Below are 72,089 nucleotides of genomic sequence, written 5' to 3'. Positions count from 1 at the left end.
CGTATCAATTCCAATTATATCTATCTACTTCCCTATTACTATAACACGTATTAGAGCGCACGTTACAATATTGACGAAAAGGTTCGTGACGAAAATTTACGCCCATCGTTGAGTTATCTTCCGAAAATAAGCCTCGTCGTAACGCGTGCATTTTGGGCGTTCGAGCCTGATTCAAAATCCTGTGGACCGCGAGTTACTTAAACGAACAGTTAAAATCAGTAACGTGAGTGCCCGAACTACAGTGTCATTTAAACAACATTCAGCGACCGAAGAATCAAGCCAGTGATTAAGCCAACACTCCAGGACAAATTGAGATCCTCAGCAACAGCAAGTCGGACATCCCAGGGGATCCAGACATCATGGCAGATCTCAACATATCTGACATCTTCACATCGAAACAGTAGACTCGTTTATTCGTCAATTCCTTCCTTATTCATATTCCACGATATCAACCCAATCTCTCAAACATCTCAGTCCATTTGTCATGGAATTATTCTTAGTTCCCTGCGGCGTAAACGTGGTACCATATTTGTTCATATCACTGTCTTCACGCGACTTCTTAACACATGTGAAACATCAGAACAACCGAGCATACGTTTACTAAAAACCCACCTATACGCGTTAACTGAAACATGGAAGCGATTCGATGTCATCCAATTTGATCTCGAAGAATTAGACGAAGCAGAAACGTCACATCGCTACAAAATTCAAAACGACTACTTCTCTATCATAACTCGCGTCGAATCTCTAATCGAGGGAAGTGTTCCGAATGTCACGAGGAGAAACACGTTCGAGTCATCAAAAATTGCAATACCTGCGGTCAACATTAACCGGAATGACCGCTGTCTGCATCGGATGCTTTAGCACAACGGACGCTAATTACACCGACGCGATCGAGATATTGAAAGGTAAATTCGATTGTATAAGACGGGCTGCTTCTAACCATTGTGGTGCAATCTGAAATATCCCAAATCCACCAAGGGACACTGCAGAAGCACTAGGCAATGTCGTCGATGCCGTCAACTAACTTCTTCGCCACTGAAAGATTTCAGAGGAAATATCTCACAATGGAACACTTCTGCTTTCCATCATTCGAACAAAGATAAATGCTAATACGATGTTCTAATGGGAACTCACGGTGGAGGACAACAAAGTGCCGCCTTACCCGGATCTTCTAGAGATTCTGGAGAAACGGGCCAACTGTGTACCAGAGATGAACCCAAGAGCAAGCTCAACCGCAAGTTGGGTCGACGGAAGAGCATCGGACGCGAAACCAGGTGTTCTTGCCACAAGGATATTCTAATGACGATTACACCGAAAGCGGGACAAACAGAGGAATCATAAGAAGACAAACGTGTCTAGTATGCCACGGAGGACGCAACATCTGGGCATGTGAAGAGTTTCACGGGCTCTCAGTCCCGGACCGCAAGGCAGCTGTCGAAAACTCTTTACTATGAATAAACTGCTTGCGCAAGGAACACAAATATAACCTGTGCAACAGCGGCTCCTATCGCGTATGTAACCAGCAATCTCACACGATACATCACCATGCGCAAAGAACCTGGAAACGGACTACTTCTAAACCGCCAATCATCACTCCATCCAAAGAACAGAAACCGATAACGAACGGAGAATCTTCAATGTCCGAATGACTTCAGGACGTTGAGGCGCCGAAGGGAGGGGAGCATCAAAACGCGTTTGGCGTCGATTCAGTCACGAGCGAATTATTCGTAACCACACAAATTCACATTTTAGACAACGATCAACAACTAGTCAACTGTCGAACGTTGATCGACACGTGCGCAACTATAAATTTCATGTCGGAGGCCCTCACGAAGAATCTCGGCATTCCAAGAAAACGCTGCACCTTACCAATCGGTGTTCTAATCACAATGTACACAATAGCAAGACACTCCATCACGGCAAACTTTAAGTCAGGGGTCAACGATTATAAAGGAGATCTGACCTTTTTTACAGTCGCAGATATCTCATCATCCAATCCCGATCAACCCATTGATCACTCGGATATTCCGCTCAGAATTCCGAGAAATCGACAACTAGCCGAACAAACCTTTTGTTATCCAGGGCCAGCTGACCTGTATTTCCACGCTGGAGTCGGCTTAGCCCTGTTATAGATTTATATTTTCAAAGAACAAGACTCGGATGGGTAATCGGAGGGAGTGCCCTAACCACCCAACCCAAACGCAACAACTTATAATATCATACCACCACGTTACTGCGTTAATAGTTACTACTATTCACGTTCTTCTGAAGTGTGGAAGCAGACAGGCATAAAGTTATGCATAGAAGGTTAATGAGAGGAAATGGGATGCACCATCGCATTGCATGCAGAATTAGAACACTACTGTTTTGATATGCAGACACTGTGAAGCGCCATCCCGTTACATTGAACAGTAGAACTCTCATTCTTTAGAAATGTAGAAATACATAAGCATAATGCTATGCATAGAAGATTACAGTTTACTTACTTTGGACCGTTGGAATGAGATGCGCAATCGTATTGCATGACGCACTAGAACTCTACTGAATTGAAAAGCAGACACTGCGAAGCGCCGTCTTGGAGTATGGAGCAGTAAAATTCGCATTCTTTAGAAATGTAGAAGCAGATAATCACAATCCTACGCATGGGAAAATACAACTTACTTAATTTGGGCAATCCCGCTGCAGGGAACTGTAGAATACACATTCTTTTGAAATATAGAAACAGATCGGCATTATTACAGCTTATTTTGAAACATTGAAATTAGATGTGCTATCGCATTGTATGGAGCATTGGAACTCTATTGCATTGACAAGCGGACCCATTAAAGGGCAATCCTAATGCATGGAACTGTGGTCTTCACATTCTAGTGAAATATAATATCAGATAAGCAAAGTCAGATAAGCATAGTTATGCGTAGAGGATACCATATTACTTACTTTCAGACGCTGAAATGAGATATGCCATTGCATTGCATGGAACAGTAGAAATCAACTGCTTCGATGAGCAGACACTATAAAGTGCCATCTAGTTGCATAGAATTGTGGAATTCAAATTCTTTCAAATCGTAGAAGCAGACAGGCATACCTAAGTGCATAGAAGAATACAACTTACTTACTTTGGAACGCAGGAGTTAGTTGAGCCATCGCATTGCATCGAGCATTAGCACTCCATTGCTTCGATACGTAGAACCTTTGAAGCCACACCCTGTTGCAGGGAACTGTAGAATTCACATACTTTTGAAGTGTAGAAGCAGATGAACATAACGCGTTGCGATAAACATTACAACTTATCATGAAACTTTGAATTCGGATTCGACATCACGATGAATGGAATGTTATAACTCTATTGCTTCGGCCGATAAACATCTAGAAACGCTATCCCTATGCAAGGACGTTTAAAATTCACAGTCGTTCGAGGTGTACAAGCAAACAAGCATAATGCGATGCATAAAGCTCCACAACATACTAACTTCCTTTGAACTGTTGACATGAAATGCGATATCGCGTTGCATGGAGCATGAGAAAAGCTATACCTAAGCAAGAAAGTGTAGCACACACATTCTTTTGAAATGTAGAAGCAGACAAACAAAATGCGTTGCTTTGAATATTACATCTTAACATGCATCATTGAAATCAGATGGGTCATCGCGCTGAATGAAGAATTGAAACCCTATTGCTACGACATGCAGACACCTAGGGACATTATCCCACAGCATGGAAGTGTGGGATTTACATTCTTGTGAAGGGTGCGAACACATAAACATAATGCGTTGCAATCAATATTACACCTTATCATGAGACATAGAAGTGAGACGAGAAGAAAATAACGCACTGCATTGAATATTACATCTTATCGTAAAACATTGAAATTAAATGCGATATCGCGCTTTATGAAGCAGTAGAACTACATCTCTTCGATACGTAGACATCTTGAAACGCAATTCCATAGCCAGAAAGTGTGGCATTTACGTTCTTCTGAAGTGTTGACGAGATATATATAGCGCGTTGTATTGAATTACATTTTATCATGTAACGTAGAAATGATATGCGACATCGCGTTTTATGCAGCATTAGAACCCTATTGTCTTATGTAGAATTAGAACTCAATCGCTTTGATACCTAACCAACTAGAAACGCTACCCCGCTGCAAGGAAGTGTGGGATTTACATTTCATAGACCTGTTGACGAGATATATTTCACGCTATAATTCGCACTTGAAAGGAATGTATATCCCACACTTCCTTGCAACGGAATAGCGCTTCCAGATGTCGATATATCGAAGCAATGGAATTCAAATGCTTCATAAAATGCGATATCGCATCTCATTTCTATGTTTCGTGATAAGGTATAATATCCGTTGAGAAGTGTCATGTATACCTCGTCTACGCTTCAAAAGAATGTAAATGCCACACTTCCTTGCTAGCAAATAGCGTTTGCAGATGTCTGCGTATCGAAACAATAGAGTTCTAATGCATTTTAAATCGCAATATCGCATTTCATTTCTATGTTTCATGATAAGATATAATATTCATTGTGGAGACTTAGTTATACCTCGTATTCACTTCAAAACAATGTAAATGCGACACTTCCTTGCTAGGAAATTGCGCTACAGATGTCTACGTATCAAAACAATAGAATTCTAATGCTTCTCAAAACGCGATATCGCATCTCATTTCTATGTTTCGTGATAAGTTATAATATTCATTGCGAAGTGTCGTGTATACCTCGTATTCAATTCAAAAGAATGTAAATGCGACACTTCCATGCTAGGAAATAGCGTTTCCAGATGTCTACGTATCTTAGTAATATGGTTCTAATGCTTCATAGAACGCGATATCTCATCGCATTTTTTTGTTTCGTGATAAGATGTAATGTTCAATGCAACGCGTTTCGTGTATCTGGATCTACAGTTCAAAAGTTTGTACTGCAGTCGGTGACCTGTATAGCAGCGGCATACGGCTGGAACGGCAGATCGGTGATTGGTATCAGGCGCCAGGTAGACTGATCCTGGCTAGCGGGTATCGAAGCTGGAATTGGACGATCGTTGGCTCATACGGGACGTACGGCTGTGAAGACTCCCTTGACAGGAACGGGAAGAACTCTGCGATGGTCCGAATATTCGGGTGCACCAGCCACGTATTCACGCACAAGTCGTCGGATATATTCCTTCCTCCCCGCGCGTCGTGTACGCTTTACCCGAGAAGCGAAACTCATCGCAAGTACTTGCACTTCGGTAAAGCACGATACATCTGAGCGCTGGTTCGCTCTAGCTTACCGGATGTCCGTAGGCGCTAGACGGCTTGACACAACAGAAATAAAGTAAGAGCGGCCAAGCGTTGGTTCACTCCAACCGTCCAGCTTTAAGACCGTTGAACTTGATCTGTTAGGAGTAGTAGTTAGTCGCGAGCGTACCCGCGGAATGGAATGTTAAAGGAATTTGCATTTGAAATAGAATAAAGACTTTGAATTTGGTATAAACTAAGATATATTCTTACTTGAGTATCCTAATATACTAATTCTGAGTTACTAAGTACTATATAATAAGAAAATGAAAATAGAATAAAATAAGGACTCCACTATGGTAGATGCGAATGAGTCGGATGCATTGAGCTGGGAGCTCGTATACCTGAGAGACAACTGTTCCGTTCATATGAGAGATGGAGACTCCTTAGAGTCAATTGCTCTGTTCGAATCCGTGAATGCCACTGAGACTGGATTGGCGCGTCCGCGACCTCCTCGGGTCACGCGGCACGCGAGTCGCTGAACCCCAGAGTGGGGATGGCGTGTAGACCGATGAGCGGAGAGACCGCTCGTGGTGGGGCCGATCGTGTTACGCAGTGAGCCGCGCGCTCGACCGTGGGCGCGTTTTAAACTATACCGCATTTACAAGTACATATTTACAAATATTTACCTAATTCTATGTGTGTGTGGTCTGTGTATATACATGAATGTGTCGTGTGCATATTCTAACATCATCGATACGCAAATAGCGTGTATGGATACGTAATCGTTGGTGATTCGAGTCCGTAGCCGTCGTAGATCTCCTCGCCCTCGTAACGTGGGGTGGAATCCTCCCTCTGGTGTATGTGGCGTCGCCTCCTGGTTCTGTGGCAGCGAGTAGGCGGGTTGCCCGCATATAGTGGATCCGGATGCTGAAGGAGATGCGGATGCCGATCTGGGGTCGTCGAGGACGGTGGCAGGCGTCTGGGAGCGGCAAGCGGTACGCCTGACGCCACAGTTTACATTCTCTTGCTTTTGGAGTGTAGAAGATAGAAACATAAAGCATTGCATTGAACATTACATCTTATCATGAAACATTGAAATGAGATGTGCCATCGCAATGCATGGAGCACTAGAACTTCAATTCCTTAACACGCAAGCACTATGAAGCGCCATCCCGTTTGAAGAAACTGTAGAGTTCATATTCCTTTGATTTGTAGCAGCATACAAGCTTAACGTTCTTGAAGGATAATTATATTATCTTAATTTAAATGTTAAACAATTAATCATGTTTCAAATGTTATGTACGTGGAATATTCTAGATTGCGAGCGAGACCGAGTGCGCGGAATAAATGGGTTTTTCGTGTGAATATTTTAAAACGATGAAGCATTTGTTCATTAGCATTCTTTCGAGTTATATCACAGTTGAGAAGACCTATATAATGATTTACAAAATCTTGTAGTTGTGTTTAGTTAATAGGTTTTCTACAATTTTTGGGCTCAGGCGTGGTAATTATTAAGAAGACATTCAAGAATTAAATCGGATACGTTCTAAAGGTTGGAATATTATCGAGAATTTGAAGACAGAACGCTGGAGAATATTCCTCGACGGTCTAGAACGTTCAAGAAATTATTCATGCGACGCGAGTGCAGTTTTGAGAGATATTGCGAGGTCGAAAATTAAACTTTCATGTAGAGACAATTCAAGTTTATAAGCGAGTGTCGAGTATAAATTTTCACCATAAAAGGTTTGAGTAAAATCACCGTTACTGCGCTAAAAGAGATATTAATGTAGCATAAACTACTTACTGCTGGTTCGAAAGCTACATTATTTTCCCGTTTGATGGATATTGACGCAGACGGAACGTGGACAGATGACAAGCAGAAAGAAATTCGTGAAGATAATGAAGGGTTGTGTGCTGATATATCATCAAACGTGCAGTCAGCAATGAATCTACAGCAACGAGAAATAGATTTTTTTTAAAAGAGGAAGAATTAGCAGAAGGTGAGTTAGCCATGTTACGCCTTGAGTTAGATGCGATGGGAAGAACAATTCTTTAAATTAAAGGTTTGGCAAAATTTGGAAAATGAGCAGCGAAGAACGACGCGCAATTTTAAAGGCGATCAATATGATGTTGTTAGTAGCGGTGACAATCTCTTGGCATTGAATAATGACAATGAATGCAATGTTTTATCTCAATTTAGTTAGCCGCGAACGAATATTTCGGCAGATGCAAATTTACTTTGTAAATTTTATGGCAAATCTGGTGATAGTGAAATTTGGAAGAAGCAGATCAAATTATTGAAGACGATATATAAATTGGAAGATGACGTTGCACGACTACTTATCGGTATGCGACTGAAGGGAAAAACACTTGAATGGTCTCATTCTAAACCAGAATATATAACTGTGTATTTCAACCGATTGCGGGAAGAATTATGAGTTACGTCTTATCATCCACAAGGCAAAATTGAAATAAGGAAGGAATTTGAAGAGCGATTATGGAAGAGGAACGGGATATTTCACGAATTTTTGCAGGAAAAATCGAGTACCAATCAACGACCATGAAATACTTGAATATATGATTGACGACATCCCCGATGAAATATTCCGGAACCAGGAGCGAATTCAACAGTTTACAACAACCGATCAACATTCGAAAGCACTTGAAAAGGTGATTCTCTGAGATCAAGGTTTGTCGGGTATGCAGATGTCAGCAAAGTTTGAGAAGTGTGAAGACAGTTTCGATAGAAATGAACGAAAAGAGGTGGTCAATGTGGGTGAGATAAAAGAGTTCACCGGTAATATTGTACGATGTTATAATTGTGGTGGGCGCGATTATATTAGCGTCAATTGTCCAACGAAAGATCGCTGTGTAAAATGTTCTATATGTCAAGAACGCGAACACATTGCGTCGAAATGTCCCAAGAAATCTAAAACGAGTGAAGAGAGCTGTGCGACATTAGGAGTATCGTACCGAAAGTATCTCAAAAATGATTTACTTAACAGATACGAGGTCGAAGCATTAATGGATTCAGGAAGCGATTTTAATTTAACTCGCACAGACGAGTATATTAAGCTTGGTTCTCAGCAATTACGATGCAATGTATTACATTGCGAAGGTTCAAGAAATAATACAACATTAGATAAGCTTCAAGCAGAAATTACCGTAGATGGGCACTCATATCCGATTTGTATACAAGTAACCTTTGATACCATTATTCGACACAAGCTGCTAATAGGAACGAATTTCCTAAATGTAATCGATGTTAGCATTAGGTGTGGTAATGTAAACTTTCGTTGATTACCGAAAGTATCGCGCGAAATTGTTGAAAAAGAAAATATTGTACCGGAAATATTTAAACTATATGTAACGAGTGACGCGTTAGAAATAAATCAAGTTTATATGTCTCACGTATTAGATACTAATTAGAGAGTGACGATAGAAAATCTTGTTACAAGCCGAATAAAACCTTTGAACGTGAAATTGCAATGAAATTAATATTGAAAGGCGAATAGTCTGTATATCAATCGGCAAGACAATTGTCAGCGTCGCAAAAAAAGATTGTTAATGCGCTGATAGAACAATGGATTGCGGCTGGAATCGCTCAGTTATCTACTTCTGATTATGCGAGTCCGGTTGTTCTCGTTCGGAAGAAAAATGATTCGTTTAGATTATGTGTGGATTATCGACAAATTAATAAGAGGATTATTAAAGATAGTTATTCGTTACAATTGATTAAAGATCAATTAGATTTGTTACAAGGCGCCCGTCTGTTCAGTACTCTTGACTTGAGAAACAGTTTCTTTCACGTACGGTTTCTTTTGGTCTATGTAATTCGCCAGCAGTTTTTCAAAGATTTATAGAAACCATATTTAGAGATCTTATTCGAGAGAGAATAGTTTTAGCATATATAGGTGATTCGATTATTTCATCAAATGATATTGAAAGTGGGATCAAAAATCGGGAATTTTTGTAAATTTATTCGTGTATACCCTGTAATTGTGCGACATTTGTCTAACTTTCTGCAAGCGACTGCTAAATTTTGTTTTGGAGCGACTAAAAAGAAAGCATTCATACGACTTATACTTTTATTGAGTGAGAAACCAAAATTGAATTTGTATCAAGTAGAAATAGAGGCGGACTTGCATACAGACGCTCCTGCGTTAGGGTACGGAGCGATTTTATTTCAAACAAATAACGAAGATCAACCTTTTCACACTGAATATTATTTTCTAGTGGAAAGACAGCTTCTTCTGGATCTAAATGCAGTAGTTATATGTTTGAGGTTTTAGCAATAGCAAAAGCTTTGAAGAAATTAGGAGTTCGTTCATTACGAATTTCGTTCGTTATGGTTATTGATTGACGAGCTATTACTCTTACAATAAATAAGAAAGATCTTTGTTCGTCCAGAGAAGAACATGATACATGTTGATGCGCTTAATAGAAATTCTCCTCCTACGAATTTCTTAATCGATGAATCTGATGCAAGTCTCACAGAACGTTTGCGGAAAGCACAGGAAGCAGATGAAACTGTAATAAAAGTTCGAGATTTGGTACTTCAAAACAAGACGAATGATTATGTTCTACGGGGAAATTTACTCTGCAGAGAATCTGCAGGTTGTATTCAACTAGTAGTACCATGTCTGATGTAGATACAAGAAATAAGGCGATCTTGTGAGTGTGGACATTTTTCTGTGGTCAAGACTGAAGCTATCGTACGTAAAGATTATTGGATTCCAAATCTTCGGCAGCAAGTTGAAAAGGTGGTAAGAAATTGTGTTGCATGCATCTTAACCGAAAGATGCAGGGGACGCAGGAGTGTCATTTAAATCCGATTAAAAGCTGGAGTATTCCTTTTGATACATTTCATTTCGATCATCTTGGACCGCTGCCATCATAAATAAAACGTATCAGTACATATTTGTAGTGGTAAATGCTTTTGCAAAATTTACATGGCTTAATGTTACAAAATCTACTATTACAGATGAAGTTTTGACACGCCTGAAGAAGCAAGTGACTATTTTCTGTAATCTGCGTCGAATAATTTCTGATAGGGGAACGGCTTTCACAGCAAATGATTTCAAGCAATATTGTCAAGAAGAAAATATAGAACATGTTTCAACGATAACAGAAATTCCTAAAGCTAGTGGTCAAATTGAACGTCTTAATAGAACATTCATACAGTTGTCAGCAAAATTAGCTACACCTAAGTCCTGTGAGTGGTATAAGTATTTAGAAGTAATTCAACAATGTTTGAAATCAGCAATACATCGAAGTATTGGTACATCACCGCTTCATCGTCTCTTTGGGACACATCCACGACTTAAACGTTATCTTGACATCCGAGACATACTTGAAATGGAATGGATCGCACGTTTTCAAGATAAACGAGATGAAGTACGACTTCAAGCAAGCAAAGATATATCCAGAATCCAACAAGAGAATAGGCCAACTCTTAACAAGAATGGACGAAAGGCTAGAATTTATCGTGAAGGTGATCTAGTAGCAATTAAACGTATGCAACAAAGTCCTGGTTTAAAAGCACCTCATAAATATTTTGGACCGTGTGAAGTTACACGAGTGTTACGCAATCAACAATTTGTAGTTCGAATGGTAGGGGAAGGAGAAGGACCCTTACAAAAATCGACGTCAGCAGATTCTATGAAATTGTGGATCGACGAAATAAATGTTGATTTATTTGAAATCGAAGTCGACATGAATGAAGACATTCGGAACGAATGATCATGCAGGACGACCGAGTGAAGAATAACGAAATTATCTTAATGTAAAAGCTAATTAATAATTCCAGTTTCAAATGTTATGTGCGCAGAACATTCTAGAATGCGAGAGCAGTTGTCCATCAGCAGTCCTTGGAGTAATATCTCAGTTGAAAGGAGATATGTAATGATTTACAAAATCTTGTAATTGTCTTTCATTAATAAGTTTCCTACATTATGGATAGAAAATTACAGCTTACTTAATTCGGTACGAACAAATGAGATGCGCTATCGCATTGCATGTAGAATTAGAACTCTATTGTTTTGACAGGCATACACTGTGAAACGCCACCTTGTTGCATGAAAGCGTACGATTCACAACTTTATAATGTGTAGAAGCAGATAAGCATAGTGTTATGCATGGAAGATTACACTTAACTTACTTGGAAACATTGAAGTGAGATGCACAAACGCATTGCATGGTACACTAGAAATATACTTCTTTGACACGCAGACAATATGAAGCGCCATTTCGCTGCATGCAACTGTAGACTTCACATTCTAATGAAGAGTAGAAGCAGATAAGCATAGTGCCATGCATACAAGATTACAGCTTGCTCGCTTTGAAATGTTGGAATGAGATGTGCCATGGCATTGCATGGGGCATTAGAACTCCGTTTACATTGACACTTAGGCACAATGTAGCCCCATCCCGATGCATGGTACTGTAAAATTCACATTTCTCTGAAGTGTTGAATCAGATAAGAATAATGCTATGCATTAAAAATGACAGCTTACTTCGATTGAAATATTGAAATGAAATGCGATATCGCGATGCATGAAGCATCAGAAATTAAATGCTTCAACACTTAGAAATCTAGAAACACTATCTTGTTGCAAGGAAGTGTGGGATTCAAATTCTTCAGAAGAAGAGAAGCAGATAAGCATAACGCGATGCATAGATCATTACAACTTACTTACTGACTTTCAACTGGTGAAATTAAATGCAATTTCGCGATGCATGAAGCATTAGAACTCAAATGCTTCGATACGGAGACATCTAGGAACGCTATCCCTTAGCAAGTAAGTGTGGAATTTACATTCTTTTGGAGTGTAGATGCAGATACACAAAACACGTTCCATTGAACATTACATTTTATCACGAATCTTTGAAATAAGATGCGACATCGCGTTGAAGGTAGCATTAGAACTGTGTTGCTTCGACACTCATACATCCAAAAACGCTATTCCGTTGCAAGGAAGTGCAGGATTCATATTCGTTTGAAGTGTAGATGCAGATAATACTAACGCGTTGCATTAAATATTACAATTCATCATGAAGCATTCAAATGAGAATTGACATCGCCTTGAATGAAGTACTAGAACCCTATTGCTTCGACACGCACGCATATAGAAACGCTATACCTTTGCAAAGAAGTGCAGGATTTACATTCTGTTGAAGTGTTGAATCTGGAAAGCATAACTCTTTGCATTGAATATTACATGATATCAGGAATGTCTGAAATGAGATGCGACATCCAGTTGAATAAAGTATTAGTATTCTATTGCTTCTACACGTAGACATCAAGAAACGTGATCCCTTTGCAAGAAAGAGCATTATTTATATTCTTTTGAAGCGATTTATTCATTTTATAAGTGATTTATTTTGAAGTGAAGTTATTCATATTCTTTGAAGCTAGTAATCATAAGGCATTTTTCATGCGTCGTAATATTGCAATTCATTTCAAGAGTTCAAAGTAAGTAACTAGGTTGTAATGCTCTATGCATCGCATTATGCTTATCTGTTCCTACACTTCAAAAGAATGTGAATCCTACGCTTCCTTAAAAAGGATTTGCGTTTCTGAATGTATGTACGTGTCGAAGCAATTAAGTTCTAATACTTCATTCATCGCGATGTCGCATCCCATTACAATGTTTCATGATAAGTTGTAATATTCAATGCAACACGTTGTGTTTATTTGCATCTACACTTCACAAGAATGTAAATTCTGCATTTCCATGCAACAGGATAACCCCTCATAGTGTATGCTTGTCGAAGCAATGGAGTTCTAATGCTCCATTCAGTGCAATAGCGCATCTCACTTGAACGTTTCAAAGGAAGTAAGGTGCAGACTGCTATGCATAGCAAAATGCTTATCTGTTTCTGCATCAAAATAATGTCAAATGTACAGTTCCATGCAACGACATGGCACTTCATACTGTCTGCATGTTAAAACCATGGAATTCTAATGCGCCATGCAAGACGATGACGCTTCTCATTTCAACGTTTCTAAGTAGGTAAGCTGTAGTATTATATGCATAGCATTATGCTTATCTGCTTCGACATTCCCAAAGATAGTGAATTTTACAGTCCCATGCAACGGAATGGTGCTTCATAGTGTCTGCGTGTCAAAGCAATGGGGCAGCAATGCTCCATGCACTGCAATGGTGCATCTCATTTCAACGTATCAAAGTCTGTAAAAACGCTGATGAAACGCTGAAACGAGATGTGCCACCGCATAGCATGAAACATTAGAGCTCTACTGCCTTGAGACGCAGGCACTATGAAGGCCCTCCCGTTACATGATTCTGTAAAATTCACATTCATTTGAATTGTAGAAGCAGATGAGCAGAATGCTATGCTTAGTAGATTACAGCTTACTTACTTTGAAACGTTGGATTTAGATACGTCATTGCAATGGCGGGAGCATTTGAACTCCATTTCTTTGATACGCATATACTATAAAGGACCATCCGTTAGCACGCAACTGTGTAATTCACATTCTCTTGAGAAATAGAAGCAGATAAGCATAATGCTATGCATAGGAGATTACAGCCTACTTACTCTCAAACGTTGAAACGATATGTGCCATCGCATTGCATGGAGCAGTAGAACTCTTCTGCCTTCAAACACGGACACTGTGAAGCGCCATGTAGTTGAAGAAACTGTAAAATTCAGATTCTTTAGAAGTGTAGAAGCAGATATGCATAATGTATTGCATAGAAGATTAAAGCTATTGGAGCATTTATAGGGGCGGTAGCATTTAGAATTAGATATAATATATGAACATTGTAAGTATATACACTGATTACAAATCTTTATTTAAAACGTCATAAAATGGTATAAAATTAAATAGGATTTTGGGTGTAATGGAATATTTGGACGGATATTCTATTTTCAGTTAACTAAAATATATTATAAGGTTCATTATATGTTCTAACGTAAAATATTAATTTAAAACCATATTAATTGCTACAAAATTAGTTAGAATTTTGGGTGATATAATGTATTTAGTGGGGATATTCTATTCACAAATAGCTGAGATATATTATATGTGTAAATATATATACCAAATTGAAATGTTTATGCAAAATATCGTGGAACAATATATAATTAGGTAGGTAGGGTATTAGATGTAATGTAGTATTTGGAGGGGACATTTTATTTACATTTATAGATAGTTCTTGATGACTTTAAATATATACACTAACCTGAAATATTTACTTATACCTTTCGCTATGGCAGTCCTTTCGGCGCGAGTAGCGCCACTGAACGGGGCACCGCGCCGAGCAGTGTGCATATTACCTATCTATAGGCTTCGATGTTCGCACTTACGTCTTTCATTGGCACTTTGGAATTCTCTTGAATACATACTTTTTTGAAAGTTATGTAACAACTGTTTCGTTATATTACATGAAAAATATAAAAATGAGTATATTTTGAGTATTCAGAAATATACATGTTAAAAAATTTTACTGTTACTATAAATAGAAATACAGTTGAGTTAGCGAGATATTAAATTATATGTTAATTCTTAGTAATGCAATTCAGTATGGTGAATTCTAAAGCAAGGTTCCACGCAGAGTCCAACATTACAATATTTACATTCATATCGAGACTCGCGTCTCTTGTTTGTCGTATAGACGATGCATCTTCTATTTCGGGTTTTTCTTCGTGATTCATACAGTGAAGGAAAATGCCGTTTTGTTGGCCGTAATGGAATGTTGTTGTTTCCTTGATGATGTTAAGAAATATTCATATCATAATTTTTCAGTATTCTTTGGATTAAATTCAAGTGAAATTTAGCCATAGATTTTGGTTTTCTTGTGTTATCCTTATAAAGACAATATGCATTCCATACTCATATGTCCAGCAAATGAAAAAATATTGACGTTACCGTTTTACAGATTTCCGTGTCGAATTTAAAGTGCTTATCACTATGTCGGCTTGGTCGACACAACCCATACAATTGTTATAGTTAATGACGCATAGGCGTTTTTGAATAATTTTGTTTCCTCCATGCCTAACATGCGTTGCACACTCTGAAGTATGCATAGTGGATAGCATATATATTTCTTTTTTATTTTACAACTAATAAATATTTAGTTGGCCGGGAAGGTGCTACTCCTTTTCTCAATGTATCAGTAATCTTTTGTATTCCTTGTCGCTTTTTTGCTACCGCCCCTCACGCATTTGTATGGTTATTATATAGTAAATTAAACAAGGCTGGACTTGAATACCAATTATCTAGGTAAACTGTATGTCCCTTTCCTAGATAGGGCGCCATTAGGGCTTCTGCTATCGTTCACGATTTTCTAATTTTCATATTTTGGCTGTTGATTATAGTCGATGACCCAGCGTAAACAATAAGGTCTTGTACAAAACCAGTTCGACAATCCCAGAGAATACATGATTTTATCCCAAATCTACTTCTTTTCGAAGGAATGTATTGTTCGAATGAAAGCCGCCCTTTATATAGAAGTATACTCTCATCGCTGCCTAATTTTTGGTAATGATATAATGATTGGCAAAAATTTTTTCGGAGCATATCAACCACGTTCCTTATTTTATATAATTTACCATTGGTATATGTGCTATCTTGACTGAAATGTAGCAGCGATAAAAATTTATAATAGCCGTCTCTATGCATAATCTCAGCAAAAATGTCACTACGCATAAGTTTGTCTATCCTCCAGTATTCCTCTAAGGACAACAACTCCTCTAAGGACTGTTATTCAGCAGACAACTTCTTATAAAAGCATTATATTTCGGACAGCATTGTCGCTTCACCATCTTTTATATTATTGTTATTTTTTCCAATAGGCATTTGTTTCATTTGAAATAAATTACACGAACTCGTCTAAAGCAAAGAGTTCAAAGTAATCAATTGCTTTTTATGATCTGCTAATGTTTGGCATAATTCCTGTATTTTCTGGGGTAAATGGATGTAACTTAGGGATGAATGTGTTTGGCGTCCAGGAATCGCAATCCTCCTTATTGTCTCGCTCATTGTTCTCTACTTCTGAGTCTGAGATACTACATATATACCTTCTTTTCTTGTGCTCAGCGAAATTATCTTCGTTTTCACTCTCGGTATCATTTTCGTAATCAGTTAATCCATTCAAAAATTGAATTCCTTTTGAACTCCGTCCAGAAATTGCAACGAGGCGGCAATTAAAAATTAAAAAACAAATTTTACGCAAAGATAAAACTAAAATTTTTAGATAATCATTTATAACCTTAGAATTTACCTCAACTGTAAAAGTCGACAATAATTTATTCAACTTACATGTTGTGCGACTTATATTGGTTCAAGAAAGATTTTATATTATAATCCCTGTTTTTTATTATAGTTTTGTGCCTTATAAATACTTCGTATGTCGAATATGTGTTTGGCAGGCTTTAGTACAGTACGTACCACTAGATTCAAAAGATATTCTACCGATACCGTAGATTCTGTTTTACGAAGCGGAGTCAGCGTAGGTGATCACGCGACACCGACTATAGTCGGCACCGGTACACACAGCAGACTATAGTCGGTGTCCGTAATGAAAGGGTTGGAACATTACGAAATGATATAAAATTAGATGTGATTTTAAATGTAATTGGTATTTAGGGAATATTCTATTTGCAGTTAATTAAAATATATGATAAGTGTAAGTATATGTACCAATTTGATGTAACTAATTAAAACAGTATGGAATGATATAAAACTAGATAGGACATTAGGTGTAATGGAGCATCTAGAGGGGATATTATATATACACTTAAATAAAATTTATGATAAGTGTGAACACATACTGATTTGAAATATTTATTTAAAATATCATGATATTGTACGAAATTAGATGGGATTTTAGATGTAATGGACTATTTAGAGGGGGTATTCTATTAGCAATTAACTAAAATATATGATAATAATAAATATATATACTAATATGGAATATTTATTATTAGAAAATCATGAAATGATGTAAAATTAATTAGGATCTTGAATGTAATAGGATATTTAGTAATGGTTATCAATTGACAATCAATTGAAATACATGATGAGAATAAATATATATAATAACTTGAAATATGCAGTTAGAAAATCATGAAGTGTTATTTCTACAGACACGTTTAGATGAAGAACTTTGAACTGTAGAACTGAGAAGCGCCAACGTGTTGCATTGAACTTCGGAAGTCAATTACTTTGACAAGCTGATACTTAGAAGTGCAGAATAGTTATACGGAACTGTAGAAATTGCACATTTTTTAACGTAGCTCCAGGTAAACATAACTGCGTTGTGTAGATACTTACAGTTCGCTTACTTTGAAACGTAGAACTAAGAAGCTGTATGGACCATTGGAAGTCAATTACTATGTCAATTTGACAGTTAGAAGAGCCAACAGTTACATGGACCTGTAGGAATTGCATACATTGTTATGGACTACCTAGTAAGTAAAATTGATATGTACAGAAACTTAGAACTAACATACACTGAAACGCTGAACTGAGAAACAAAATCGCGTTGCATGGATACTTGCAAGTAAATTATTTAGACAATTTGATACTTAGAAGCGCTATTCTGTTACATGTATCTGTAGAAATTACATACTTTGTATCAAAGAACCTGGTAATCGTAGCTGCTTTGAATAGAACTATACATTTTACTTAAATTGAATGGTTGAACTGAGAAACGCCATCGCATTGCATGGAGCATTATAATTCTATTGCTCTAACACGTAGGCACTATGAAGCGTCTACTCGCTGCATGGACCTGTAGACTCCACATCCTTTAGAAGTGTAAACGGAGTTAAGCATATTGGAATGCTTAGAAGATTGTACCTTACTCACTTTGAAACGCTGAAATTAAACGCGACCATTGCGATATATGCAGCATTAGAACCCTATTGCTTTGAAACGCGGACACTATGAAACGACACCTCTTTACATTCAGCAGGAGGATTCACTATCATTTAAAGCGTACAAGCAGATATGTTTTATGCAATGCACAGAATATTTTAACCTTCTTCCTTTGAAACGTTAAAATGACAATCGTCACAGTAATGAATATTGCTTTGAAACGCAAATACTATGAAGCGCTATCCAGTTGCATGCAACATTAGAATAGATATCTTTTACGCTTATCTTATCAATAGGGAAAATTTTTGGACCTGGCTCACCTGTAAAATCTGATGTGGTAGGAATTTTATCGACATCGGACCATACTTCACTGTAACTATACAATTCTGTGAACATTATTCATATATAATGACTGGAATCATAGGAATCGCTTGAATACTGTAGTGGAATAGCTGTTGATCTTATTCTTGGACCCACATCAATAACGCTGTCCTCGACTTTTATATCAGAATCTTCTGAATGTACCGAATAATCCGACAGAGTCAGCAATATACTCATCAATAACATCACTCATATTATGTGGGTAAAAAGTTACAAAATAATAAACCTTGTTATACTGGAAAGCTAGAAGCGTAAGCCTATGAAACAGAAGATGACTATGGAATGCATTGTTCTAGAATAATTCTTGCTTTGATTGTTTCTAAACTATCGCATAAGTTTTATGTCTTGGGCATAAGAAATGATGATCGACACAATCATGGCAAGTACATACAAATCGATGTACAAGATACTCAAACCAGCGAAAAATTGCACATCATCGTGGGATCAGCGCACAAGCGTCAGACTCAGAAACCCGTGCTTTCGCGGGGCCGGCACTCAAGTGACTTACTCAAAAACCTGCGTTATCGCGGGGACAGCTGTCAATGTGTTAACGGCTTCAGGTCTTCAAAAGAATATGAATTGTACAGTTCCATGCAATGGAATGGAGCTTCATGCTGTCTGCGAGTCAAAGCAGAAGAGTACTAATGAGATGGCGCATAGCACTTCATCGCTTCGAGGTAAGTAAGCGGTATACTTCATTTAGCGGTATACTACGTTTCAAAAGAAAGTAAATGCTAGAGTTCCCTGCACTTGGATTGCGCTTCATAGTGTCTGCATGGCAAATCAATGGTGTTCTAAAAAACACTATGCATTGCAATGGCCCACCTCATTTCAATGATTCGAAGTAAGTTAGCTGTAATCTTCTATGGATAGCATTATGCTTATCTGCTTTTGCACTACAACAGAAAGTGAATCCTACAGTTCTAAGCCACAGGAAGGAGTTTCATAGTGTCTGCCAGTCAAAGCAACGGAGTTGTAATGCTCCATTCAATGGTGTCGCGCATCTCACTTCAACGTTTCAAAGTAAGTAAGTTGCAATCCTCCATAGCATTTCCTTTATCTATTTCTACATTTCTAAAAAATGTGAATTCTACAGTTCCAAGCAACTGGATGGCGTTCCACAGTGTCTCGGTGTCGATACAGTACAGTCCTAATGCTCCATGCAATGCGATGGCGCATCTCATTTCAACGTTCTGAGTAAGTAATTTGTAATTTTCTATGTATAACGTTATGCTTATTTGCTTCTACTATGAATATATATTCTAATATGAATCCCCAGCCCGGCGCAAGGAACAGTCGAATTTACATTCGTTTGAAGTGCAGTAGTAGGTAAGGATAATGCGATACATAGAATATTACAACATTCTTGCTTTCGAACGTTGAAATAAGATACTCCACCACACCGCATGCAGCATTAGAACTCTATTGTTTATACACATAGACACCATGAAACGCCACCCCGATGCAGTTATCTGTAGAATTTGCATTCTTTTGAAGTGTAGAAACAGATCAACAAAACGCAAAGCGTACGAAGTTATATCTAACTTACTTTGAATCGTTGTAATGGTTTGCACCATCGCATTGCATGGAGAAAGAGAACACCATTGCTTTGACACACAGGCACTTTAAACCGCCATCCTGTTGCATGGAACTGTATAATTCACATTCTTTTCAAGAGCTTCAGCAAATAAGCATAGTGCTATGCATAGAAGATTCTAGCTTACGTTCTTCGAAACGTTGAAATGAGATGCGCCATCGCATTGCATGGAGCCTTAGTGCTCCATTGCTTTTGACAAGCAGACACTACGAAGTATCATACCGTGCATGGAACTGCCGAATTCACATTCTCTTGAAGTGTACAAGCAGATAAGCCTAATGCATAGAGGATTGCAGTGTACTTAGATTGAAACGTTGGAATGACATTCAACCCGGTATTGTATGGAACATTAGAACTCCGTTGCTTTGACACGTAGACATTATGAAGCTCCTTCGTGTTGCATGGAACTGTAAAACTTACATTCTTTTAGAGTAGAAGCAGACGGCATAATGGCATGCATAGTAGATTACAGCTTACTTACTCCTATACGTTGAAATGAGATGCGCTGTCGCATGGCATGAAGCATTAAAACCCTACTTCTTTGATACGCAGACACTATGCAAACGGATCCCGTTTCAAGAAACTGTAGAATTCACATATCTTTGAAGTGTAAAAGCTGACAAGTGTAATCCAATACACAAAATGTTTCAGCTTACTTACTCGGAAACATTGATGTGAGATTCGCCACCACATATCATGGAGCATAGGACCCTGTTGTTCCAACAGACAGACTGTATGAAGGGCCATCTTGTTGCATGGACATGTAGAATTAAGATTCTTTTGAAGTGTAGTGGCAGATAAGTATAATGTTATGCATAGAAAAATGCAAATAACTTACTTTGACACGATGAAATGGGATGTGCCATTGCATTGAATGGAGCATCAGTACTCTACTGCTTTGACGCTCAGATACTAGAAAGCGCCTTTTTGTTGCATGAAACTGTAGAATTCACATTCTTCTGGAGCGTAGAAGCTGATAAACATGATGTTATGCATAACAGCATACTACTGTTTGGTTATTTTACATGTCAACGGAGAAACAAAAATGAATCTTGAGTTAGGAAATAGAATCCAGTATATAAACTGTGAAATAGTTCTGTCGGTTTGAGTAGGGTACATGACTGTTTATATCTAGTGGCCTGAAAAGAGAACACGTGCAGACTTTGCGTCGTCTATTTCTTTAAGAAGGAGGGCCCTATGTTTCCTATGCGGAGTCCTCACAATTATTAGAGCTTTTTTAAAACGTAAAGATGTACCTTCAAACCTTAAGAATAATGTTACAGACTATAAAGAACTTTTGACAGCATTTCATTTATATTTATCCATAATTCAATAGGTTATGGACCCAGTTTACGTATTTTAATAGTATTAACATTTTAGTAGATATTCTCTTTAGTAATAACTTTCGTGTATCTGATTATGTGATTATAAGTGTAATATCAGAAGTATAAATAAGTGATTAAACTATAAATGAAACGTTATTGGTGAATATAAACCTTTCCTTAAGAAAAAAAGAGAAATATGGAAAGTGCAAAAACCAGGAGGAACATTAAACAATTTGAGGGTGATCGCTACAGTATATGACAATTGAGAATTTGTGCACTGTTAAGCGAATTGGATAATTATTGATGACCCCATTCCAGCAAAAATAAAAAATAACTGAAAATTGGAGGAAAGCAGAGAGGAATGCGAAAGGTGTCATTGCTGAATATTTGGCAGATTTCTTTTTGAGCTTCGTAAGTAATGCGAAGACTGCTGCTGAAATTTTGCAGAAATTGTTTATTATTTATTCAGATGTATGTGGTTTTATTATTCCTTCAACTATTAACAGAAAGAATTATTTTCTCCTGTTTGTGGACGAATATACACTTTACCGTGTAACATATTTGATTACATATAGATCAGAAATATTTTCTACATTTAAAGATTTTGTAACTAAAAGCGGGGCTCATTTTAATTTAAGAATTGTTCACTTGTGTAGCGATAATGGCAGAAAATATCTGTCAAGTGAGACGAAAGATTATTATGTAGAAAAAGGTACTAGTTACCATCTAACAGTTCCACGAACCCCTCAATTGGTGTATCTGAGAGAATGGTCAGAACCATAACAGAAAAGGCACGCACGATGATAAGTGGTACTAATTTAAATAAAGTGTTTTGGGGGGAAGCAGGTTTAGCTGCGACGTATTTAATAAACTTAAGCCCAACAAAGGTTTTAAAACAAAGTAAAACGCCATTTGAAATGATGCTTGATAATAAGCCAAAAGTAAAGTATTTACGAATTTTCGGTTCCACAGCTTATATTCATGATAAGACCTGAGAAACCTTGTTTGATGAAAAATCTTGGAAGGGCAATATAAATCATGGCTGCAAACAACGGGATGGCGCTGCACAGAGTATGCTTGTCAAAACAGAAGAGGTCTAATACTCCATGCAATTCAAATGCGCATCTCACTCCAAATTTTCAAAGTAAGTAAGTTAAAACTTCTAAGCAAAGCATTCTGCTTATCTGCTTCTACATTTCCAACGATTGTGAATTATACATTTCCATGGAACAGAATAGCACTACATAGTGTCTACGTGTCCAAGCAATATAATTCTAATGCCATATGCAATTCAGGGCTAAACGCTTTTCGACGTTCTAAAGCAAGTAAGTTGTAGTATTCTATGAATCGCGTTATCCTTATCTAGACTGCAAAATAATGTGAATTTTACAGTTCTTTGCAACGGGATAGGATTTTATATTGTCCAGGACTAAAAACAGTAAACATCTAATGCTACATGCAGTGCGATGACGCATCTTATTTTAACGTTCCGAAGTAAGGAACCAGTATTCCTCAATGCATATCAGCATGCTTATCAGCTTCTACACTTTAAAGGTCTGTGAATTCTACAGTTCCATGCAAGGGGACGGCGCTCCTTAGTATCTGCGTGTTAAAACAATAGTAGTCTAATTCTCAATGCAAGACGATGGAGCATACCGGTTCAACGTTTGAGGGTAAGTAAGCTGTAATCTTCCTTGCATAACATATTGCTTATCTGTTTCTACACTTCAAAATAATGCGAATTCTACAATTTCATGCGACGGAATGACACTTCGTAGTGTCTGCATGTCAAAGCTGTAGTATTGTAATGTTGCATGCATTATATCTTGCGACAAACATGCGGTTCATGCTATAATATTTAAGCCATTCATCCTTGTTCGGACACTCGTCATGATTCATTCAACGATACATCTGGCTACCAAACCCCTTATTTCACAAATCCTGCAAAATCCCTATTAAACACAGCAGAAATAAACTTGTAAAGCAACAAGATGTCGTCTCATTTTCCACCAATAACGTCTCATCAAATTGCAATGCCCTTGACCACTCCTCGACACGAATTCACATTAAAGGAGTCGGACTTCATGGCTGATGAACTTAGTAGGAATTCAGATTCAGACACGTCAGGGAACATGAACAACACTAAATATTTGTTAATGCATTTTCATTTAACTATAATTGTTTATTAAGGAATCGTCCATTCAAATTGTATCTACCTCCTTCCCTATTACTGTAACATGTATTAGAGTGCACGTTGTAAGGGTGACGAAAAGGTTCTTGACGAAGATTTACGCCCTTCATTGGTTTATCAACCGAACATGAGCCTTGTTGTAACGCGTGTATTTTGATCATTCGAGTCTGATTCAAAATCCGGCAGACCACGAGTTATAAAAACGAACAGTTAAAATCAGTGATGTGAGTGCCCGAACTGCAGTGTCATTCAATCAACACTCAGCGACCGAAGAATCAAGCCGGTGATCAGGCCAATGCTCCAGGACAAACTGAGATTCTCAGCAGCAACAATAATGGCAGATCCTAACAAACCTGATATCTTCACATCGAAAAAGTAGACTCGTTTATTCGTCAATTCCTTTCTTATCCATATTCCACGATGACAACCCGATCGCTCGAACAAGCTCAGTCCAATCCTTATGAAATTATTCTCAGTTCCCTGCTGCGTAAATGCGGTATCATATTTGGTAACACCACTGCCTTCACTTCCACCACTGCGACTTCTAAACACATGCAAAAGGATCAGAACAACCGAACATACGTTTACCAAAAACCCACCTTTACGCGTTAACTGAAACATGGAAAAGATTCGTTGACATCCAATTTGACTTCGAAGAATTACACGAAAGAGAAACGTCACGTCGCTACAAAATTCAAAACAACTACTTCTCTATCATAACTCGTGCCGAATCCTTAATCAAGAGAAGACTTCCGAAGGCGAGGCGAAACACGTTCAAATCATCGGCCACTTTCTCAACCATCCCATATGCCATTAAATTACCAGAAATGCAACTTCCAACATTCGATGGAACATACGAAAATTGAGTATCATTATATGTTGTATTCTCATCGATCATCGATCACAATGACAACCTAACTCTAGTTCAAAAATTGCAATACCTGCCGCCGACGTTAACTGGAACGGCCGCTGTGTGCAACGAATAGTTAGAACAACGTATGCAAATTACACCGACGCGATTGAGTTATTGAAAGGTAAATTCGAATGTATAAGACGGGCTGCCTTTAAACATTGTGATACAATCTAATATATCCCAAAACTGCCAAGAGATACTGCAGAAACATTAGGCAACATCGTCGACACCATCAACCAACATCTTCGCGCACTGAAAAATTCCGCAAGAAAATATCTCGCAATGGAACACTTCTACTTTCTATCATACGAACAAAGATAAATGCTAATACATTGTTCCAATGGCAACTCACGGTAAAGGACAACAAGGTGCCGCCTTACATGTATACTCTAGAGTTTCCGGAGAAATGAGCCAACTGTGTACCAGAGATGAACGCAAAAGCAAGTTCAACCGCAAGTTGAGTCAACGGAAAACCATCGGACCATTCACGCTTCACGAATCAACGTACTACGCGAAACCAGGTTTTCTTGTCACAAGGACATTGTAATGGCGATTAAACCGAAAGCTGGACAAACAGGACAATCATAGGAACCCAAAAGTGTTCAGTATGGCACGGAGGAATCAGCATCTGGGCATGTGAGGAATTTCACGGGCTCTCAGTCCAGGACTGCAAGGCAGCTGTCGAAAAGGCTTCACTATGCGTAAATTGCTGACGCAAGGGACACAAATATAACCTGTGCCACAGGGGTCCCTGTCGCATACGTAACAAGCAATACCACACAATACTTCACCAAGCGCAAGGCACCTGGAAACAGACTACTTCTAAACCGCCAACCATCACTCCACACGAATAACAAGAACCGATAACGAACGAAGAATCTTCAATGTCCGAATGACTTCAGGATGTTGAGGCACGGAAGTAAGGGAGACATCAAAACGTGTTTGTCGTCTATTCAGTCACGAATGAATTACTCGTAACCACACAAATTCACCTTTTAATCTCGCGAATCTCGGTATTCCAAAAAAACGCTGCTCCGTATCCACCGCTGTTCTAAACACAATGTACACAATAGCAAAACACTCCACCACGGCAACCTTTAAAGCAAGGGTCAGAGATTATGAACGAGATCTGACCTTTCTTACAGTCGCAAATATCTCACCATTCATTCCCGATCAACTCATTGATCATTCGGCTATCAAGATTCCGAGAAATCTACAACTAGCCGATGCAACTTTTTAGCGCCCAGCGCCAGTCGACCTGCTCCTCGGCGCTTGAGTCGCCCTATCGTTTCTACAGATTTAAATCTTCAAAAAACAAGATTCGGATGTGTAACCGGAGAGAGTGCCCTAACCACGTCCCCAACTTATAATATCATTCCGACACGTTACTACGTTAGTAGTTACTACTGTTCGCGTCCTTTAGAAGTGTAGAAGCAGCCAAGCATACTGCTGAGCATAGAAACTACAGCTTACTTACTTCGATACGTTGAAATGTGATGCGCTAGCGCATGACACAGAGCATTAGAACTCCACTGCTTTTACACACAGACACTATCATGCGAATACCCATTGCATGGATATGTAGAATTCACATTCTTTTTAGGTGTAGAAGCAGGTAAGCATTATGCTATGCATAAAAGGTTACAGCTTGCATACTTTGATACGTTGAAACTCGGTGCGCCATCGCATTGCATGGAGCATTAGAACTCTACTGCTTTGACACGCAGATACTATGAAGCGCCATTCTGTTGTATGTAGCGTTGAATTCACATCCTTTTAAAACGCCAAAGCTGATAAACATAATACTATGCATAGAAGATTACAGCATACTTTGAAACGTTGGAATGAGTTGCGCAATCCCACTGGATGGAGCAATAGAACTCCATTGCTTTGACACGCAGACACTATGAAGCGCCAGTCCGTTGCATGGATCGGTAGAATAAACGTTCATTAATATTGAATTATTGGTAGTAATAATAAATGAAAAGCTGCCCAGAGTTCTTTATAGTCTTTAACATTATACCTAAAGTTTGAAGGCACGTCCGTACGCATTAAAAGCTCTACTAATTTCGCGGATTCCGCATAGGACATTTATGGTCCTCTCCACCAAAAGAGAATTGACGACGCAAAGTCTGCACGTGTTATTCTTTCAGGCCTCTAGGTATAAACAGTCGGGAACCTTACTCGAACTGATAGAACTATTCTACAGTTTATATACTGGAATATATTTCCTAACACAAGATTCACTTTTGTTGCACCGTTGACGTGTGAAATAATCCAACACAGACAACCATAGAATCACATTCTTTTCAAATGTAGAAGCAGATAAGCATAATGCGAAGCATAGAGCATTACAGTTTACTTACTATGAACCGTTGAAAAGCGGTGGGCTATCGCTTTGCATGGAGTATTATAAATCTATAATTTTGAGACGTAGACAATGTGAAGCGCCATCCTGTTGCATGGATGTGTAGAATTTACAAACTTATTTAGTACAGAAGCAAATAACCATAACGCTATGCATGGATTACAGCTTACGTACTTTGAAACGTTGGCATGACATGCGCCATCGCGTTGCATGGAGATTAGATCTCCAATGCTTTAAATCACAGAAACTATGAAACGCCATCCCATTCCAAAAAACTGTAGAATTCAGATTCTTTTGAAGTGCAGAAGCAAACAAGCATAATGTTATGCATAGAAGGATACAGCTTACTTACTTTGGTACGCTGAAATGAGATGCGTCATTGCGTTGGAGGGAGCAGTAGAAATCTATTGCTTTTACACGCAGATATGAAACGCCATTCAATTGCATGGAACTGTAGAATTCACATTCTTTTGTAGTGTAGATGCAGATAATTGTAATGCTATATATAGAAGATTACGGTTTACTTAATTCGGAACGTTGAAATGGGATAGGACATCGCGGTGCATGAAGTATGAGAAATGTGTTTCTTGGGCACGTAGAAATCTGGAAACGATATTCTGTTGCAAGCAAGTGTAGAGTTCACATTCTCCTAAAGTCTAGATGCAGATGAATATAACATATTGCATAGAACATTGTAATTTACCATGAACTATTGAAATGAGTTGCGACGTCGCGTTGAATGAAGCATTAGATCTCTATTTCGCCGACACGAAGACATCTAGAAATGCTAACCTATTGAAAGCAACTTTAGGATTCACATTCCTTTGAAGCGTGGAAGCAAATAAACGTAACGCATTGCATAGAATATTACATCTTACCTACTTTGAAACGTTGAATTGAAACGCGCTATCACGATCTATGATGCATGGGAATTGCAATGCTTTGGTACGCAGACACTATGAAACGCGATCGCTTATATATATATTTTGTATAAGTCGATCATTTACTTGTATCGGCCCAGTTCGCTTTCTTTCCATCGAGGCTTGCAAATCCCTCTTCGTTATTCTTGTAATTCGTACTTTGGAAGGTATATAATACATATTGACAGTCCGACGCTGAAAATATCTCAAACTCTTCTGCTTTATGCAACGTTCAGGTCACCCATGATTATTATTCTGTTTGCTTTCTCTACCTTTTCCATGTTAACCTCAATTTAGTTTATATATTCTTCGATTTCTTTTCGTTCCTGTTCGGCGAGAAGTAGCAGCTAGTAGCTTTTGTTCCTTCGACCATTGCATGAACGATTCCGGTCGAGGAGTATGTGGTGCCATATGTGAAACATTTTCCATTAACGCCGGTTATCCATATCGGAACGTCACCGTTCTCGTCTTGCAGTCAGTATTCTTACGTTCTCTGCATGATTTCTTGGGCGATTCGGCATTTGTTCAGATCGATTTGTAGAACTCTCAATTCCATATTCGTTTCTCGTTCTTTTCTACCAACGCTTTTCTGTAGGCCGGAGAATTAAAGCTTCGGTAACGTGTCTGATGTACGGATTCCTTCTTCCTGCCTCGCTGCAGATGATACAGTTCGGTTTGTTCGCAATGCAATCAATCTTCGCATGATTCTGGAATCCACATCTTCTACAGATTTCCTTATTATCCTTGACTTCTTCGCAATTTCTGCTGATATGTCTCAGTTTATAGCATTTGAAGCATCTCTCTACTCTTAGTAGCACTTAGCAGGGACAAGAAGTCAATGCTGTTCTCAGTCGGTTTACCTTCTCCAGCTCTTTGCTGTATTCCTGTTCACATTCAACTAACACGACTTGGTTGCCTCGCTACCACCGCTATCCTTTCCTTCCATTTTATTCAATGTTCGTCTTATGTCCTCCTTTATTTCTTCTCTGGTAAGCCAACGGGTATATGTCCCTTAGTCGGAGCATAATACTCGCAGTTGTATGCATCACTTCGAATCCTTTTTTCTGAGATCCTTTTATCTCGTTTATTTTGTTCTCTATACCTGTTTTCTTGTTAAATTCCAGAATTATATCTCCCACCCTCCATTTTCTTGCGCCACCTTCTCGTATTTCTGTCGTTTTTCCTGCGTTTCCTCATCTCGTTGCTTGTCCTCGAATGCTTGCTGCTCCTGAATTGCTTCATTTTTCTCTGTAAACGTTCGGCGCTAGTTTCATCAAGTGCTCGATGTCAGTTCTTTTTTATGTGCCTGATGTTTCCCCTTAACGTTTTCTAATATGCCATTAGCTTCGCCACATCCTCGCTCATAATATCTATCATTATGTCTAATGTGTGGCTGCCTATTCTTCTATTTGAAAATGTAAACGTTATTCTTATCGGCAGACTTTTCATTATCCTGCTCTTTCTTTTTGGTTCCCTTACTTCGGCTCCTGATGCTTCTCCTTTCCTGTCTGTGCTTCCTTCCGAGGCTTTCTTTTTCTCATTCATATTTCGTATCCTTTTCTATTTTCCACTCCTTTTGTGTCATCGACAGGGGGCTCCGAACCGCTTGCCCAACCTTTAATCTTCCAGAGCCCGATGGGGCTGATTCCGAATTATGAGCTGGCAGTACAACTCAGCAGCATATGCACAGCAGCCTCGCTCACGCCGCGGGTGGGAGTTGGGGGGCGGCTGCAGGCCCTCCACCAATCTATTGCCTGCCGTGATGCGGGTGAAGGACTTCCAGGGCCACTCGAACCGCGACCAGCATCAGTCTTATACTCTAACCGATTCGTAGTCACGCGTTTTCCATTAAACTTTCCGGAATCACTGATATTAATTCGTTCAATCTAAACTATTATTTTCTTTTTAAGTTTCTCGATTTTTTTACTTTCTCTCGCAATATCGTCTATTTCGTTGTACCTTGCCCTTACGGTATGGTATATAATTGTTGTTTGATATTTCTAGGATTTTCTCTCAATAAATGCAATATTTCCACAGTTTTTCTTTTTCTTTCTCTTTAGTTACGTTGTTATTTTATACTCTCTACCCTCCACATTTCCTCTCTGCACCATCCCGGAATCGGCATTATACGATTACTTCAGGATGGTGCCCCTGTCACGCTACCCCGAGATCGAGTGTTGTCCCTTGCATCCGTTGATTTATATATGTCAAATATTGGTGAATATTTCTTCTTATCCTTCGCATTTTTCGAATTACGTTTTACTTAGATGTATATTAGATGCGCGTCGAAATATTAGATTTCCGTACGATTCTTTAGTAAAGTTTTATTTTTTTCCGACTGTTCGATTTCATTTAGCCGAAGGCACTCCTGTATTCGATTCGGACCCGCTCCGATTGAAACCGCCGATCATTACGTTACATTACGTGAGTATGCGTTCAATCGGAGCGAATCTCTGCTACTCCGTAACTGCGGAAGGCTTACTACATAGCCTCATCCCTGATAAAGTTGCGAAGGTTGCTTTCGTCCCGAGATGGAAGTGTGGTTACGTTATATTAGGTAGGTTACGCTAGGTTAGGTTAGGTTGGGTTATGTTTGGGAATGTTTGTAGGTTGCTCGATTATGTTGGGTCAGATTTAAGAAAGCGTAGGTTTGATTTGTCCACGTTTAAAAGATGTAAAGTTACATTGTTTTAGGTTAGGTTAGATTTGAGTGAAGGCAGGTTACGTCAGATTAGGTGTAACTGGGGTTAGCTTGGTTCAAATTAAGCTTAGAGGATGTTAGATTAACTTAAGCCAAGTAAGAGATGGATTACCGATAGCTGACAATGCCATCTGTCGATAGATTTTGAATTACCGACTATTGGCAATACCAGCCATTATAATATCATGAGTTGTCGACTGCATGCATCACCTAAATTTGGATAATTATATATCACAATTTAAAGGAACGAACAAATTATACAGATAAATTTGAGGAAAAGATCATACAAATATTAATTATCATCGAAACTAATTTAACCAGCGAGTTTGTTAACAAAACTGTAAGCTCAAATACTATCTATTGTTCATTATGTTAAAAAAAATTTATTAGTCTTCGTACATTACAGCACATCATAGATCAGTCTGATTATTTGTCCAAGCAACCATAATTCAAGAGTCAATTAATATCACTTTTGCAAAAATTTACAATATGCAAATTTCGCAAAATTTTAAAGGTCTCAGAGCTGGAACACGCATTTTGAATCTTAAAAATGGTAAAAAGGTGCGGCAGGGAGAGGAGAACCTAGTCAACCACAAGGTACAACATTAACAATGGATTCTCAAAATTTTCTCGCAATGCTTTCTCATAAAAGAAATATATTTTTTACGTTCAAATTAATTAGAAATGCAAAATAATTTTACTAATAACATAATATTATATATCTTTCGGACAATTAAAACTTGCATCGACAAAGCCGTAATAGGAAAGTTAAAAATTGGCGGTGACCTACGAAAAACAATGAAATTAGTGTATTTAATGGTCAATTTAAAGTCGAAACTTACTTTGAAAAATTAAACACCGTCTTCTTAAAAAGAACCGACATATTAACTAATTAAGGAAAAATTATTCCTACTTATAAAAATTTTGTTACTTTTTGTAAAAGTTTATTATGATAATATAAAATATTTAAAATATTAAAAAAACTAAAGTAAAATATATTTTTATATATTTTATATATTTTTATATATTTTACAATATATTTTGTAAAGCTAAATGAAAAAAATTAAATAAATTGCGTTTGAAAATATTTATATATGTAGATTGAATTTTACTCATACATTTATAATAAAATTTATTATTATATTAACTAATAGGGAATATATATTAACTAATAGGGAATATATTATATATTAACTAATTAGGGAAAAATTATTCCTACTTATACTTACTTTTTGTAAAAGATTAATATGATAATATAAAATATTTAAAATATTAAAAAAACTAAAGTAAAATATATTTTTATATGTTTTGTAATATATTTTATAACGCTAAATGATAAAAATTAAATAAATTACGTATGAAAATATTTGTTTATGTAAATTGAACTTTACTCATACATTTACAATAAAATGAACATAGTTATTCATATTCAATATTTTCTTTGGAAACAATGAGCAAAGATATAAAGTGCTTTGTTACTATAGCTCTAGCTGCTTCACAAGTTCCGAAAATGATAAAATAGACCAACGCCAGCGAAAAGTCTAATGATTCATAATTATTTTATAGTTGAAAGCTTATCAAGCTTTATGCCTGGATGGATGCTTATATATAAGTATAACTGTCAAAATGAAATGAGATCGCAAAGTGATATTTATACACCTGCGTGCTGTAATTTTGACGTATTTAAATTTCTGATAAAAGCATATAAATGTTTATAATCCTATTATCAATTACAAATGGAATTCTGCAACTTATCCATGTAATAGTCCTTTCTTTTTGTACGCATCCCCAATACATACACAGTATCTTTAATCTTGATGGTTTTCGTATGTGCATGTGCGTGTGTGTGTATGTGGGCGTGCGTGTGTGTATGATAGCAGTTGTAGAAATACCACATAATAGGTTTCATAGTTTGGATTCTAGTAAATCGAGTAAAATGGCATAAGATTTTCTGTAGAATATCAAGGGGATGTGAAGCTGCTATTGCACTGCATACAGCATTTTTACTCCAGATTTATTTGAATTGTTCTCGTTTAGAAAATTAAAACTGAATGACATATCCCTTAAAACAGCACGCCGGTAACAACGATACCTAACAGATCCAAGGTTCCTTTATCTTAGATTAAGGCCTGCTTTATTTCTTTCCAAACTTCTTTACATTGCGTTACGTTCTTAAGACTTTCTGTAAGTTACAAAAAACAGAAACACTACATGGATTATAAAATTGTAATAGTTTAACTTATATAATCTTAAACATTTTAAATCGATTTACGTTGTTTTGCTTGTTGTATATGTTTATCACCTGACGCTGAACCAACTACTACTGCCATCATCCCTTTCTAAAATTTGGAAAATCCACCTGGTCTAATAAAACCTTGCTTAGGTTGCAAGTGTGTTTTTACTGTATCCAGCAGAAATGAAATTACATTGACAGAAGTATTAGCTAGTTCTCCACGCCCATTTGAAACAACATTAAATCACCTTGTTAAACAATAATATATTAAATGTGACTTGGACTTTTGAATTTGAATTTATAAACATCTAAGAAATGATTATGTTTTTCATACTATTCATATCATTATACTTTCAGTGATTTATTATGTGTTGTCATTTGATATATTAGCTGCTTGATTATATTTTACAACGATCCTTGCATACAAAACACTCCTTTTACTGCTCATACGAGTAGATAGTTCTTCGTTTTATATTCTTATGTCGCATTGATTATAAAAGTGTGTGTTATTGTTTTTATGCAGTCATGTATAATTATATACATACAAATTCGCGATTAAGTAGCTGTGTGTTCAAATTCAATTCCGAATAATGCTCTAGAAAGCATCCCGGATAACAAACGGCAAGATGGTGGCGACACAATACACGCACTATATTGCCACTTCCAAGGAGCAGCTGATTTGTAGCTATCTGTAATCGGATCCATTAGCTAAAATGCCAGAACGCGTTACCAGCACGTCCTAGACTAGCGTAAAACACCGTGTGAACCGCGCAGCGGCAGTACCATCGTGACACGCGTGCCATTCCTCCATTCATGAATCTTCTCAGCAATGACGTAGGGTCACATTTGCTAATGGAGAACCTGTGTTTGCGATGTCAGTAGATGTTCAATATATGAGTAACGATAGATGTTCAGATAGTTGTTTTCCTATATTTATAGTTACTGAGAAAGTCATATATATTTCTTTCAACCCGTCATGAACTAAAAATATTATTTATAAAATAAGATTACTTATAAAATAAAATTTACTTACAAAATAAAAATTCATGCTGTTGCGTCCCTAACTTCGCCTTGTGTAATTTCTTAAATAACATACTGTCATCGTGTCTAATACAGCCCTCAAGTGCATGAATTTGTAACGTTGAATTGAAAAAAATATATATAAAGTAAATGTATATATTTTTATAATATAGTAATTAACGACTTTATTGAAAAAATCGCCGTATCGAGCTAGTTTATAGAAAATAATAAAATCGAGTTCTTACATCCTTGCTTCGTGCCGGTGTATCTATTTTGGAATAAAAATAAATAAATTACTTAGTTTAGTCATTTTTCATATTTGTTTATAATTTTTATGGAAACAGCTTCCCCATTAGTAAATGGCAGCCTACACCACTACCACGTGTGTAGCTATGGTGAGCTGATGGTGTCATTGCCATGTCCATTTAGCCGGTGTGCCATATCGCGGTGCTTTAATAGTGCCGTGATACGAATGTCGCTCCAGTACTAAGAGTATGCCGTTACGAGAACTGAGTAGGAGCACTGTCTTAGCACAGTTCTGCCACGGAATTCGTTCCATCCGTTGTCATTGGCGTGCCAATCGCTGACTGTTTGGAATATTGTAGTGCATGAGGCAGACTGGTTTCTTATCATCGTCAAGGAGATGGATTTTCACTCCCTCCTTTTTGAATTTTGTTAATTATTGTTTGGAATTTTCGCCGTTTCCGTATCTCTATGACCGCACTGTGGATTCAACTTATGTACGATCTTTTTGGTCTTCATCTTTTGTTACATGTAACATTATATATGTAATGCACGTTTGTTATATAATGCTCAGATTTTTAATCCTCAGATTCTCTTATTCTTTGGTAAAGCGACTTATTCGATTAACATATATTTATTAGGCATAGATATCAATAATTAGAAAAATGTTATTAAAAGGGTATTAAATATGTTGTTGTAATTATATATTTAAGTTCCAAGGATGTAGGTGGAATTAGTGTCCGATATTTTACGTGATCCAATTGACGTATCGAGTAAGGCTATGAAATATGAAAACCTTTTACTATTCCTCGACCCCTTTCCATGTTAAGTGAATGATTAGTTCTGCAAGACGAGGAGCCTGAATTAGTGAAATCCCTACGAACATAAGTAATTTGTAAGTAATACATTTTTTTTCTTTGAAATATTTACCTTTGCATAGAATAGAACGTATAGATATAAATTACTGTTTTATATCCATTTCGGTCAAATTCTATTATAGCTTTGGAGCAGAAGTAATATTGATTATACCTGATTTTTACAATAGTTCTTTATTTAACAAATTTTATAGACGTAGAAGCATCATTTGAGAGATGTATCGATTTACTTTGCAGTTCTACCAGTTTCTTTTCCTGCTCGCTAGTTTCCATTTTCAGTTCCGTATACTTTTCCTTTATCACCATCATATATATTGCTTCAGATTATAATAACTTTTTTGTCCTTAAATTTTGCGAATATTTCAATTAAATTTCCTTTGATTAAAAAGCGGAAATTAAAAAAGAGTGACAGGTACCATTTCTTGGAAACGTTGTATCATAATTTGCATCTAACTGTTTTGAAAGGCACACACTTTACTTAATGTTTCCAGTGATTCGGTCAACTGAGTAAAGAAATATTCTACTTTCGATATTGTCGGCTTTTGTAATTCTAAGGCAAATACATTCACCTGCCGACATCGTGAACACTGTTTTTTGGCTAAATTACAGAAAAAGAAATATATTATAAGGAATATAATAAACATCGTAATATTAAATTTAACTTTGTTCATCGTTGCCTTGTTGGACACATCCATAACAACATACAGTGTGGGGCAATAATAACTATCACCTCAGATATCCTTGAAACTATAAGTTTCATAGAAATTTTTGATAATAAAAAATGCACAGTATAAAGGGCCCATCCGTTGATGAAAATAGTTTTTTTGTAAGTGGAGGTATGTTGGACATTTAAAGGTTACCTTCCTTTTTTAATATGAATTGGTATGTTCATTCTTCGGTAATACGATAGAGCATTTTAAAACGAGTTCAACGACCTATAACATGAGGCCATTGAAGATTACAAAAAGTAAAGGAAGGCGATAATGCTTACGGTTTTAATAGTAAATTAAACATACGTATTGTAAACAATGGCGGAATGGAGTGAATAAACACTGTTCGAAGGGCATTTTAACCGTTTGCAGGATAAGTGAAGTTACATAAGTTAAAGTATATTTAGTTAGGCTGTTCGTTTGTCGTCCATTTTATAAGTACTGAGCTGCGGATTTCTAGGGACAGCTCACAAAATTGTTGAACTATGGAAGATTATCATTGTGAATTTGAATCAAAAGGTAATTAAATTGCATTAGATTGTAAACAAATCTTAATGTTTCATTTTAAATAGCAAGATTAAATACTCTTTACAAAACTACAGGAATGTATACATACCTCTCTCTTAGTATTATTTCATAAAGAATTCTAATTGCAATTATACAGTTCATTACGATAAAAAATATTTCACAGGAAATTCTAAATATTAAATTAGAGGACCAAGCAAAACATTTTCAATAATTACAAATATAAAAAATTCTTGAACATTCCAACATGAGAAAGATGTTCTAAACAGTAGTTAGAAAAATCAAACATTCCATTTCAATTCCAGAATTCATCTATAAGAGATAAAATATTTTGAATACTTTAATTACAGCCTTTAATCAAAGCAGTTGAACAGTATTTCAATTTTTATGAAAATTGATGAAAGTCAATCATTTTGAAGTGGTCAGAGTCTTTGTCGTTTGAGCAATAAGTGACTAACAAATAACTGCATAAATTTCAGGCTTATAAATATATGGATTAAATCTTATGCAGACACGTTTATATCCGAGTTACTAAATAAAAATCAACATTAAGTAATCATTTTAAAACTTAAACAATTACACCTTGCATACATTTAAAAATATTGCAAACGTGAAAAGTAAGTGGTTTATCAAAAACTCTTCTAAAGGAACGGACGAAGCTAATAGAAATCTTTGTTGAAGTAAGCAAGTTCTAAAGTTCTAAGCAATGCGATGGTCCTTATCTGCCTACGTTCCATAGCAAGTAAGTTCTGAAGTTCTATGAAATCCGATGGAGCTCCTCACTATCAACGTTTCAAACTAAGTTCTCAAATTCTCAGTTCTACGCTTAAAGTTATGTGTGTTCTATATATCTATGTAAAGTTATGGTCCGTATCAGTTGTGACGGAAACCTATGTACAGTAAGTCTGGGAAGCTCGAAGGGGTTAGTTATCCAAATGCTTTAAGGTGTAAAACGTACTTTAATCTAAAGCGATCTATCGTTACAAGGTATCCGCTCACGTACTACTTTTCATGGGCTCGCGAATGCAATAATAATCACAGAAACAGGGGGTATTTCGACACTGCGAGACTATAGTTTCTTGGGCACCAGCTGCTCATAAAGCAGCAAAAAAATAGACTACACGACCCCGGGAAACCCGGGGCAGAACAACCCTTGAAACTTCGAAATGCTCCTCCTCTCGACTACGCCTAGCGGCATGAATATGGGACGCTTTAGCGAATAACTCTCAGGTTCTCTTCTTTAGGTTCCTTGAATTCGCTGGTGGTCCTCGGGTCTCCTGGATCCTCCTCGGGGTCCATTGATGGGGTGGGCTGTAAGCTTCGGTATTGTTCGGGGCCATCGATCAGTGGATTTCAGCGATCACCTCTTCTCGCCCCCTCGGGTGTCTCTGAGGGCGGTCCTCCTAATCATTTGAATTGCGGAGCGCCTCGCACGCCACGCTCCCATGGCGCACCTGCAGGGCTGCTGGGCTTTTGACTCCTCTTTAGGCGGTTAAAGGGCGGTTGAGGTTCTTCTCACATCCCAAAATATTATAAAGCATAGAAGTAGATAAGCATAATGCTATGCATAATTGGTTACAGTCCATTTACTTTGAATAGTTGAAATGAGATGCGCAATTACATGGTGCAGTCCTTAGGTATCTACTGCTTTCAGACGCAGACAATATGAAACCCCATTCCGCTGGAAGAAACAGCAGAATTCACAATCGGTTGCTGTGTAAGGGCAGACAAGTATACTGACATGAATAGAATATATCATATTATATGCTTTACCACCATCAGAATAGATTCGCCACCATATTGCATGGACCCAAATTGTTTGACACGTAGAAACTATTAAGCGCGATCCCGCTTGATGGATCCCTTCTATTGACATTCATTAAAAGTGTAGAAGCATATAAGCATATTGCTATGCATAGAAGGTTACAGGTTAATTACCTTGAAACGTTGAAATGAGAAGCGCTATCGCATTGCATGTAGCAATGAAACTGCATTGCCTTCACACGCACAAAATATCAAGTGCCATCGCGTTGCATGGATAAGTAAAATCCATATTCTATTGAAATGCAGAATCACATAGGTACAATGGTACGTATAGAAGAATACAGCTTACTTACTAAGAAACGCTGAAATTGGTGGCGCCATCGCATTGCATGCAGCATTCGAACTCCGTTGCTTTGACACGTAGACCCTTTGTAGCCCCTCCCTATTGTATGGGACTGTAGAATTCAAATACTTTTGAAGTATAGAAGCAGATAAGCATGCACTTACATACTTTGAACTGTTTAAGTGCAATGCGATATCGCGATCCATCGTGCATGGGAAATCAAATGCTTCGGCACGTGGACATCTAGATACGATATCCCGTAACAAGGAAGTGTAGGAATTACATTCTTCTGAAGTGTAGATGCAGATACACAAAATGCATTGCATTGTACGTTGCATCTAATCATACGGCATTGAAATGAGATGTGACATCGCATTGAATGAAGAAATAGAACTCTATTGACAGGAAAAGTAGACATCTAAAAACGCTATCCCTCTCAAAGGGCGTGTATGGTTCACATACTTCTTAAGTGTAGAAGAGATAAACGTAACGCGTTGCAATGAATATTACATCTTACATTAAACTTTGAAATGAGGTGCTACATCGTAATAAATGAAGCATTAGAACTCTATTGCTTCGACACCATGGGATAGCGTTTCTAGATATCTAGTAAGTAAGTAAGTTGATTTTAATGCTCTATGCATCGCATTAGGATTGTCTGCTTCTTCGTTTCAAAACAGTGTGAAACCTGCTCTTCATTGCTAAGGGATAGCGTTTCTAGGTGTCTACGTGTAGAAGCAATTGAGTTGAAATAATTCATACGCGATGTCGTATCTCATTTCAGTGCTTCCTGATAAGATGTAATATTCAATACAACGTGTTGCGTTTATCTGCTTCTACACCCCAAAAAGTGTGAATCCTACTTTTCCTTACAATGGGATAGTGTTTCTAGTTGTCTGCGTTTCAAAGCAACAGAGTACTCATGCTTCACGCTATGCCGTGGCGCATCTCTATCCAACGTTTCAAAGTATGTAAGCTGTAATCTTATAAGCATAGCATTATGCTTATCTGCTTCTGCTCTTCAAAAGATTGTAAATTATATAGTTCCACGCAAGGGGATGGGGTTTTATATTGTCTATGTGTCAAAGCAGTGGAGTGCTTTTGCTCGATCCAATGCCATGGCGCATCTCGTTTCAATGTTTCAACGTAAGTAAGCTGTAATCCTCTAAGCATAGCATTAAGCTTTTCTGCTTCTACACTTCAAAAGAGTGTGAATTGTACAGTAGCTTGCAACGAGATGACGATATGTGGAGTCTACCTGTCACAGAAATAGAGTTCTGATGCTCCATGCAATGCGATGGCATATCTCATTTCAATGTTTCATGATGAGATGTAATATTCAATGTATAGCATTTTGCTCATCTGCTTCTACGCTTCAAAATAATACGAATTCTACTCTTCCGTGCAAAGGTAAAGCGTTTCAAGAAGCTTACGTGTCGACGCAATAGAATTCTAATACTTCATTCAACGTGATTTCGCATCTCATTTCAATGTTTTATGACTTTCAGCTTGCTCCCCTTATAAGAATGTGAATCCTACACTCCCTTGCAACGGGATAGCGTTTCCTGATGTCTATGTGTCGAAGCATTAGATGTCTAATGCTCCATGCATCTCCATAATGCATTTCACTTCAACAATTCAAAGTAAGTTAGCAGGCTGTAAGGCTCTATGCTTCGCATTATGCTTATCTGCTTTTGCACTTAAAAGAATGTGAATCCCACACTTCCTTGAAACGGGATAGCGTTTCTAGATATCAACGTGTCGAAACAATAGAGTTCTAATATTTCATTCGACCCTATGGCGCTTCTCTTTCCAATGTTTCATGATAAGATGTAATATTGAATGAAGCGCATTATGTCTATCAGCTTCTACACTTCAAAAGAATGTGAGTCTTACACTCATTTCTCATTTCTCATTTCAATGTTTCATGATAAGGTGTAATAATCAATGCATCGCGTTTTGTGTATGTGCATTTACACTTCAAAAAAATGTTAATCGTGCACTTCCTTGCAAAGGAATAGCGTATCTAGATGTCTACGTGTCGAAGCAATAGAGTCGTAATACTCCATTCATCGAGATGTCGGGTGTCATGTACTGTGGTCGTGAATGCGCTCATCACGTTGACACTAATCATAGCCTCTCCCGAAGTCGAAGCGAATTGCGGGGAGCTGTATTCTTCGGCGGACAGGACGCTATTTACCGGGTACAAAAACGTTAGTTTTTAACGTAACGCAGTTATTTGTTAGTCACTTATTGCTCAAACGGCAAAGATTCTGACCATTAGAAAATGGTTGACTCATCAATTTTCTTAAAAATTGAAATACTGTCCAACTGCTTGTCTTAAAGACTATAATTAAAGTTTTCAAAGTATTTTACCTCTTATAGATGTGTTACGTCTCAGATCGTGTAAAATTAACCGTTTGCCGGAGCAACACGCAGCCTCGAACGGTTGCACAATTGTGTCGAAGGCCGGGTTCTTTTTGGAACGCGGAACACTGCGCGAAAGTCACGAACGCGAGTATATAAAAAAGGGGACTAACTTTTCGAAGCCTTGGACGCCGCTAATTATTAACCTCGTTCCAGGTATCGTCATCGGCGAGGATCATCCTCTGGTATGGTCCCTGCGTACGAGCTGTGAGGCGGAATCGACAATGGAACGAGTACCCAGGCAGGCTGATCTCTGGTGCGGATCGGTGACGGAGGCGACGATGCGGAATGGCTGTCCGGTCGGCAGACAGCAGGAGATGAGACGGCGCAGTGGTGGATGATGGAGTAGATGCTTGTACCCACGTATTCGCGCATTAAAGAACGTAGGAAGTTCTTCCTTCCCGCGCGTCGAGTTCGTTTACTCGTAGCGGAACGGCGCATTCAAATCAGATTCCAAAACGCCAGATACGGGTCCACTAAGCGGAGGGCTGCTCTAGTTTGCCGGTCCAGAGATATGGAAAAGGATGGATATCTTCTCCTTAGTCGAACTGTAGCTCGATGCAGCAAAGTGGAGGGCTGCTCTAACTGGTCGGTAACCAAGCGTAACTAAGGGTCAGAACTCCTTGAATGATTTTGGAAGACGCGTGAACTCGTTGAAGACTTCGTACCGTAATGAATTTAATTTAATATAAGGCAAGGAATGTTTTGAGAATAATGAGAGTTTGTAAATACTGGTAAAAATAAAATATATTCTAAGTCAAACTTAAGCTTACACTTTACTGTCCTATGCTAAGAATGACTAAGTACTTTAATCGTTGATTTAGAATGTAGTAAAAGTTAGAATTGAAAATAGGAACTTGAATTCTGAGTTAGAATAGTAACGAAATAGCAAACACCTCCAAGTGAGGTGGAGTAAGGCCCGTAGGCATGAGAGGTACGGTCGCGATGAGCGCTTGGCTCGATCTGTACTCGTCGAGCGCTGGGCTTGATCTCTCGGTTGACTCGCGGATCCGCGACCTCCTTGGATCGCACAGGAGCGTGAGTCTTTGGACCCTGAAGTAGGGCAGATCCTCGGCCCTCGCGTTGGAACTGACGGTCGTGGTGGGTTGTGCGCAGTCGGCATAAGCCGCACGCGTCGGGCGCTCGCACCAGCGCTTTGCTAATACTCTAGTTATGAATAATACGCTTTCTAAAATTATGATTACACATTAAATGACTTATGCTATGCTTGTGTATTGTGTCCTGCACGTACATAGAGTGTCGTGTAGTTAGATACTAGAATTCGATTAGTTATAGACATGAGTATAATACGAATATGGGTGCATAACTGCGGGCGACTCCTCGTGGTACGTGGAATAGTCCTCGTGCGGAGGCTGTGGTTGGTGTCTGCTCCAACTGTCTGATGTATGCGCGTCGAGGCGCGATCGTGTGGTCCAACTCCTTGGTGCGAGGGTGGCTGCCTTAGCTCGACGATCGGACTGTGTTACCGTATCGGTATGCTCGACTCTGCAATGGCGGCAGGCGGTGTATGCCGCTCTGGCGGGGAGTGCAGAAGGTACCGTGAGGTTTGGCGGACGTCATAGATGCATTCTGAAATTGAAATTGAATGTTTGATTTTTCTGAGGTGGGGTGCACCGTAAACTACCATATGCGTTCATAGGTGTCGGGTGGCCCGTTGGCGCCTAATATCCAAGAATGGCGATGGTCCCCGTGATAACGTCACAGGGTGGATGACGCGTCAAGTATAGCCTCTCACATCCTAGCCTCACATCAAACGTACTAGTGGTCCCCGCAGAATGTGCCTACGGGCATTCAGGTTGATGCGGGTCGGGGAGATTTTTGCGTGAGTCCGTCCCATCACGGACCGCGGTCTCCTTTCTGATCGAATATTAATGGGACAAGTTGTGGTTCTCGTATATTGACTCAACACTAATCCATTCAATTCGTAGAACAAAATTCCTTACAGCCGGCACAGAGTCAAAACAGGAAAGGTCTTCTTCTCACTGCTAAAGTGTTTATGAAGAATACACTCAGTGCATGGGCGGATGGTATAAGAGATGGCTTATACCAAATGACGAATTTGTGGTGCATGTCCTGGCCCCTACCGAAAGCGCTGGCTAGCCGGGAGGTAGGTCCAGGTTGAGGATTAGTGCGTATGCCCTAGAGGCGCGGTAACACATCCGAGGACCGTCCCGGGGCCGAATTCATAATAATCTGTTTGATTTTTCTATCTACTGTATAGAACATCTTTCTCTTGTTGGAATGTTCAAGAATTTTTCATACTCGTAATTATTGTAAATGTTTTGCTTGGTCCTCTAACTTAAAGTTTAGAATTTCCTGAGAAATTCTTATCTGATTCTTATAAATCATTTTTTATTATAGTGAACTATATAATTGCAATTAGAATTCTTTAAGAAATAATAATAACAGAGAGGTCATTCCTGTAATTTTGTAAAGAGTATTTAATCTTACTATTTAAAATGAAACATTAAGATTTGTTTACAATCTAATGGAATTTAATTACCTTCTGATTCAAATTCACAATGATAATCTTCCATAGTTCAACAATTTTGTGAGCTGTCCTCAGAAATCCGCAACTTAGTACTTATAAAATGTACGACAAACGAACAGCCTAACTATATGTAATCAAACCGATTTTTCAATACTAATATTATCATGTTTAACTTATCCTGGAAACTATTAAAATGCCCTTCGAACAGTGTCTATTCACTTCCTTCCACCACTGTTCACAATACGTATGTTTCATTTACTATTAAAACCGTAAATATTATCGCCTTCCTTTACTTTTTGTAACCTTCAGTGGCTTCATGTTACAAGTCATTGAACTCGATTTAAAATGCTCTGTTGTATTTTGGAAGAATGAACATACCAATTGATTTTAAAAAATGAAGGTAACCTTCAAATGTCCATCATACCTCCACTTACAAAGAAACTATATTCATCAACGGATGGGCCCATTGTACTGTATATTGTCATGGATGTGTCCAACAAGGCAACGATGAATAAAGTTAAATTTAATATTACGACGTTTAAGATATTCCTTGTAATAAATTTGTTTTCTGTAATTTAGCCAAAATACAGTGTTGACGATGTCGGCAGGTGAAAGTATTTGCCTTAGTATTACAAGACTCGACAATATTGAAAGTAGAATATTTCTTTACTCCGCTGACCGAATCACTGGAAACGTTAAGTAAAGTGCGTGCCATTCAAAACAGTCAGATGCAAATTACGATACAACGTTTCCACGAAATGGTACGTGTTACTCTTTTTTAATTTTCGTTTTCTTAATCAAAGCAAATTTAATTGAAATATCCGCAAAATTTAAGGACAAAAAAGTTATTACAATCTAACGCAATATATATGATGGTGATAAAGGATAAGTATATGGAACTGAGAATTGAAAATAGCGAACAGAAAAAGAAACTGATAGAACTGCAAAGTAGATCGATACATCTCTCAAATGATGCTTCTACGTCTATAAAATTTGTTAAATAAAGAACTATTGTAAAAATCAGGTATATTCAATATTACTTCTGCTCCAAAGCTATAATAGAATTTGACCGAAATGGATATAAAACAGTAATTTATATCTATACGTTCTATTCTATGCAAAGGTAAATATTTCAAAGAAAAAAAATGTATTACTTGCAAATTACTTATGTTCGTAGGGATTTCACTAATTCAGGCTCCTCGACTTGCAGAACTAATCATTCACTTAACATGGAAAGGGGTCGAGGAATAGTAAAAGGTTTTCATATTTCATAGCCTTACTCGATACGTCAATTGGATCACGTAAAATATCGGACACTAATTCCACCTACATCCTTGGAACTTAAATATATAATTGCAACAACATATTTAATACTGCTTTAATAGCATTTTTCTAATTATTTACATCTATACCTAACAAATATATGTTAATCGAATAAGTTGCCTTACCAAAGAGTAAAAGTATCTGAGGATTAGAAATTTGAGCATTACATAACAAAAGTGCATTACATATATAATATTACATGTAACAAAAGATGAAGATCAAAAAGATCATACATAAGATGAATCCATAAAGCGGACAAAGAGATACAGAAACGGCAGAAATTCCAAACAATATTTAACAAAATTCAAAACGGGGGAAGTGAAAATCTATCTCCTTGACGATGATAAGAAACAGTCTGCCTCCTGCTCTACAATATCCCAAACAACCAGCGATTGGCACGCCAATGACAACGGATCGAACGAATTCTGTGGGAGAACTGTGCAAAGATAGTGCTTCTATGCTGTTCTCGTAACGTTCTGTACTCTTAGTACTGGGGCGACACTGGTATCACGGCACTATTAATGCACCGCAATACAGCACACGGGCTACACGGCCGCTAAACGTTCTGGCATTTTAACTAACTAATCCGGTCACAGATGACTACGGATCAGCTGACACTCCCCGGAAGTAGCAATGTAGTACTGGTATGGTGTCGCCACCATCTTGCCGTTTCTTATCTTGAATTCTTTTTAGTACATTATTCGGAATTGAATTTGAACACATAGCTCCTTAGTTGCGAATTTGTATGTGCATAATTATGCATGACTGCATACAAACAATAACATACACTTTTATAATCAATGCGATATAAGAATATAAAACGAAGAACTATCCACTCGTATCAGGACTAAAAGCAATGTTTGGTACGTCAGGTTCGTTGTAAAATATAATCAACCATTTAATACAGCAAATGACAGCACATAATGAATCACTGAAAGTATAATGATATGAATAGTAAGAAAAACATATTTATTTGTTAGATGTTTATAAATTCAATTTTAAAGGTCCAAGTCATATTTTATAAATTATTGTTTAACAAGGTGATTTAATGTTGTTTCAAATAGGCGTGGAGAACTAGCTGGTACTTCTGTCAATGTAATTTCATTTCTGCTGGATACAGTAAAAACACATTTGCAATCTAAGCAAGGTTTCATTAGATCTGGTGGATTTTCCACATTTTAGAAAGGGATGATACCAGTAGTAATTGGTTCAGCGCCGGGTGATAAACATATACAACAAGAAAAGCAACGTAAACAGATTAAAAATGTTCAAGATTATATAAATTAAACTATTACACTTTTAAAATCCATGTAGCGTTTCTGTTCTTTGTAACTTACAAAGAGTCTTAAGGATGTAACGCAATGTAAAAAAGTTTGGAAACAAAGAAAGCCTTAATCTCGGATAAACGAACCTTGGATCTGTTGGATATCGTGGTTACCGGCGTGCTGTGTTAAGGGATATGTTATTCAGTTTTAATTTTCTGAACGAGAACAATTCAAATAAATCTGGAGTTGACACATTGGAAGAGAAATTCTTCCAGTGAAAAATGCTGTATGCAGTGCAATAGCAGCTTCACATCCCCTTGATATTCTACAGAAAATCTTATACCATGTTACTCGATTTACTAGAATCGAAACTATGAAAACAATTATGTGGTATTTCTGCAAATCCTACCATACACACACACGCACACGTACATACGAAATCCGTCAAGATTAAAGACATTGTGTATGTACTGGAGGATGCGTACAAAAAGAAAGGACTATTACATGGATAAATTGTAGAATTTCATTTGTAATTGATAATTAGATCATAAACATTTGTATGCTTTTATTAGAAATTTAAATACGTCAAAATTGCAGCACGCAGGTGTGTAAATATCACTTTGCGATCTCATTTCATTTTGGCAGTTATACTTATATATAAGCATCCATTCCGGCATAAAGCTTGATAATCTTTCAACTATAAAATAATTATGAAACATTAGACTTTTTGCTGGCGATGGTCTATTTTATCATTTTCGGATCTTGTGAACCAGCTAGAACTATAATAACAAAGTACTTTATATCTTTTTTCATTGTTTCCAATGAAAATATTAAATATGAATAACTATGTTAATTTTATTATAAATGTATGAGTAAAGTTCAATCTACATATTTAAATATTTTCAAACGCAATTTATTTAATTTTTTTCATTTAGCTTTACAAAATATATTGTAAAATATATAAAAATATATAAAATATATAAAAATATATAAAATATATAAAAATATATTTTACTTTAGTTTTTTTAATATTTTAAATATTTTATATTATCATATTAAACTTTTACAAAAAGTCACAAAATTTTTATAAGTAGGAATGATTTTTCCTTAATTAGTTAATATGTCGATTCATTTTAAAAAGATGGTATTTAATTTTTCAAAATATGTTTCGACTTTAAATTGACCATCAATTTTTATAATTTCATTGCTGTTCATAGATCACCGCTAATTTTCAACTTTCCCATTACGACTTTGTCGATGCAAGTTTTAATTCTCCTAAAGATATATAGTATTATGTTATTAGTAAAATTATTTTACATTTCTAATTAATTTGAACGTAAAAAATATTTTTTTTAAAGAGAAAGCATTGCGAAAAAGTTTTGAGAATCCATTGTTAATGTTGTACCTAGTGGTTGACTAGTTTCTCCTCTCGCTCCCGCACCTTTTTACCATTTCTAAGATCCAAAAACCGTGTACCAGCATCATCACCTTTAAAATTTACGAAATTTACATATTGTAAATTTTTGCAAAAGTGGTATTAATGAACTCTTGAATTATGGTTGCTTGAGCAATAAATCAGACTGATCTATGATGTGCTGTAATGTACGAGGAATAGTAAATTTTTTTTTAATATAATGAACAATATAGTATTTGAGCTTACAGTTTTGTTAACAAACTCGCTGTTTAAATTAGTTTGGATGACAATTAACATTTGCATGATCTTTTCCTCTGATTTATCTGTATAATTTGTTCGCTCCCTTCAAATGTCATACATAATTATCCAAATCTATATGTTCCAAATTCTCCTCTAGGAAAGAATCAGGCAACAATTTATCATATCAATAATATTTTTATTCTGTAAAATAAATTGATTTGTTTATTAAAATATAAATTATACATTCATATATTAATTGTAAACCTTTATTTAATTATTCACATCTGAATTTCACGCAGAATGGCTAAAATCAGACCTTCCTTCAATTTTTTGATATTGCCTCATCGATTAAAGACTGATTAGTAACAGATTTACTGTCATTGCAAAATAAAAGTGTACATTGTATCACCCATTATTTCCAGCTTCCCACTATAATTTTGTGAATCTGGCTGGTGTTGCTTGTGGTTAATAATCCATAAATTATCGACAACAGGAGTTACCAATAACCGATAACGTATGCTATCACACATGGCTGATGTAATCAATAGTAGGTAACTCAAGACTTATCAGCGACTGGAGTTACCTGTCGTCGGTAACTCACGATATATCGACAGTAGGTGATGCCTGCGGTCGACAAATCATGATATAATAACGGCTGATCTTATCAAGAGTCGGTAATGCAAGAACTATCGACGAATGGCATTGCCAGCTATCGGTAATCCATATCTTACTTGACATAACTTAATCTAACATCATCTAAACATAATTTAAACTAAGCTAACCTCAGTTACGCCTAATGTGACTTAACCTACCTTCGCTCAAATCTAGCCCAATCTAACACAACCTAACTTTACCTCTCTTAAACATAAACTAATCAAACCTAAACTTCCTCAAACCTTTTTTTACGTGGGGAAATCTTTATGGATCCACGGTGACCGTCCTCGGAGCTGCTTAGAGGAGAGCGGGAACTCTGGATGAACACGTCCGGTCCCCCCTTCCCTGCCGGAATCGTCTGTGGTAACTTAGACGACGCCCTTACCGGTGGGAAACGTGCTCCATGAGACACACTCCCCCGTTAGAGGAATGAGTGGCGGCTGGATCATCAACCATCACTCCCTTCCCGTGGAACGCGTGCAATGGTCGATACGTTTCCCCTAACGTACCGACTGCGCCTTCCGGACAATACCCGTGCAAATACGCGGGGCATGACCACCAAAGTTGTGCACGGGTGTTGTCGATGCTTCGGGCTAGGCGTGACTCGGACAGACAGTGTAGTTCGGAACGTAAGTCGTCCGGTGCTGCGACTTACCCATTAATCTAAAAAGGAATGGATCGCCCCGATGGTTCAGTGTTCGCTGCTACGAGACAACTCTTCCTGCCACCTTGACATTGTGGACCGCCGGGCCTGGAGCCTAAGCTCGTCCCGACTTCTCATTTCCCATAGCGGGCTGGAGATCTGACCAAGACAAAGGCACCAATAAAGATAGGCGTTTTCGAGCGCCAAGAGCTCCAGAGATGGAAGTCCCGCCAGGGTGGTGACTGCCTCAAAGGACACCATACGGTACTCCCTAATGACGCATATGGTCGCGTCATTACTACATTACTTCACTCATTTCGGAAAAGCGTGATGCTTTCCCGTCTTGCCATCAGTGTGTGGGGCCATACAGGGGCACCGTGCAGTGCCACGCTTTTCATAACGCCATAATAGAGGCGGCGCACCCGCTTGCCCGGCTGGGCATGATGCAACTCAAATGAGTTGTGAGTTTACCCAACCTGACGGTCAGACGAATGAATTGTGGGACGAAGCTCCAGGAGATGTCCAGGTATACACCTAGATATTTGATGTCCTTGGCTACCTGAACGTCGGACGAATCGATTCTCAGCAGACACGGTGCCGGTGCATCCTTCCTACGAAGACGAAAACAGCCGATTTTCGTCTTTTAAGGGGATAACTCCAACCCCAAGCACCGAATTCGTGAGACGATGACCGCAATGGCGGCTTCCGCTCGACGGATGGTTCTCCCCAAGTCCTTGCCGGTAGCTAACACCAATGTTTCATCGGCGTGACGCGTAAAGTGCACGCCGATCGGCAGATAGGCCGACAGATCCGTGTCGTACCCCAAGTTCCACCTCCAACTCCTGTGTACAAGGAAACGATGATCTGCAGCTCGTCCAGTGGAATGTCAAAACGACTAAGGGGCCAGCTCGGTGGCGCATGAACGCCAACCACCAGACAAACCGCCCAGTTGACCGCCATGAAACCGTGGACGCGTGCAACAGGCAGATCGCTTACTTTCCGCCTGCAAGGCCTCTAACGGCGCCTTTAGCGCAGCAATGTTTTCATCCGACGGTGGTGCAGCCGGACGTTTCACGCTCTGTGCCAATTCGATGGTGGCAGCCCTCAAGCACCTAGCACCAGCCCTTAGATCCGTCTGGATATTCCTTGCCTCCAGACGGAAGTCCTCCATTTCCGACACACGCGATGTCAACTTTCCCGGTGTTGGCGAGATGCCTGTGTTATGGTAGATTTCCAGCACGAGATCCACCATCTCCGCCTCACGTTGCACCCGAACGTAGGCCCACTTTGCCTCAGCGAGGCCGACATACTCCCCTGTCGTTGGAGGTCTCTGACGCTTTTTCAATTTCGGGCAGGGTCGCTGCACCGAAAAACTGGATCGCACCGTTCCCACAGACGTATCAGAATCATAGGAGGCATCTCCCGATTCTTCAACGGCGCCCTTCTACAGCGCACCACGCACCCTGTCCGAGACAAAGCTGGCCTTGAACCACCGGGCCTTGAACTTACTAGTCACCGCCCTCTCGTCTATTCCTAGGTTTTTTAAAAGTTGAAGAATTTTCCATATTGTTCCCACGAGCGTGGTTCGGAAGGAGGTCACTCCTGGTAGAGCCGCCATGCCAAGGGAAGGCTTGTACACCCGAGGGGCGCCAGTATCCCCGGGGTTGGTCGCTAGAGGCAAGTGCAGCTACCGGCCTCGGCCAGCCGCGAGGACTGGGCGTGCTCATCGCCACGTACCGCATCTTGAGGCTAGGAACTTTTTATAGAGATTTATCCCCTGGCTGGTTGGCCAATTAAAGCAAGCCCCTCGTTCCGGCGAAACATGACCAACGGTTTACGGTATTACGACAGGGGTAACACCACCCCTGACGAGCTATGGGATCAAGGGGTCACAACCCCCCGTACCACGAACAGAATTGGCCGTGGCCCGTGGAGCGAGACGGCTTCAACCAATAACATTCCTCAACTCTGGGCCTTACCGGCAAGGGAGGCCCTGCCAGAATCCGAAGATCCCGCCGGCATCGCCCCGGAGTATCACGGAGGTTACTAGGTATCCACGATCCCCGAAAGCCAGAGCCCCATTAGCCACCAGAAAATTCCGTTGTTACCATGTTCCACCACGAGGAGGTGGGCATGGCACATATTGTTGCAAAAATGCAACAACTTTAGAACCCAAACCCAACCTAACCTAACCTAACTAGATCAAAGATAACCACACTTCCATCTCGGTTCGAAAGCAACTTCCGCAACTTTTCCTGCGATAAGTCTATGCATTAAGCCTTCCGCAATTACGTAGTGGCAGAGATTATTTACGTAATGTAATGATCGGCGGGTTCAATCGGAGCGGGTCCGCATCCAATACAGAGCACCTACGGCGAAATGGAAACTAACTGTCAGAAAAGAATAAAACTTTACTAAAAAACCATACGGAAATCCGATATATCGACGCATATCTAATATACATCTAACTAAAACATATTTCGAAAAGGACAAAGGATAAGAGGGAACATTCTCTAATATATGACATATATAGATCAACGGATGCAAGAGAGAACACTCGATCTCGGTATAGCGAGACCGGGGCGCCATCCTGAAGCAATCGTATAACGCCGGTTCCGGGATGGTGTAGTCAGGGAATGTGGAGGGTGGAAAGCATAAAATATCAACAATATAACTAAAGAGAAAGGAAAAGAAAATCTGTGGAAGCATTGCATTTATTAAGAGGAAACCCTAGTAATATCAAACAACAGATTATATAACATACCGTAAGGGCAAGGGACAACCAAATAGACGATATCGCGAGAGAAAGTAAAAAAAACGAGAAACTTAAAAAGAAAATATTAATTTAGATTGAACGAATCAATATCACTCATTGCGGCAAGCTTAATGGAAATCACGTGACTACTAATCGATTAGAGTATAAGATAGATGCTGGTCGCGAGTCGAGTGGCCCTAGGAGTTCCTCGCCCGCATCAGGGTAGACACAGGATGACGGAGGGCCTGCAGCACCCACCCTTGGCGTGAGCGAGGCTGCTTGCATATGCTGCTTAGACATGCTGCTGGCTCGTGATTCGGAATCAGATCCGCCGGATCCAGGCAGAAGATTAAAGGTTGGGTAGGCGGAAAGAAGCACAGACACGGAAGGAGAAGCATCAGGAGCCGAAGTAAATGCAGGATAATGAGATAGCTAGCGATAAGAATAGCGCCTACACTTTTAAATAGACGAATAGGCAGCAACACATCAGACGTAATGATAGATATTCTGAACGAGGATACGGCGAAGCTAATGACATCTTAGAATACGTTAATGGCAAACATCAGGCATAAAAAAGACTGACATCGAACACTTAGCAATTAAAGAAGCAATTAAAGGAGCAGGAAGAATTCGAGGACAGGCAGTGAGAAGAGGAGAAGCAGGAAAAACGACAGAAATACGAAAAGATGACGCAAGGAAATCGAGGGCGGGAGATATAATCCTAGAATTTAACAAAAAAACAGGCATAGAGAACAAAATAAAGGAGATACAAGGAACTCTGGAAAAAGTATTCGAAGTAAAACATACGAGTGCGAGTGTAATGCTCCAAATAAGGGACATATACCCGTTAGGTGGCCAGAGAAGAAATGAAGGAGTACATAAAACGAAAACTGAAAATAATCGAAGGAAAGGATAGCGGTATAAACGTCAAGTTGTTAAAACAAACGTGAAGAGTCAGTCAAGTCGCGTTAGTTGAATTTGGACAGGGATACAGTAAAGAGTTGGAGAAGGTCAGACGACTCAAAATACCATTAACACCTTGTCTCTGCAAAGTGCTACCGAGAATCGAGAGATGCTTCAAATGCCATAAACTGGGACATATCGGCAGAAATTGCGAAGAAGTCAAAGATAATAAGGGAATCTACAGAAGATGCGGATCTCAGATTTATACGATGATCGGTTGCATCGCGAATAAACCGAAATGTATCGTCTGCAGCGAGGCAGGAAGAAGGAATCCGTACATCAGACACGTTACCGGAGGTTTAATTGTCCGGCCTACAGAAAAGCGTTGATAGAAAAGAACGAGAAACGAATATGGAATTCAAAGTCCTACAAATGCGAATGATTTAAGAGACAAACGTGGTAATAATATCGGAAGCACACAGGATGGATGAATACTGCAAGACGAGAACGGTGACGTTGCGGTATGGATAACCGGTGTTAATCGAAAATATTTCACATATGGTACCACATATTCCTCGACCGGAATCGTTCATGCAATGGTCGAAGGAACAAAAGCTATAAGCTGCTACTTCTCGCTTAACAGGAACGGAAAGAAATCGAAGAATTTATAAACCAAGTTGAGGTTAACATAGAAAAGGGAGAGAAAGCAAACAGAATAATGATTGCAGGTGACCTGAACGAAAAATCGGTAATCTGAGGTAGTAAGAAGAACAATCATAGAGAGGAAAATATCATCGAACTGGCTCTAAGAAACGATCTAATCGCGATCAATCAGAGAGGAGACTATACATACTTTAAGAACCAAAACAAGTAAAAAATAGACATAATGTTGATAGGAGGTTGCATATACGCTAAGTTGAGTATAGCAGAAGTGTTTGAGATATTTTCAGCGTTGGACCATCAATACGTACTACATACCTTCTGAAGTACGAATTACAAGAATAACGAAGAGGGATTTGCAAGCCTCGATGGAAAGAAAGCGAACTCGGACGATGCAAATAAATGATCGGCTTGTATAATATATAGATATTTATTTTCATTTAGAGGGGATGATCTATATTTAAGTAACTAAAATATATGATAAATGTAATTATATAAACCAATTTCAAATATTTAATTAAAATATCATGAAGTGATATGGAATTAGATAGGATTTTAGATGTAATGAAGTATCTTAAGGAGATATTGTATTCAGAATTAACTAAAATATAAAATATGTATTAATATTTATACCAGTTTGATACATTTACTTAAAAAATCATGAAAGCATGTGGTCCAGCGAGTGGGGGATTTACGGATCGTTGCGAGGAGCATGCGGTGCAGCAAGTGTGGACTCGCGTCTCGTGGTGGGACTAGCGGCGCGTCTTTCGCGCTTAACTTATGAAATTGTATAATGAAGTAAGTACAGCATGAACCTACAATTACGCGTGTGTTGTTCGTGTCTTGGATTCTTAACGTGTGTAACTTCGATTTATGAATTCTTATATGCAGCAATACATTAGTCCGGACATACTATATATATGTATGTAAAAGGCTTAAAAGTAGAATATAGGTTCTGCTAAAGTCGGCTCCCTGAATTGGGAGAATCCCCATTGAGGTGATGAGCTGCGACTGCACCTCTTAGCAGAACGAAATCACTGGTGCAAGGTAGGCAAGGGTGTTCGTCGTTGGAGCGAACGCAGATATACTCGACAATGGGAGTGAGACAGTAGTGCTTGCCGGTGAGATTCAAAGAGCGATGCCTGGTACGTACGAGCCATGTATACCGGTCGGTTCGAGTGACACAGCGTTACTTGGTGCCTGTGAGCGCGTGCAGGTTTGCGCGCGCGAACGCTGCAATTGCCGGTGTTGTATGCGAGCACGGCAGGTTCCCTGATTCCAGGGGTTGATGATCGAAGTGCGAGAAGGCTCATGTGTAGAATGGGTGATAGGAGATACGCACGACATTGCACTTGGAAGCGCTATCCCATTGCATGAATTTGTAGATCTCACATTTCTTTCAAGAGCAGACGCAGATAAGTATAATACAATGCATAGAACATTCCAAATAACTTACCTTGAAACGTTGAAATGAGATGGGCTCTCGTGTTGCATAAAGCATTAGAACTTTCATGCATTCGCACGCAGACACTATGAAACACCATCACATTGCATCCAACCGTAGGATTCATAGGATTCGTAAGCATCGAAGAAACAGAGTTCTAACGCTTCATGTATCACGACGACACAATTCACTCCAACGTTTCAAAGCAAGTAAGTAGTAATGCCCTACGCAATGCAATATTCTCATCTACTACACCTCTTTAGAAGAAGTGCATAACGAATATTTCATGCAACGCGATGTCGCATCTTATTTCAATGCCGCATGATAAGATGTAATATACAATGCAAAACGTTATGTTTATCTCGTCTACACTTCAGTTGAATGTAAATGCCACACTTCCTTGCTACGCAATAGCGTATCTAGATGTCTACGTTTCGAAGAAATACAGTTCTAATGCATCATAATGCGCTCTATCACGTCTCATTTCTATGTTTCATGAAAAGATGTAATATTCAATGCATCGCGTTATGTATATTTCGCCTACATTTCAACAGAATGTAAATCCTACACATTCTGGCGACGGAACAGCGTTTCTCGATGCCTACATATCGATGCAATAGAGATCTGAATCTTCATAAAACGCGATATCGAATCTTATTCCTATGTTTCATGACAAGATGAAATATCAATGCAGCGCGTTATGTATAACACGCCTACACTTCAAAAGAAAGTAAATACCACATTTCCGTAATAGGGAATAGCGTCTCTAGATGTCTACGTATCCAAGAAATAGAGATCTAATTCTTCCTAGAACGCGATATCGCATCTCATTTCAATGTTTCATGATAAGATATAATATTCTTTGCGAAGTGTTATGTATACCTCGTCTACGCTTCGAAAGAATGTAAATGCCACACATCCTTGCTAGGAAATGCGTTTCCAGATGTCTACGTATCGAAGCGATAGAGTTCTAATGCTTTTTAAAAGGCGATATCGCATCTCAGTTCTATGTTTCATGATAAGATATAATATTCATTGCGAAGTGTTATGTATACCTCGTCTACACTTCAAAGGAGTGTAAATGTCAGACGTCCTTGCTAGGAAATTGCGTTTCCCGATGTCTAAGTATCGAAGCAATAGAGTAGTAATGCTTCTTAAAACGCGATATCGCAACGCAGTTCTATGTTTCATGATAAGATATAATATTCATTGCGAAGTGTTATGTATGCCTCATCTACTCTTCAAAAGAATGTAAATGCCACACTTCCTTGCAAGGAAATAGCGTGTCCCGATGTCTACGTATCGAAGCAATAGAGCCGTAGCCTTGACATCCTTCTCCGGACCGGCGATTTCTAAAATTAATCCGCCGGTCCTAGACTTTTTGGGGCGGACACTTTCCCCCCCACATCCGACAACTTCACCCTCTGTCTGGCAGCTACCATGACGTCCCTGTACGTCGACTTGCTGCCAAGCAGGAGGGTTAATGCAACGGCCACGGTTCGCGGCAGCCGCCCCAACCTCGGCTTCTCCTCCATCTTCTTCTGCATCTGGGCCTTTAGTGGTGGGGCTGGGGTCGACTTGGCCTTTTTGGCCGCTCTTGCGGCCTTTGTGCCCACCACCTGGGCCCAAGTACCTTCCTTTGCGGCACCCGATGTTGAAGCAGATGGCACGGGTGCCGTTACTGCTAGACTTTTTACTGTCTGGCGCGCCTTTTCCAGCCTCTTTGATACCCCGGCTGGGGCATTTTTTACTGCTGGAGTGGTTTTTTGTGGCTGAACTAGTGATGTCCCAGCCCGCTTATCTCCCTCCATCTTCCTCTGCTTCGTTTTCTTCTTGCTGCCCTCTGTGGCCAGTATTGAAGTGGCTTTCAAGGGATCGAGATCCTTTCTCAGGGCTGGAAGGAGCTCCCTGCGGAGCTCCTCCATTTTTCTGGTAATTTGGTCCGCCACCATATCAATTATGGCGAGCCCAGATTCCACCTCAGGTGCCGGGGCACCTTTGTGGGGGGAGGGCGGGGGTAGATTCCCTCCATTCTTCACAGGCGAGGCTGGTGTTCTCCTCGCGCGGCTCTCGAACTCCAAGTCCGCCATCACAGCTGCAGGCGGGCTTGGAGATCGTTTCTCCAACAAATTTAGTCTGCATTGCAGGCGCTTGTTCTGCGCTTGCAATGCCTCCAGCTCTGCTTTTAAAAGCGATATATCGATATATTGCTGCCGCCCTCGAAATTCTTGCAGCAACCCTAAGGTCGCGCTGTATCGTCCCTGTAAGATTCTTACTCTTGGCCGCAGCCAACTCTATCTTGTCGGTTTCGCCCATGCACCGAGGTCAGCCAGCGGCTTATTTTTCGCCAGCTGGACGAACTCGTCCATTTCCGGCACAGGGTTTGTAGACTTCCCTGGAGGTGGTGGGACCCCTGTGCCTTGGTGGATCTCGAGCTCGATATCCACTAATTCGGCCTGTCTTTGCGCTTCCACGTAGGCCCGCTTGGCCTCAGCGAGACCTACATACTCCCCAGTTGTTGGGGGTCGTCCTTGTTTTTTCGACTTGGGGCAAGGCCTCTCAATCGAAAAAGTGGATCGCACTGATCCAATGGACGTATCCGAATCGTAGGATGCGTCCGCCGATTCGTCAACGGCGCCTTCCTGCTGAGCACTAAGTGCCCTGTCAGAGACACTGACTTGTCTCGACCCGCTAGCAATTCGGACCCTGTTGGGTCCCGCCTTCTCCCCGTGTACCCCCCTAAACCCCGGTTTTTTGAAATAAGAAAAAGACTCCATACTGTTCCCACGAGTGTGGTCGGAAGAGGACTGGGCGTGCCCCCTCGCCGCGTACCGCAGCTTGAGGCTAGGGACTTTTTATAGAGGTTTATCCCCTCGCAGGCCGGCCAATGAAGGCAAGCCCCCCGCTCCGGTGAGACATGACCACCGGTTTTACGGTATTACGACAGGGGTAACACCACCCCTGCCGAGCTATGGGATCCCGGGGACGCATCCCCCCGTACCACGTCCAGAACTGGCGGTGGCTCCTGGGAGGTAGAACCAACCCCCCCCCCCCCCTTGGGAGGAACCTAACCTAACCTAACCTAACCTAACCTAACCTAATCCATCATGGATACTCCGGAGTCCTGGGGGGGGGGGGGGGGGGGACTCCGGGGTTATGCCGGACTCCTACCGGCTATAAACCCCACAGTGGCCACCATTGGCGCTCCTGGGAGGGAACCGGGATCTCAAAATGAACGCTACCGGTTCCCCCCAGCGCCAAGACCCCCATGCGGCACTTGTACAATGCCAAGAGCAGCATGGGGTCTCCAACACTTGGAGAAACATCTCCTCGACGACTCCAGGGCCACGCTGGAGTCGCCGCCACCACGGGGGAAGCTGCGTGCAATGACCATGACAGGCCCCCACCTGTCATGGTCTGCAACTTCCCCCTGGACGACTTCCCGCGCAAAGACATGGGGTATGACCACACCGAAGTGTGGTTTTCCCCCCGCGGGAAGTCGTCCATCATCTCGCGTCGCAAATGCGATAAAATTAAAACGTGTTGGAGGGGCTTATGGAGGCCCCCCCAGCCGTCAAGGTGGACGACGATTACGGATCGAGTCGCTCACGAGCCCTCTCGGCGTCCTCCTTGATCTTTATGACGGCCTCGCAGAAGGCCGTCATCGCCCGCCACGACCTCTGGTCCAACACCATCCGCTTGACGACGGATGGCAGGGACAAGGTCGTGGCCTATAACTGCCCGGATATCACGACGCAGCATCTCCCACGCTGGACACCACTCCAGCGTGTGCTGCGCCGTGTCTCCGGGTCCGTCACAATGGTGACATCCTCCCGTGACTTCCCTGCCGATCCGACGCAGGTACTCACCGAAGCATCCATGCCCGGTGAGCACCTGCGTGGTCCGGAAGGTAAGCCGGCCATGGCTGCGGTCTACCCATCTTGACAAGATGGGCAGAACCGCCCGGAGGTCCTATGACTTCCGTGGCGGGAGTTGAGTAGCTCCCACCACGTATTCAAAACAGACCGCCGAGCTTGGAGCTTGAGCGCCTCTCTCACTAACTCTGGCGGGGCCGAGTCATCCTGGCGACCGCGTAGCTGCCTATAAGCATAGGCATCCGCAGCCGCCAAGAGCTCTAACGGTGGTAGCCCCGCCAGAGTTGTCGCCGCCTCATAGGCCACCGTGCGGTATCCCCTGATGACTCTGATGGCTAGCCGCCGCCAAACACTTCGCAGCAATTGCTTGCTGCGACGACTGACCATCAGATCGTCTGCCCACACAGGAGCCCCGTATAGGGCCATCCGTGCTCGCACGATGCCCGCATAAAGGCGACGAACGCTCCCGTCTGGACCTTCCTGGTTGGGCAAAAGACGGCCGAGATTAGCCGCCATACGTTCCAACCTGGGGGCCAGTAGCGAAAAATGGCGCTCAAAACTCCAAGAGCCGTCCAGATGGAGCCCGAGATACTTTATCCCGTCTACCACCTGGATGCCGACGTTACCTATCCGGACCAGAGGCTGGGCTAGTGACCGCTCCCCGCAAGAACGGAGGCGGCGGTTATGGTCGAGGAACCACATTGCCTCCGTCTTGTGAGGCGCTAATTCCAGACCCAGACTCCGGACCCGGGAACCCACGAGGGCTAATCCCGCCTCGGCGCGTCGGACGATCCTCCCCGGTGTACTCCCACAGGCAATCAGCATCGTGTCGTCTGCATAGCAGACGATGCTGACGCCTGTGGGGAGGAGGATACGCAGAGCCGCGTCATACCCCAGGTTCCATAACAATGGTTTCAACACGGACCCCTGGGGTATGCCGCGGCTGATCTCCCTCCGATGGTGGATACCATTTCGCCCCATGTACTTGATACACCTGCCGCGCAGGTACGACCCGATCGCCACCCACAGGTACATGGGGACTCGATGCGATTCGAGTCCCCTGCGGATGGCCTCCCAGGAGAGGGTATTGAATGCATTGTTAATATCTAAAGATATGACTAATGCTAACCCTCCCCTGGAAGTGGCCGAGCCCGTAAGGGAGCGTCCACCGTGGACCGCTCACCCCTAAAGCCGAACTGGCACTCGGCCAGATCGGGTCCATCACGCGACAGGTGTCTGGAGAGGCGGGAAGCCACGATGCGTTCGTAGAGCTTCCCCACCTCATCCAGGAGCACAATGGGCCGGTATGCGGAGGGAGACTCCGCGTCCCGGCCCTCCTTCTTCAGGAGGACCAGGCGTCCAAAACGCCACCGAGGTGGGAAGGTCCCTGTCCTCAAAACAGCGGTAAAAAGCCGCCGAAGACGGAGACCGAGGACGCTAAGGGCCATCGCCATGGCGCGGCCCGGGATACCATCAGGACCCGGTGCCGTATTCCGGTCCCTGAGGCATTGTACAGCCCCGGCCAACTCCTCCTCGGACACCTCCAGCTCGGTGGACCAGTCACACTGGTCCACCTGCCTCGGAAAGGTGGCCAGCTCGTCCCCAAATGGGAACAACGTGCCGACCACCCTCCCGAGGAGCTGCGGGTCCAACGTCTCCGTTATTGGAGGCGCCCATGATCTAAGTTTGCCGACCGCAAACTTATATTGGCGGCCCCACGGATCCCGATCCAGGGAGCGCAGGAGTCCGTCCCAAGCGTCAGCTTTGGCCCTCCTGATGGCCTGCTGCAGCTGAACTGTCAAATGACGGTATTCAGCATACAACAGTGCCGTTCGCGCCTCGTCGCGATGTCTTCGTCGGCGAGACCTCGCGTACTGGCGTCGGGCTGCAGCGCAGTTGTCCCGTAATTCTGCGATTGCAGCCGACCACCAGTACACGGGCCGCCGAGGCGGAGGCCTGGCACGAGGCATGGCGGTATCACACACCGCAACCATAGCCTCGTGAAACCACTCGGCCTCCGCCTCCACATCCACGACGGGCCCGGTCGACGGCTCCGACCAGGCCACGGCGAGAACGGCCGCCATCAGGGCGTCCTCATCCAGGGCTTTGATAGCCCACCTACGTTGCTGTCTTTGTTGGTGGGGGTACGGGCGGTTAGGGGTGGTGACGGAGATCTCTATCCGAATGTACCAATGATCGGATAGGGTCTCCGTCTGCTCGTCCACGAGCCACCCCGTAACACGGCGTACGGCACCAGAGGAAGCCCATGAAACGTCCACGGCACTTACACCCTGGTACCGCAAGCACGTACTGGCCGACCCCCGATTAAGCAATCGGAGATCAAGGCCAGCAGTCCAGGCCGTGGGCACGGCGGGCGTGGTTGATGTTCGCCTGGAGGACACGAGCACGGGTTAAGGCTAGTCCGTCCTCGTGGCCTCCCCCCGGCTCGTGCCCTCCATCAGCGCCGTCGCAAACGCGGCGCTCTCCTCCACTTGTCTAGGGGGAGCAGATGCCCCCCCCCCCTTCTCCACCTCCACCACAGTCACTTCCTTGGTGGTGGTGGGTACCTTGGCGGCAACATGTCTCACCCTACGGGTGGGAGGTTTACATAGTGGCCCTCCCAGCCGATGGTTAGCCGGCCGCCCCATATCTACACATACAATGCAATGGGGGGCAGCCGCCGAACATTGTCCCGCCCGGTGGCCGGGGGCACCACATTTATAGCAGTGGTCCCCACGGTCCACATCAGCAGTGCATCGCTGCCTCACGTGACCTCTTTCGAGGCAGCGATAGCACTGCTGCGGGCCGGCTGGGAGGGCCACGACTCTAACGTCTGACCATTCCACCCTCAGACGCCCTGCCACAGCCACTTTACGTGCGGCTGTAGCCAGGGTATTGCACCTAGAGGGTGCCGAGTCCGAACGGTGAGGAACGTATGTTACCTGTCCTCACCTCGCTGACTCGGCATCCGCCTACCGCCGCCAAGGCTTCAGCCACCTCCATAGGGGTGACTGATTCGTCCAGCCCGCTGACCCTTAGGTCAGCACGTTTCTGCGGGCAGGAGACCTTGACAGCAAAATCTGTCAAGGCCCATGCCAGCTTGGCCGCCAACATTTCGGCCTTGTCTGATTTGCTCGCCCCGGGAATTTCTAATAAAAGGCCCCCGGTTTGGGCACGTCTTGGCCGTACAGAAGCTATGCCTGGCTCTTGTAGGCTCACGCGCTGCCTAGCCGCTCGCATCAGCTCCTGGTAGGTGCTGACGCTGGTAGGCAACAGCGTCAGCACCACCGCAGCAGCACGAGGGGGACGCCCTAGCTGCTGCCTCACGGACGGGCCGGTGTCTTTTGCAGCAGGTCCTCGATCCGTTCGGGCAGGGGGCCCAGTTGGCTGAGCGGGAGGTTGCGGCTGCTTAGCCGCCTGACGTGCCTTCCGCTCGACCACCTGGGCCCACGTCCCCTCCTTAGCTCCTTCCTTCTGGGGAGGACCACGCGGCGGGGGTGGTGCGCCCCGCACACCGGCCCCAGCCTTTGGCTGGGGTCTACTCCTCTTCGGTGGAGGGGGCTGCTTCGGAGGGGGGAGAGGTTGCTCTCCCGCCTTTTCAGCCTCCTTCTTCTTCTTCTTCTTCTTTCTCTTCTTCCCCCCCCCCCCCCCTCAGAAAATTGAGGAGGAGAAGAAGGAGGAACGGACCCCCTTGGGGGCCCCAATTCTTGGCGAAGAGCCCCCATCTTCGCGTCGATCAGCACCTCCAACATGGAGCTAATACGCCTCATGTCGGGGCTCCCAGGTCCCCCCACAACACCTCCAATCGGTGAAAGAGGATGGAGTGACGCCCGGGTGCTGGACAATCGCGGCGGGGGCATCCCCCGCACCGGAGTCGGCATCCGTTCCAACTCCGCCACCCGAGCCCTCAAGGCGTTATTTTCGGCCTCCAGAGCCGAAATACGCGTCGACAGGCCCTCTATTACGGCCTTGTCCTCCTGCATTGCGGGGGGGGGGGGGGCTCCCGTCGCTGCTGAAGCACCTGGACCAGAGCCAGCAGTTGACGGGAGTCCTCCCGCAGACGGCGGATGAATCCACCCTTGATGTTCGTGGATTTTGCTGCGATCCACTCTATATCGTTCGCTACTATGTAGGCCTTGCGCCCTAACGTACTAGCGTCCTCTTCCCTGAACCTCCGGGCATAGTCGGCCACCCCGGGGATAGGATTTGCCGACTTGCCCGGAGGGGGGGGGGGAGGCTCCTTCGGGTCATGGCTAAGAAACTCGGACTCATACTTGAGCCTGAGTCTGGCTTCCTCCACCCGGAGGAGGTGCTCTTTCGCTTGAGCCAACGCCATATAATCCCCCATAGTGGGTGGGGGGGGGGGGGGGTGGCCCCTCCTCTCGCGGTGCTCCCCCAACTGCATGAGGATCATCGAGCGTGTCGGTGGGGGGGAGGGGGGGGGGAGATAAGTCTCCGCGGAGTCACTCTCTTCCCCCTCGCGGCCTGATAGAGCCGACGGCGACCTAATGGACACCGACGAGGCCCGAGATCGGCTGGGCTCGCCGGTATCCCCCTCTCCCGCCCCCAAAGGGGCTATCTCTTCTGCCCGGGACGAGGGACGCGCAGCAAGGCGCTCCCTCCTCTCGGACAGGGCCTCCAATCTCCTACGTCTCTCGGCGGTGAGTCGAAGGTGCGGTACTGACATCGCCTCACTTCGGATCACCTCCGGGAGTGCCTTCGGGGCTCCGTCTCCCTCCTTTCCCTCTCCATCACTACCCCCCTTCCCCGTTTTTTAAATAAAGGCATCCATACTGGTCCCACGAGTGGGTCGGAAAAAACGTCACCCCCGGCAGAGCCGCCATACCGGGGGAAGGCTAAAAAACCCCGGGGGGCGCCAGGTACCCCGGGGTTGGTCGGCTATAGACCGATGCACCCACCGGCCACACCCAGCCGCAAGAACTGGGCACGCCCCCTCACCGCGGACCACAGCTTGGGGCAGGGACTTTTTATAGAGCTTTATCCCCTCGCGGGCCGGCCAATAAAGGGAAGGCCCCCGTTCCGGTGAAACATGACAGGTTTACGGTAATAACGACAGGGGTCACACCACCCTTGCCGAGCTATGGGGTCCCTTTTTTTTTAACGCAGGGAAATCCATGGTTATGTCGGACTTTTACCGACTAAAACCCTGCGGTGGTCTCTCTGCACGTCGCGGAAGATAGCCGGGAACTCTTTCGAACACTTCTAGTTATCCCCCTGTGCCCAGATCAGAGATCTTCGATCTTAAATTCGCTCTTTTTGAGCTCGTCCTTTTAAAAGGCATCTGCCGCAACCACCACGGTCGATGCCCTCGTCTAAACGAGCGTTAAGTGGCACGTGCTTGACCCAAATCTTACGCGTACCTCGCTCGCTAGACGGTCCTTGTTTATGGCCCCCCCGTCGTAACACGTCTAGAAGGAGGGTAGCCAAGGGTTGTCCTCTTCTTTTTGATGTTGTTTTCTTCGGCACGCGAATTCCAATTACGAAATTTATCTATTCGTAATTGTATTGAATCCGCTTGCGTTGTCTCCTTTTCTTCCTTCGTTTCCTCCGTTATTATCTTCTCGCCCGTGGCGAGGAGATGGACGGTGGCGACGAAGTTTCGCTCCCCGGTGGGTACTTTGGAGCGACTTTCACCTCGGAGAAGTGAAAGTCCCCTACCTTGAAGCGAAACGTGGCAAACGTCCACGATGCCGACCACGTAAGACTCGTCGAGCAGGGAGCGTACGCTCCCTTTCACGCTCGGCGTCTTCCTTCGCAGCCATAAATCTGTCGCGAAATAAAATTGTAGCCCGCCAGCATCTCTCGCTTTCCAGCATTTTTGGAAGAATGCTATTCAGCGAGAGATCCGCTCCAATCTCCGCCACAAGGGCATGACGCAACGTTTTCCACACTGGACAAAATTCCAATGTGTGTTGCGCCGTGTCTTCCTGTTCCCCACAATGGAAACACGTAGCCGTGGCCTCTTTCCCAATCTTTTGCAGGTACTGTGCGAAGCATCCTTGAGCCGAGGATGCTGCAAGCCATGGACAACGCACGTCCTGGGATTCCATCCGGTCCGGGCGCGGTGTTCTTCTTCATCATTCTTTTGATGGCGCGAGCCATTTCTTCCTTGGAAACTTCATATTCCCGTGACCAGGTGTTCGGGTCATTAATTCTTGAGATACTTGATGTAATCGTTGAATTATTGTTGATCGTCGCCGACGTTGGATATTCTGACGGGAAGAGCGTGTCGACGACTCCTTCCAGGAACGAAGTCTCCATTGTTTCCGTCAACGGGGGCGTCCATGGTCGTAATTTATTCATTACAATTTTATACGGACTCCCCCACGGGTTCTCGCGCAAAGTTTCGAGCAGCCCGTCCCAGGCTCGTGCTTTCGACTTCTTTATCGCAGCTTGTCCTCGTAAACCAATCCGCTTCGCTCTCGACTACGGCCTCTTCGGTCGGTTCGTCCGGCCAGGTAGCCACGAGGGTTGCTGCCATAAATAGGTCATCGTCCATTCTTCTCAGCGACCATTTATTTTGATTTTTGGTCGCTGTTCTCCTCTCTTGAATTTTAGATACGCTGATCCTTATATAAATATAGTCTGATAAGGTCTCAGCCGTATCTACTATCCACTTCGTAACTCTACGAGCTGCGGCGCTGTTCGCGAACGAGAGGTCGACCTTACTCTCGCCCTGTTGACGCACGCACGTACTGGAGTCTCCATGATTTAATAACTTTAAATTAATGGAAGCTGCCCAGTCCATCGTAGAGTGGCCGCGTTGATTCGTTCTTGAGGAATTCCAGAGCGTTGAATGCACGTTCAAATCTCCCAAGACGAACGTTGGTAGGTGGGCGTGGCGTCTTACCACCCCTCCCACTTCATCCAAAAGCTGGTCGAAATCTTGCAACGACCAGCTCGGCGGCGCCTACAATTCGATTACGACGCAATCCGACCACGAAACGGCGGTAAATCCTCGCCCTTGCGCGATGAGCGTGATCGGCCGGATGCGTGTCGGCGTCGCCTGGATGATCGCGACATTTCCTTCCGTATCGCTTATCCACGACGGCTTGTCGTGGATAAAATACGGCTCGGATGCCACCACTAACTCGACCACGCCGCTTTGTAGGCTCTCGATCATTAAATCTTGAGCTCTTGCGGCGTGATTCAAGTTTATTTGGAGCATTTGTGTAGTTTTGATTTTTACACAATCTCCATAGCCTCCTCGCGGCTCTTCTCCAACGCCGCGGAAGCCTCGCGCGTGGCCTCTTCCTTCCTTTTAGTTTCCGCGGGTTTGTCCGTCGCAGATTTCTTCACTTTCTTCTTCGTCGTGGATTTATTTTTCTCGACGACGGGTCTTGCAGGGAGAACTCTCAATTTCCACGACTTCTTAGCGGACGGTGCCGGTTGGCACGCCTTTCCTCCAAGTTTGTGGTCGGCCTGGCATCCCGCGGCCTTGCATACAGGGCAGTTGGCGGTCTTCACCTTGCACTCCGCAGAGCGGTGTCCCGTTTCTCCGCACCTGTAACAGGCCTCGCGCCTGTCTTCGGCTTTCGTACATTTAGCAAGTACGTGCGGGTTCCAGAACCTGGGTGTTCAGGAAGTACCCATCCCCACCTCCTCATGGTGGAACCTGGGCGCAGGGCTTGCCCGGTGGCTAACGGGGCTCTGGGGCTATCGAATTATACCCGGACTCGGAGGTTTGGTGCATTATCGACTGCCCAAAATAGTCCGAATCCATTCGTACAGTAAAATTGAATAGACTGAGCAGGCAGTCTGGTGCATCTATAAATTTGGCCAAACTGATGCACAATAATTCAAAAAGGGTCAGAGTGAGCGTGTTCGCGTACACGTAGCGAGTTCGCCTCCCTGAGGTTCCCCGTGGGTCCCCCGCGGTTAGGATTCGTCCTCTCCGACGGAGTAGCTGAAGGACTCGCCCGCTGGGAAAGGCGCCGCGGCACATATGGATTTTTCCATCGCCCCTTTCAGTGACATGGCGTAACTGGTTGGTAGAGGGCTGTTCTACTGTGCTTATACCCGTATGGGTGAGGTGGCAAATCGGACCCCGTCCTGGGGCGAGATTAACAATTGGTTAGCAAGTACGTGCCCTACCTTCCAGCATTTAAAACAAATTAATTGGCGTTTTTCCAACGCCTCCACTTTCACCGACGTCCAGAAAATCTTGAGCTTTCCGTCGGTTATTTTCTTTGCCGCGGCAATGGGACATTCCATTATAAGGTGTCCCAGACCTGTGTAGCCGATTTTCTTCCGCCCGGCGCGTTTGTCTTCTTTTCGGCAGCCTCCTCCTGCGGCAATCGCCTCCACGACTTCGTTTGTCGTCAGCGAGTCTTCGATGCGATACACTCGCATGCCGACTCGCTTCAGCGGTAGTGTGATTTTCACCTCCTCGGGGGTGAAAATCCAGCGTAATTTGGCGGGCAGCGCGTCCGCTTTTCCGTCTCGGCCCTCTCCCGTCACTTCCAGAATGAGGGCTCCTGTGAGGGCTTTCCTCGCCCTTACTTCGTCGATTCCGATGTCCTTCAAGCTAATCAGCCTTTTGGCCGTCGCCATAACGTCCGCGTATGTGCCGGCGCTCCCTTGCGGAAGGGCAAGCGTCACGGTGGCCGTCGAAGGATTCTTCGGCATTTTTACTTCCTTCTTTTGATGTTTGTCTTCCTGTGCCTTTTGCGTGTTTTTGGCGCCTTGTACAGGCGCCTCCACTTTCTTCGGCGCGTCTTTCTTCGTATTATCGGCCTTTTTGGCCTTTCTGCCGAGGACTTGAGTCTACGGCGTTTCTTTAGCGGTGTTATCCGCAACATTAATACTAGTTGCGGATTTTCCAGCGCTTTGGGCCGCCTCCCTGGCGACCTGGTTTTCTTGAATCTTCTCCATCCTCTTCTGGATGGAGGAAGTTTCTTGGCGCGCGGTTTGTTTTCTTGCCGCCGCCTCGACGCTCTTGTTTGCTGGCGGGAGCGTTTTCTTCGATTTTTCCGCCGTTTTTCCAGCTTTCTTCTCCCGTGCGGCTCCTTGAGATGCGGAGCTTTCTCCGCAGGAGATGTCCGTCGACTCCGTTGGCGGGAGAGTCGTCTCTTTGGGCGCGAATCGGGCTTCCGCTCGCGCCCAGAAATCGTTCAGCCGGTCGCTCACCAGCTCACCGATTTTCTCCATAAGGACGCTCAAGTCTGCGTCCTTTCGCGGTGACTTCCTTGCTGCGATCGGCGAGGAGGATCTTCTCTACAATGGTTCTTCCAACGGGGCGGGGCGCTCTCTCAGCCGCGTATTCTCCTCCTCTATTTCCTGGAGACGAATCCGATATACATTCGACTCCGTGTCATCGCTTCGTAATGGGCGCTTTGCACGCTGCACCACTTCAGTCGTCGCTCCGCGTAGTATACGCGCGGCGATCCGCATTTGCCGCTTGATCGTCCCGTTCAATTGGGACGATTTCGCGGCCGCCGTCTCCACCTGGTTTGCGGCTTTTAACGCGCCAGCCGCTAAATCCGGGGTGGGCATTCTTCTCGCCTCTTCATCGTATTCCTCCTGCGGAGGAATAGGGTTTGTCGATCTTCCAGAGGGCGGCGGGACGCACTCGCCATAGAGAAGCTCTCTCTCCAGAGCTATCTCTGCCTCTTTCTCAATTTCAAGCCTAACGGCTCTTTTGGCCTCGGCTAGGCCGATGTACTCCCCCGTTGTGGGGGGTCGCCCCCTCTTCGCCGATGCTCAGGATGACGTTCCTGATGAGACTGTCAGGATGGACGTCACCGACGTATCGGTCTCCTCTCCCGAATCCTGGGAGATGCGTCGCTTCGTCTTTGTACGTCGTGGGAGAGGTGTCCTCTCCTGCTTCATCTCCTGGTAGTCCCGGGGGTGGATCCATCCATCTGCATCTATAACAGGGCCACTGGGGCCTGTCCTCTCCCCCTCACTCGCCGCGGTCGCGTAACTGAGCGAGGCCATGCTTGGCGCGCCAAGCAAGGCGTCGCGCGTTTTGAATTACGCGAGAACGGTCGCGCACACGGATATTTCTCCCGAGAGAAAATCAATCCGCGCACTATCGATCGCTCCCGTGTGGAAAAACCGCACTTTCCACCGGATAGTTCGCACTTAGTGTATTATCGCTCGCGCACACACAAGCACGTATCGTCTTTGTTTAGCGCACGGCAAGCCGTATAAATCCGAGTCTCTCTCACTCTCGGACCGACCGGCTCACTCTCTCTCTCTCTCTCGCACACTGCGCTTCCTTTCTCTCTCTCTCTCTCTCTCTCTCTCTCTCTCTCTCTCTCTCTCTCTCTCACACACACACGCTGCACTCGGTCAGAATTTCTAGAAAGTTCTAGAACTTACCGTTGCCGCGTGGTTCCCTCCGCTGAACTCGGGGTGGCGCCACCTCCGTCCGCGTTCAACGAGCGTTTTCTTCCTTTTTTGTTGTTTCTTCCCCGCGTGAGGTTGAAACAACGTTTAAATAAACACTATTAAATGTTCATCGGCACTGTGTGTGCTAAAATTCGCTCGAAAGGGGCGAAGGAAGCCTCTCTAAATGGTCCACCCCGCACGGGCGTCGTCGACGCCTCGGGCCAGGCTTGGCCCGGTGTGACTGGGTGCCCCGGGTGCGTCAAACCCGATACCACGACATGACAAATGCCGAGTCGTGGCCCCTGAGGCATAACGGCCACCATTGTGGCCCGCAGGCGCGGCGAAGGGTTCTTAGAAGTGACTTACACCCGAAGGTGGAAGCCCCCCATCTCCCGTGAGGAGGAACGGGGCAAACGTCTACGACGCCGACCTCGTAGGCGACGTCGAGCCCGCAGGGATTGCTTCCTAACCCGCTCGGCGGCCTCCTTCGCGACCATGACCTCCTCGCAAAAGGAGATCATGGCCTGCCAGACGCTCCCGCGACCAAGCATCCCCGAAAGGATACTCCGCAACGAGAGGTCCGGACACACCTTCGCCGCTAACACCCGACGCGGCACCTCCCAGGCTGGACACTCCTGGAGAGTGTGCCGCGCCGAGTCCTCCGCGGCGCCACAATGGTGGCACCGCGCGGTTGCCTCGCGTCCGATTCGGCACAGGTGCTGACCGAAACAACCATGTCCGGTCAGCACCTGTGTGGCTCGGAATGTGAGCCGTCCGCTGCTACGATCCACCCATCTATCCAGGATGGGCAGGACCGCCCCGACGGTCCAATGGTCGCTGTGACGGGACAAGACCTCCCGCCATTTGAACATTGTGGACCGCCGGGCCTGGAGCCTTAGCTCGTCCCGACATATTGTCTCCCCTGGCGGGGTAGAGTCCTGACGCTCGAGACGAAGACGCCTGTAAACGTAGGCGTCTTCGAGCGCCAGGTACTCCAGAGGTGGTAAACCCGCCAGGGTGGTGGCCGCCTCATAGGACACTGTAGAAGTGTGATGTTTCTCCGACTCGCTGACAAAGCGTCAGCCCAAACAGGGGTACCGTACAATGCCACGCTCTTAATAACCCCACAATAGAGGCGGCGCACCCGCTCATCCGGACCGCAAAGGTTGGGCATAATGCGACTCAAATGAGTCGTAAGTTTGCCCAACCTGGCGGTCAAGCGGACGAAATGCGGGACGAAACTCCAGGAGGCGTCCAGGTGGACACCAAGATATTTAATATATTGGGCCACCTGGACGTCGGACGACCCGATTACGAGGACGGAAACAGACGATTTCCGTCTTCTGAGGGGACAACTCCAACCCCATGCTCCGAATCCGCAAGGCGATGGCCGCAACGGCGACCTCCGCTCGACGGATGGTCCTCCCCAAGTCCCTGCCGGTGGCTAGGACCATGGACCCGATACGGCTCCGCAGCGACGACCAACTCAACCATGCCACCGCAGAGACCTTGAACCATTAGGTCCTGTGCTGCGATGGCATGGCTGAAATTGGTCTGGATGATGTGACCGTGAGAAGGCGTGAACGTTAGGCCGTGTCCATGGCCTCCCCCCGGCCAACATCATCCGTGTGAGAGGGTTCATCAGCCCGCTCAAACTTATCCCCAGTGTCCATAAATGCAGAAACTCCCACGTTGGAGGATGATGCGGCCGCACCAACACCCGCTGGATCCTCCCACGTTGGAGGGTGATGCGGTCGCACCACCCCCGCCGGAACAACCCGCGATGGAGGGTGATGCTGATGCACCACCCCCGCCGGAACATCCCGCGATGGAGGGTGATGCTGATTCACCACCCCCGCTGGAACATCCCGCGATGGAGGGTGATGCGGTTGCACAACCCCCGCTGGAACGTCCCACGTTGGAGGGTGGTGCAGCTTCACCACCCCCTCTATGGACACTGGGAACCTTGCTCTTCTTTTCTCCAGGCTTTACTACCTTCTGCGCAACCGACGACGGCTGCGCACCCTTGCCGCTTCGGCGGGCCTTAGGCGGGGAGCACGACTTGCCCCCCGTTCTGTGGTCCGCGGGCCGCCCTGCCACTTTATAGATGAGGCAGACAGGGGCGGCCGCGGTGCAAAGGCCAGCCTGGTGGCCGGTCTCACCACACCTGTAACACAGGTGAGACCGAACCACCTTCGCAGTGCACCGCTGCTGGACATGACCCAGCTCCCAGCAGCGGTAGCACTGCTCCGGGCGGAGTTTTAAAACCATAACGCGGGCATCAGCTCAACCCACCCGGATGCGGCCGGCAGCGACCACTTTCTTGGCCGCTGCCAGGGGGCACTGCACCCAAAGGGTGCCGAGCCCTCTAGGTGAAGACCGGATTATTCCAGTCTTCAGGTCTTCCACTTGGCACCCTCCGGTGCCGGCAATTGCCACGGCCACCTCAACAGGGGTGACCGACTCGTCCAGGCCGAGCACGCGGTGATCCGCCGCTTACTCGGCCTGGACACCGTAACGCCATCGCCGGCAAACGCCTGCATCAGCCTATCAGCTGACCCCCATCACCAGCATCACCTGCTAGGACCTGCAATAGACAGTTTCCACAGATCTACGTATCGAAGCAATAGAGTTCTAATGCTTCTTCAAACGCGATATCGCATCTCATTTCTGTTTCATGATAAGATATAATATTCATTGCGAAGTGCTATGTATACATCGTCCACACTTCAAATGAATGTAAATGCGACACTTCCTTGCTAGGAAATAGCGTTTGTAGATGTCTACGTATCGTAGCAATAGAGTTCTAATGCTTCCTAAAACGCCACATCGCATCTCACTTCTATAATTCATGATAAGAGATAATATTCATTGCGAAGTGTCATGTAAATCTCGTATTCACTTCAAAAGAATGTAAATGCGACACTTCCTTGCTAGGAAATAGCGTTTCCAGATGTCTACGTACCGAAGCAATAGAGTTCTAATGCTTCTTAAATCGCGATATCGCATCTCATTTCTTTGTTTTATGATAAGATATAATATTCATTGCGAAGTGTCGTGTATACCTCGTATTCACTTCAAAAGAATGTAAATGCGACTCTTCCTTGCTATGGAATAGCGTTTGCAGATGTCTCCGTATCGAAGCAATAGAATTCTAATGCTTCTTAAATAGCGATATCGCATCTCATTTCTATGTTTCATGATAAGATATAATATTCATTGTGCAGTGTTAGGTATACCTCGTATTCACTTCAAAAGAATGTAAATGCGACACTTTCTTGCTAGGAAATAGCGTTTGCAGATGTATACGTATCGTAGCAATAGAGTTCTAATGCTTCCTAAAACGCGGCATCGCATCTCACTTCTATGTTTCATGATAAGAGATAATATTCATTGCGAAGTGTCATGTATATCTCGTACTCACTTCAAATGAA

Source organism: Xylocopa sonorina, unplaced genomic scaffold (assembly GCF_050948175.1).
Source record: "Xylocopa sonorina isolate GNS202 unplaced genomic scaffold, iyXylSono1_principal scaffold0117, whole genome shotgun sequence".
Taxonomy (NCBI): Eukaryota; Metazoa; Arthropoda; class Insecta; order Hymenoptera; family Apidae; genus Xylocopa; species Xylocopa sonorina.
Note: the sequence above shows the minus strand (reverse complement) of the source record.